The 72,089-nt window shown below is 34.0% G+C and overlaps 5 protein-coding genes, 2 long non-coding RNA genes and 1 pseudogene across 7 annotated transcripts; 5 read left to right on the forward strand and 3 right to left on the reverse strand.

Moving 5' to 3' along the window:
- Positions 1-21,468: 21,468 nt before the first annotated feature.
- On the reverse strand, positions 21,469-22,944 carry LOC108461736 (uncharacterized). Its single transcript, XR_001867837.2, has 3 exons — positions 22,605-22,944; positions 22,163-22,295; positions 21,469-22,042 (listed from the first exon to the last, which is right to left on the reverse strand). It is a non-coding gene; the product is annotated as an uncharacterized LOC108461736 (long non-coding RNA).
- Positions 22,945-23,654: 710 nt separating this feature from the next.
- On the forward strand, positions 23,655-27,310 carry LOC108461935 (probable LRR receptor-like serine/threonine-protein kinase At3g47570). The gene is made up of 4 exons (XM_053020351.1): positions 23,655-24,687; positions 25,038-26,360; positions 26,501-26,932; positions 27,052-27,310. Exons 1-3 carry the CDS (start codon positions 23,655-23,657, stop codon positions 26,914-26,916), a joined length of 2,772 nt encoding a protein of 923 aa, XP_052876311.1. The 3' UTR covers positions 26,917-26,932; positions 27,052-27,310.
- Positions 27,311-31,710: 4,400 nt separating this feature from the next.
- On the forward strand, positions 31,711-42,565 carry LOC108462315 (probable LRR receptor-like serine/threonine-protein kinase At3g47570). Its single transcript, XM_053020352.1, has 10 exons — positions 31,711-31,943; positions 32,043-32,148; positions 32,298-32,424; positions 32,796-32,889; positions 33,722-33,854; positions 36,615-37,493; positions 37,694-38,285; positions 38,399-39,043; positions 39,174-39,304; positions 42,434-42,565. The coding sequence occupies exons 1-10, from the start codon at positions 31,711-31,713 to the stop codon at positions 42,563-42,565; spliced, it is 3,072 nt and encodes a 1,023-aa protein (XP_052876312.1).
- A 172-nt stretch (positions 42,566-42,737) lies between these two features.
- On the forward strand, positions 42,738-46,266 carry LOC108462314 (probable LRR receptor-like serine/threonine-protein kinase At3g47570). The gene is made up of 4 exons (XM_053020353.1): positions 42,738-42,797; positions 43,175-45,803; positions 45,934-46,127; positions 46,222-46,266. The coding sequence occupies exons 1-4, from the start codon at positions 42,738-42,740 to the stop codon at positions 46,264-46,266; spliced, it is 2,928 nt and encodes a 975-aa protein (XP_052876313.1).
- A 3,939-nt stretch (positions 46,267-50,205) lies between these two features.
- On the forward strand, positions 50,206-53,465 carry LOC108462313 (probable LRR receptor-like serine/threonine-protein kinase At3g47570; annotated as a pseudogene).
- Positions 53,466-56,079: 2,614 nt separating this feature from the next.
- Positions 56,080-56,709, reverse strand: LOC108462312 (uncharacterized). Its single transcript, XM_017762278.1, has one exon. It carries the CDS (start codon positions 56,707-56,709, stop codon positions 56,080-56,082), a length of 630 nt encoding a protein of 209 aa, XP_017617767.1.
- A 4,899-nt stretch (positions 56,710-61,608) lies between these two features.
- LOC108462890 (uncharacterized) lies at positions 61,609-62,421 on the reverse strand. The gene is made up of 2 exons (XR_001867959.2): positions 62,290-62,421; positions 61,609-61,854 (listed from the first exon to the last, which is right to left on the reverse strand). It is a non-coding gene; the product is annotated as an uncharacterized LOC108462890 (long non-coding RNA).
- Positions 62,422-69,060: 6,639 nt separating this feature from the next.
- LOC108462310 (receptor kinase-like protein Xa21) lies at positions 69,061-71,551 on the forward strand. The gene is made up of 2 exons (XM_053020354.1): positions 69,061-69,222; positions 70,739-71,551. Exons 1-2 carry the CDS (start codon positions 69,061-69,063, stop codon positions 71,549-71,551), a joined length of 975 nt encoding a protein of 324 aa, XP_052876314.1.
- The last annotated feature ends 538 nt before the right edge of the window (positions 71,552-72,089 follow it).

The raw sequence follows: 72,089 nt of genomic DNA on the forward strand, positions 1-72,089 counted from the left end.
GTCATGTGCTAATAATAAAATAGGAAAAATGATATATTTGGTAATAATAATATAAAATAATAATATGTACATAAAAATACATATATATGTATATATATATAATAAAAGTATGTAATAATAATAATAATAATATCTACAATAAAAGAAAATATTGGGAAACGTACATAAAAAATATATACATAAAAATTTACAACAATAATATAAAATAATGATATGTACAAAAAAAAAATATATATATATATACATATGTATATAAAATATACACTAATATAATAATAGTTATAATAATACTAGCAATAGTAATAATTTGTAATAATAATATATACACAATATGGAATTTAAAATATACATATATATATATGTATATAATAGTATTTAAGAATATATACATAAGAAATATATAACTAATGGCATATATACATAATATATATATATAATACACATAATATATATATATATATACATATTAGAAATGATAAAAATATTAACACACAACATAAGTGAATAAAATATAATAATAATACTAAAATAATTGATTTAAATAGTAAAATAACTAAAAAGGATTAAGTTGAGCTAAAAACAAAATATTTGGGGCAAAATTGAAATAAAAATAAAAGGAAAGGACTCTATTAAACACACGCGAAACATCGGGGACCAAAACAGCAAATATTCCTTCCCATAAAATGCAGCACATCATTGTGGACTAAATTGAAAATCGCGACAAATTCGGGGCCAAATTAAAAAACAAAAATGACTTAATTGTAAAGTAATAAAAGCGGAAGGGCTAAAAGCGCAATTTGCCCTTCCTTTAAAAAACACGCGGATCCTAGGCGGGTCGGGTCGGTCGGTCGAACGGTCCAAGTCAAAACGACGTCGTTTTGGGGTTAATGACAACCCCAAAACGACGTCGTTTTGAAGGGCTATATAAGGCCAAAATAACCCAAAAAATCATTTGGAGGAGGGAAAGAAAAAAAAAAGAGAGGGGAAGAGAGAAGGAGAGAGAAGGGAGGGAAGGAAATTGATTAGGCGACGGTCACCGGAGGCTCGCCGTGGCCAGCGGCGCCGGCCACCGTACACGATTCTTAGGAAAGATAAAAAAAATCTTTTTTTTTATTTTATTTATATTTTATGTTTTAATATATATAGGTTAAAAATTAAAATCGGATTAAAATAAAATATAAAAAAATCACCTTAGATTTTTTGTTTCTTCAATCTCTAATTTGAATTTGTTTTGGGTCGTTCTATTGTTTTTTTGGTTTTTTTTTGCTGGAAATTTTTTCGAAATTTTTTTTGGTGCTGGAATTTTTACTAGATTTTTTTTTTGCTTCCCTCTTTTATCTCTCCTCCTTTCTTGATTAAGGTTTCAACACCCATCATCACCGGCGATTCACCGTCTTAGAGCGGAAGGGGAGTGGCCACGGGGTAGATCCGGTAATACTCTTTTCTTCCTTGATTCTTTTTCGTTTTAAAGTAAGTTAAAGAAAAAAAATAAAACAAAGCAAAGATAAACAGAAAGATTGAGATAACAGAGAAAAAATTGAAGTTCACCTTCTCAGCTTTCCTTTTTTGTGTTCTTGATACAAACTTTTTTATCCCTTTTCCCTTTTTTTGTTGTTTGGGTGGCTTTATATAGCCTAATTTTTACATACTTTATTATTATTCTCTATTCTTGCTTCTGTTTTGCTTGTTTGCAGGGCATGGGCATGGACAATGGGGTGTGTGATGGTCTTGGGCAGACGGCATGGGAGAGTGGGAGTGGTCTTTGGTGGCATAAAGCATGGGAGAATGGGAAGAGGCAAGTGGGAGTCTAGGGTTTTGGAATTGGGCTTGGATGTTGGGCTAGGTTAATTTTAGGTTTTGGGTTTGAGGATGGGTTAAATGGTTTAATGGGCTCGGTATTTTGTAAGCGGGCCAAAATTGGCTCTAACAATTGCCCTCTTTGCTTATTGTCGTAACGGAATAGAGCAAAGATACAAAGAAAGGCCAATTTTGCCCCGTCTTGCCGAATCTTGACCTCCTCAGCGCTCTTCTTGCTCAGGTAGTCTCCTTCTAGTCCATTGCATCCTGTAGCTTTGATTCAATCCACTGCACCTTTTGATATGTGCCTCGTAGCTTTAATCTATTCCAAAGTAACCTCGAGGATATGAAATTTGTGGCTTCGATCTGCTTCACTGCCACTTCAGGAAGATAAGATCTACAACTTCAATCTGCTATTCTATTGCTTCAGTGAAATAAGGTTTGGGTCTTCTCTTCAGGGAGGCCAAATCTGGTGTCTTCCATCAGCTCTAATCTTTATTCTTTATTCAGCATGTGATCTTGAGCTCAACTCATTTCTCGCAATAGGAATTGACTCTTTAAAAGCAAACATTAAAAATAGAAATTGAAAATAACTCAAGACGTGAGCCAAAGCTCAACTCATCTCTCACAACATGAGCTAGTCTTTTGAAACTTAATTTGAAAAAGAGATTTTGAAAATACCTCAACATATGACCTAAGGCTCAACTTATTTCTCGCAATATGAGTTGATTTTGAAAAACAAAAAGTACAACTCACCTCTCGCAATATGAGTTGCTTTTTGAAAGACAGAATTATGAGCTCAACTCACCTCTCGCAATGTGAGTTGATTTTTGAAAAAGGAATTGGAAAGTAGAGACTGAAAATACCTCAGCGTGCCCCGAGGCTCAACTCACCTATGAGTTGATTTTTGAAACATAAATTGAAATTACCTCAACGTGTCTTGAGGCTCAACTCACCTCTCGCCATATGAGTTGATTTTGAAACATAAATTGAAAATTGAAATTACCTCAACGTGTTTTGAGGCTCAACTCACCTCTCGCAATATGAGTTGATTTTGAAACATAAATTGAAATTACCTCAACGTGTCTTGAGGCTTAACTCACCTCTCGCAATATGAGTTGATTTTGAAACATAAATTGAAATTACCTCAACGTGTCTTGAGGCTCAACTCACCTCTCGCCATATGAGTTGATTTTGAAACATAAATTGAAAATTGAAATTACCTCAACGTGTTTTGAGGCTCAACTCACCTTCGCAATATGAGTTGATTTTGAAACATAAATTGAAATTACCTCAACGTGTCTTGAGGCTTAACTCACCTCTCGCAATATGAGTTGATTTTGAAACATAAATTGAAATTACCTCAACGTGTCTTGAGGCTCAACTCACCTCTCGCAATATGAGTTGATTTTGAAACATAAATTGAAATTACCTCAACGTGTCTTGAGGCTCAACTCACCTCTCGCAATGTGAGTTGATTTTACATCACTTGGTAGAACTCGGTGTCTTTTCCTTTGATTCAAAGGTCAGCTATCATCACGTCCTTTTGCTTTCTTGGATTACTGTATATGCCATGCATGATGTCATCATGATATGCACATGTTTGTCTTAAATGCCTTTATGCCTACGTGATTATGCAAAGGCTCCTTAAGCATATCATCGTATGTCCTTTTCACCTCGATTGTTGAGGATCTGCGTTCATTGCTTTGATTCTCGACTTCCTCTTCGAGCCTCGTGCCGTCTTGAGTGATCGATGTTTCTCGATATCACTCTTACGCCCCGATTGAACTTTGTTCTTACTTTGAGACTCTTGCGCTTATTAACTTTTCATCCAGGTAATGCTTAACATTTCTTTTGTTTAGAGCATGTCATTTCACCATTTATCATGTAAATAAACACATAATGAAAATAGTCAGGTAGGGACAAAAAGGATATCTTGTATTCCTTTATTTCAAATGTGGCAAATAAAGAAAGTTAACTGATGATAGTACAAAAAATGTCAAAAAAAAAAGAAAGGGTCGTATTCAACGGATACAAATGCTCTAGATATTCAACACATGAACTCTTCCACGTTCCTCAATCAATAATCTTTTCGAGCATGGCTTCTTGCGTAGAAGATTTCAAGCTTTCAAAGATGCTTCAAATACTGTAGTCTCACTGTTTGTCGTACAGTTTAAAACGCCTTGCCTTGTAAGCCGAATATTTGCTTCATTAGAACGCCCTCTTGGGTTTTCATCCTAATCTTTTATGTTTAACCAAAGCGCCCTTTTCGGGTTTTCGCTCTGATCCTTTTTTTTTAGATGCCCTTTTCGGGTTTTCATCCTAAGCATAATATTTCTTCACTGCATCTGAGTTCACTGGATTCGACAACTCTTTCCCATCCATCTCGGTAAGGATCAAAGCTCCGCCTGAGAATGCCTTTTTTACAACGTATGGTCCTTCCCAATTTGGTGCCCATTTTCCTCGCAGTCTTTTTGTCTTGGGAGAATCTTTCTCAAGACGAGTTCTCCTTCATGGAATTCTCTTGGTCGTACCTTCTTGTCATGGGCTGCGATCATTCTCTTTTGGTACATTTGCCCGTGACAAATTGCCCTTAGGCGTTTTTCTTCAATGAGGTTCAACTGATCATATCGAGCTCGAATCTATTCTACTTCTTCTAACTCTGATTCCATCAATACTCGCAGAGAGGGGATCTCAACCTCGATAGGTAGCACAGCTTCCATTCCATAGACTAGAGAGAAAGGAGTTGCTCCCGTAGATGTTCGCACAGATGTGCGATATGCAAACAAAGCAAATGGAAGTTTCTCATGCCAATCTTTATATGTCTCAGTCATTTTCCCAATGATCCTCTTGATATTCTTGTTAGCTGCCTCAACAGCCCCGTTCATCTTTGGGCGATAGGGCGAGGAATTATGATGCTTTATTTTGAATTGCTCGCACATTTCTTTCATCATCTTATTGTTCAGATTCGTGGCATTATCTGAAATGATTCTTTCAGGCAAACCATACCGCAAATGATTTCTTTTTCAAAACTTACAAGCTGCGGTCTTCGTCACATTGGCAAACAAGCGGCTTTATCAATTTTGTGAAGTAATCGATAACCACAAAATGAATCGATGTCCATTTGATGCTTTTGGAGAAATTGGCCCTATAACATCCATGGCCCACATAGAAAAAGGCCACGGAGAAGTCATGACATGAAGGGGTGAAGGGGCTACATGAATTTTATCGCCGTAGATTTGACATTTGTGGCATTTTCTGGAAAAATTGATGCAGTCACTTTCCATTGTCAGCCAATAATAACCGAGTCTCATGATCTTTCTGGCCATATTGAAACCATTGGCATGCGTTCCGCAAATTCCTTCATGGACCTCTTCAAGTATTTTTCTGGCTTCAACATCATCCACACATCTCAAAAGCGTCTGATCCTTTCCTCTTTTATACAGGATATCCCCATTAAGAACAAATCCCGCTGCCATTCTTCTAATTATTCTTTTATCGTTCTCATTCGCTTGTTCGAGATACCTTTGATTCTTGATATATTCTAAGATATCATGGAACCAAGGCCGTCTGTTTACTTCTTTCTCAATGTTACAACAGTGTGCAGGGACCTCGTATATGCTCATTTTGAGGGGCATTATTTCTGCTTCTCTACTTGCTTTGAACATTGAAGCCAAAGTGACCAGGGCATCAGCCAGTTGGTTCTCTTCTCGTGGGAAGTAATGAAAAGTTATTTCTTTGAATTCCTTGATCAATCCAGCCACTAAATCGCTGTACTTAATCAATTTTGAGTCCCTCACTTCCCACTCTCCACGGATTTGGTAAATCACTAGGGTTGAGTCCCCGTACACCTCCAAGATCTCAATGTTTCGTTCGATAGCTGCACGAAGCCCCATGATACAGGCCTCATATTCTGCGATATTATTAGTACAGAAGAAGTTTAGTCTTGCAGTGAACGGATAATGATTCCCGTCTGGTGATACCAGAATTGCTCCAATTCTATGCCCTAAAGCATTTGACGCACCATCAAAGCACATCTTCCATGACTTCTCTTCTGATGATTCGGACTCTATTTCTGTGATGCACATTAAGTCTTCGTCTGGGAAATCGAATCTTAAAGGCTCATATTCCTTTGTCGTTCGAGTTGCTAAGAAGTCACTATTGCGCTCCTTTTATCGACTTCGACTTACATAGGCAATGTCATATTCGAAGGAGGATCGCCATCGCGCCATTCTTCCCGATAGTGCGGCGATTCCATCATGTATTTTATCGGGTCCACTTTGAAATCAGCCATATCGTATGGTACAACATGTATTGTCTAAGTCTCCGAGCTACCCAACGAGCACAACAATATTTATCAATGGACGAATATTTTGCCTCATATTCGATGAACTTTTTCTTTGAGGTAGTAAATCGCTTTTCTTTCTTTCTGACTCGTCGTGTTGCCCCAGTATGCAACCCATTGAACTTTCGAACACAATCAAATACAATATCAATGGTCTTCCAGGAGTTGGCGGTACTAGTACTGGAGGACTAGACAAATATTGTTTTATCTTATCAAAGGCCACCTGGCATTCCTCATTCCATTCTCCCGGGTTATGTTTTCAAAGAAGCCGAAAGATTGGGTCACATTGGTTGGTAAGTTGAACGATAAATCGGGCGATGTAGTTTAATCTCCCTAAAAATCCTCTAACTTCCTTTTGCGTCTTGCGAGGTGGTAATTCTTGGATGGCTTTTATTTTATCCGGATCGACTTGATACCTCTTTCATCGACAATGAAGCCTAGCAGCTTTCCCGAGGTAGCCCCGAATGTACATTTGGTTGGATTAAGCTTTAGCTGAAACTTTCTCAGCCTCTCGAACAACTTCTTGAGGTTCATTACATGCTCTTCTTCCCCTCGGGATTTAGCAATCATGTCGTCGACGTAGACCTCTATTTCTTTGTGCATCATGTCATGGAATAACGTTACCATAGCCCTCTGATATGTTGCCCCAGCATTCTTTAACCCGAATGGCATCACCTTGTAGCAGAACGTTCCCCACATTGTTATGAAGGTAGTTTTCTCCATATCCTCGGGGCCATTTTGATCGATTATACCCGAGAATCAGTCCATGAAAGAAAACAATGAATGTTTTGTTTGTGTTGTCCACCAACGTGTCAATATGTGGCAAGGAAAATTATCTTTTGGGCTTGCTCGATTCGGTCGCAGTAATCCACGCACATTCGTACTTTTCCATCTTTCTTTGGTACGGGACTATGTTAGCCACCCATTCGGATATTTGAGGCTTGTAGGAAGCCGCGTCAAACCGCTTCTTGACTTCCTCTTTATTTTCAACGACATTTCGGTCTCATTCGTCTAAATTTTTGCTGGATGGGCTTGCATTCTGGCTTTAATGGGAGCTTATGGACCACTAAATCTTCATCTAGCCCTGGCATGTCCTGGTATGACCATGCGAAAACATCTTTGTATTCGCGGAGTAAAGTGATCAAACTATGCCTGGTACTCTCTGAAATAGAAGTCCCAATCTTCACTTCTTGTTTCCTCTCTTTAGTGCCCAAATTTATTGTTTCCACAGATTCTTCATGAGGCGGAATCTGTTTATCCTCTTGTTCCACCATCTTTAACAATTCAGGAGACGAGACATAATCTTCAGCATTTTCTTCGGCTTCAAATTCTCCTAAGCAAATAGCCTTCTCAAAATCAATTTCAAGATTCGTAACGGGCTTATTCATGTCGTCAATATCTGAGCACCTGAAAGTTGAATGGAAAAGGAAGCTATAGGGGGACATCCAAGTATTGGAAACAACAAACAAAATGTTATGTCATGGCAATGAGGCAAATGTAAGGATAGGCTATGAAATGAGAAAATGATTATGAAATTAGTGATAACGCGAAAAATCGTGACAACATGCATCTTCAATGATATTCATTTAAATGATAAAGAGCGAATGCAAGCTCTTACAAAAGAATTCTATTATATCTAAGGACACAATAGAAGGTTAATGTTTAGCATTACTCTGAAGACTTATGAACTACAAGAAGCTCCTCAGCAGTCCAATTGTTCAACATAAAACCAGGAGGGCAAAGGCGTATCCTCGAGACATCTTTACTTGCACCAGCTTCTTTGTCAATGACATTTATACTGACATTCTGAAAACCCCTCTCAATTAACCCCAGCATGTTTCGTGGATCATCTTGTCCAGGGTACAACATTCTCGCAGATGTAAATGTTTTTGACAAATGAGGGTACTCTACCGGTCCTCATTCTGGTTCTCGGCCTAAATTTCTTGCAATTCTTCTCTCTTGTTCCTTCTTCCATTGTCTTCTTCTTTGACGCATGTCAGGCTAGAACCCCAAACCGTATCGGGCCTTGTGGTGCACTGGCTTTAAAGCCCTAACTATTCCTTGTAGATGTCTCCCTAGACCTCTTCTCGCACGAGCTCCCCTTCCTACGGTCAACTTGACACCCATTCTGGTATTTCTCGATAGTTTTGGCATCGGAATTCTGTTTCCTTCAGCGATGAAAGTGGGATTGACGAATTCAAGGGATCGAAAGGAACATTCCACTCCGTTCTTGCTTACTTCCAGGTATGGCGCATCAGCAGAAATAGATGCGACAATGTCTTCTTCGCCTCGATCGTGACCAAACAGCCATCCATGATAAATTTCATCTTTTGATGGAGGGATGATGGGACTGCTCCAGCAGAATGGATCCAAGGTCTTCCCAAAAGGCAGTTATAAGAGGGTGTAATGTCCATGACTTGGAACTCGACCTCATAGATGTAAGGGCCCACTTCCAAAGGGATTTCGATCTTTCCCATGACTTCGCGCCTCGTCCCGTCGAATGCCCTTACCATGGAATGACAGGGCCTTAAGTAGTACAAATCCATCGGTATTTTGGAAAGCGTGGCCAATGGCATAACATTTAATGCTGACCCATTATCGATGAGTACGTTCGGTATTATGTAGCCCTTGCAGCGAGTCGTGATATGCAGCGCTTTCACCGAGCCTCTACCATTTGGCGGTATCTCATCATCACTAAAAGAGATGAAATTGTCCGCATTCGATTGTTTACCCATCTATCAAACTTTTCGACGAGATATGTTGTTGGCCACATAAGCTTGATTTAACACCTTCAATAAAGTATTCGATGTGGTTACGAATTTAACAAGAGAGATAGAATCGAGATTCGTCTTTGTTGCTTGCTCAATTGTTCCACCACACTATACTCACTTGCTTAATAAATTTCAAGAATTCTTGAGCTTCTTCCTCATTCACGTGCTTTTTAGTTTCTTGCGGGTGGAATTTCTTGCTCGACCTCGACTTCGTAAATCCTTGCTTTCCCTTTTTGTTTTGAGTCGCTACTTTTCTTTACCGGCTCAACTTCTTTAGAATAGCATCGTCCACTTCGAGTAAAATGACCTACCTCCCCAACATCTTCAGTTATGGCTTTGGACTTTTCAACTTCCGGTGTAACGATATTAACATCATATCTCCATGGTACTGCTTTGTTGTCCTTATACGGGAAAGGAGACGGTACTTCAATTACCATCTGTGGTTTCAACGGCTCTCTCATCGCGTCGTAATAAATTATCAACGGTCGATCAGCACTATAAGGAGGCCCTGATGATTGGCTATCAGAGACGCATACTTCTCTTTCGTTGGCATCTTCCCTCTTATTAAGGACCTTGATCTCCTTATTATCCATCCGGTCTTGAAGTAACCTTTTAAAGTCCTCACATGACTGAATGTCATGTCCAACAATCCCATGAAAATTGCAAAAACTTTGACCTTCTTCTCCAAAAATTCTATCGAGTGGTGAGCAATCCTTTCTTAACCAATACCTCCCAGATTTTACGTAGGCGTCCTTATTTCAAAACACATCTCCGTCCTTCCATTCATCCTCTTTCCCCACTGTGTTCACATTCCCTTCGGTATGGTTAGGAAACGGGTTCCCCGTGGCATTACTGGCACTATCGAATCGTAGGATACCCGCGTCAATGAGTCATTGAACTCTTCTTTTGAAAGCAAGACAGTTCTCAGTAGAGTGCCCCTGGTTTTCTGCGTGATATGCACAACTAGCGTTTGGATCGTACCATTTCGGGTATGGAGGTTTAAGGGGTGCCATGTAATGGGGTGATATTAATTGCTTCTCCAAAAGCTTTGGGTACAATTCCCCATATGATCTGAGAATAGGGGTGAATTGTTTGTCTCTCGATTGGGCCTTGTTGGTCTTGGTTCATTTCGGGTTGGCTTTGAGTGGGTAGAGTGTTTTGTGGGAATGTGGTGACGGGTCTTTGGTTGTTGGTGGCGTATACGGGGTAGGACAGATGTGGTGCTTGGTAGTAAGGGGTTTGAGGGGATAATAGAAATTTGGGGTGGATAATTTTGAGGTCGGGGTTGGTTAGGATACTGAATGGGAATGTAACGACTCTCGGTTCCCACCATGTGGGCTTCTAGTTCTTTCTTCCTTACGGTTCTTTGCTTTCTTTGAGCCTTGATCCTTCCATTCTACCACTTTTGACGGCATTCTCTATGAGTTCACCGGATATTACGATATCCGAAAAATCCTTCGTAGCACTTCCCACCACTTGTCATAGAATGGTGCTTTCGAGTATTGATGAAAAGGACCGTTATCTCGATCTTAGTCGATGGAGGCTCCACTTGGGCGAGATATCTCTCCATCTTTGCTGCGTCTTGTCTAAAGGATTCTCTGGTTTCTTCTCCATCATCTGCAAGGTCATACTGATGCGGCACCATATCCGATACATGCTTGTCTTTGCTTTCATAAAATCTGGCGCCAAGTCCTTCCAAGATCGAATCTTTTCTCTACTAAGTTGATTGTACCACGGAAGAGTGACCTGTTAGACTATCTTGAAAGCAATGTATGAGTAGTTTATCCTCATTCACATAACCGGTCATTTTTCGGCAAAACATGACCAGATGCGCCTTTGGACATCTTGTCCCATCATACTTCTCAAAATCAGGCACTTTGAACTTCGGGGGCAAAATTAGATCAGGTACCAAACTGAGTTCTTTGGCACCTAGTGCGGAGAAGACTTCAGTGCCTTCTATCGCTTTGAGTCTTTCCTCTAGACCCCTATATTTTGCGTCATGGTTATCCGATTTCAACTTGGCTACCTCTGCTGGGTCATCCAGATCTGGGACTAGTGGATTAGCAGGACTAGCCCCTGGGTTTGACGCGAATATTCCTTGCCCCAAATTAGTGGGTGGAGCAGGTGGCATAGGTCGATGTTCCAATCCAGTGGGTTCCCCTTGAGTATACCCTCTCTGTGTTGTATATGCGAGCGGTGGAGTGAATCTTGGGGGATAGAGTGGATCCTGATCATGGTGAATTCTTGATCGAGACTCCTCGATGTCAGGGCTCCGCATGGGTCCTTTTCCTTTAACTAGAGCTGACATCATCTCCATCATCTTGGCCATTTGATCTCTTTGCTCGAGTGATTCCTCTCGAGATCTCACCATTAGGTCTCTCGTCTCTTGTTGCGATTTGGCCAGTTGCTCTTGCAATTCTCTTTGAGCCTTTTCCATCCTTTCAATTCTCTCATTGAATTCACTTCCATCACTCTAGCTTGTCGGCTGCGTTTTATCTTGATGACGTGGTTCCATCTTGTGGTATTACAACTCCGAATTATATATTTTGTCTTCGACTGACCGAGTATGGGATATGCAATGTATGGATGAATGCATGAATGAATGCACGAATGTCAAAATGTTAATATGTTAATTATGCAAGGAATGCAAAAAATTGGTGTTAATTTCAAGGTAGCCCCATATTTAGGCATTTCATTTATCAACATAGTCTATTACACAAAGTTTCCATTTTTCCAACGGTTACACAAATTTCCTAGCCACATTGCCTTGTTTCCTCACTTGCTCTAAAAACTCGATATGCTCGATCTTCTCTCGGAGGAATTGGCAACCGAGAGCTTCGCTTCATCGATAATTGAACAACTTGTATAGCCGCTTTGAATTTCATTGATCAAGAAGTCGAGTTGCATTTCTTTTCTCGTGAGAGTTCCTTCATACGCGTGAATGTCCCTATCGTCGCTCACTCTTTTCTTCTAGAGTCTTCGAGGAGGTTATCTAATTGTTGTTGACGAGATTGGAGTATATTTTCTAGATCTCGTGTTTTCCTTTTAATTCTTGATGTTTGGGTGACTATTCGCCAATTCTGCAGTCACTATTTCATACTCGGCGTTTTCCTTCTTAACTCTATCACAGTAGCAGCTGCTTTTCTTCCTCTTTCTTTGCTTTTCCTTCTAAAACTCCATTCCTTCTTTGATATTGCTAATTTCTTCCTTCTATTCTCACTGTCGACTTGCCCAACCCGCTATTCTTTATAGTGCTTCTTAATTTCTTGTTTTCCAAATGAAGGTCCCTTAAGTCGTTTCTCACAATCTCGGCTTCTCTTTGTACTTTTTCGCCTGGACCTTTCAACCCGAACTTCAATCTTGATTGATAGTTTTCTTCTTGAAGGGCACTAAGGTCCCGAGACATCTTGGCCTTTTCTCGTTCAATTCTTGTCTTGCCACTTCTAGCTCGAGACGGCGTTTCCTTGAGAAAGGATTCGGATGGGGTGGTTTGTTGACGAGATTTGTTGACTATTTACCCGTTGCTTCCTCCATATGCTGTAATCTTGGGTAAGGGTATCAGCATACAAAGCTAATTCCATGAAATGAATTTCCTTCCAAGACTTTGCAGTGTCTCGGACTCTCTTCATATATCCTTCACCCGAGAAAGCGAACTCGAACTGTGCTAATCCTCCAGTTGCGGGGAGGAATTGTCATGAAGAAAATTGTCTTTGGACCAATAGCGGAGCATATCCAACTCCTCCCCATAACCCAAGTAAAGGTACCCAATCTTGGCTTCCACATTTGTATAGCAGAACTGAAGGACGAATCCAGGGTGCTCTCCATGTTATATCCTCGGCGCGAAGATTCTGAAAGACTGATACCCAATGTTGCTCGGTGACTTCCTTCGGCCATTCTTTCTTGAGGAAAGCTTCTAGCGGGGAGAATGTTTTAGAAAACATATGGAATGGAGTCGCTCTACCTTCCGTAAGTGACTCAAAATCCAAACATTGAGCAACTGCGCGCATCCGATAAATCGTCCCTCCCCTTTTCTTCGACAACTACTCAGGGACCTGAAGGTTTCTGCTAGGATGGTTGGGACAGGGTTGACTCCTTGTTTTAACCTTTCGAAGAAATCAACTACTGCCACTTCGAGATGTCCGAGAACCTTTGGGAAAATAACCAAACCATAAATGGCCAAAGCGAATAGATTTACCCTTTTCAGCATGTCAGGATGGTTCAGAGTCAAATCTCGTAGGGAGGACCATGGAATGCAAATGGTTTCGTTCTTCTTCTTTATCTCTTTTCAGCCCATGCATCGGTCATGTCTGCTCGGTCTCACTAACTTTTTCTTGAAGGTCATCGGCTTAGGCTCCTTCACATATATTTTGCCGAATTGTACATTGTCGATGCGAGTAAAGCGACATACTCTTCTATAGTTGAGTCATGTCTTCTTGATTGAAGGTGAAACACTGATAAGCTGGGTCCCAGAACCGAACCATGGCTTGAATCAACTGTTCATCTACACGGATGGTGATCAGGTGAGCTATATCTCCATACCTCTTAGTGAAAATGTCGTAATGTCCGAATCCCACGATTCCAAATTTGAACCAAATCTTGAGGTTATTTTGGCGAACATTCACGCTTATTTGTTCGGGCAAATTGGCAGCACACCTTTCCACAAGACTATCCCCTTGTCCCTCGAGTTTTAGAGACCAGTCCGAACCACGGCATTCTTCTCGATCATTTGTGTAATTGACTCCTCCATCGAAACCCGTTTTTGGCAACCAACCTTTAATCAACACCTTCCTAATATGATGCCTACGATGCATGATGAAAATAAAAAATAAAAACAAACAAAATCGGTTAGTAAACACAACAATTATAATTTGAAAAACAAATTAAACTACCCAATCCAATTCTCTTGAAAGGTAAAAGGCATTTTCCCGTGTACTTATTTTGGTGACTATAAGCGGACCAGAGGTTCGTCATGGCTCTAATTGGATAGCTCGTATGGTTCATTATATGCGTCTCGGTTCTAGACAATACTCGAATTGCTCGTACTATCATCTACTAAGATTAGCACGAAGCCTCGGTCATAACCCATCACAGGCTCACGAGTTCAATTCGAGGGATTACATTTACTTATGCTTATGCGGAGGGACAAGTTAACTCACGAAAGCATAAGTCATATGTAACCCGAAAGTATTCACTAGCCTGTGCGGAGGGACGAGTTAACTCACGAAGGCATAGCGTTTACTTTCACTTAAACGGACAGAGCCCGGGTAGAGAGCTTTATGTTATGCAAAATGCAAGTGCACGGTGTGTGGGAGAAAACTCATAAACCTTTGTGTTTTACTTAAAAGAACTAAACCAAAACCATAAAAGTTGAAAACCGAAAACAAACAAATAAGCAAGTTAGAAGAGATACAAATGTAGGAATTTTGAAAGCGAGATTTTGGATCACGACCAAATATTTACTTTGAACAAGGAAATTTGAAAATTTTAACAACACATGCTTAACTCGACTCGACTCTCAAAAACGCGTCCCCCAATGAGTCGCCACTATTCTGACGAAAAAAAATTTACACTTGGTCGCTAATTATGGTGATTTATTAAACATTTGAAAACCAACTTCCGATTTTATTAACAAAGGAGTCGCCACCGATCCTTTTATAGGTGTGATCGGACACCTAATAAAATTATTTTAAAACAAAAAGAAGGCCAAATTTAGGTCTACGTGAAAGTTCGGAGAAAATTGGGGTTCGAGTCGATTCTGTGAGAAGGTATTAGCACCCTCACGACGCCCAAAATTGGTATCTCATAAACATGTATTGACTTGATTTTCAAAAATACGAGTTCAATATAATATTTAATCGTGATCCGATTGAAAAATAGGAATTTTTAGTTTTCGATTTTTTTTTAGAAAGGGTGTCCCGTTTCACAAGCCGACGAATTTCACCCAACATAGCGATGAAATCGATAGCTTAATATTAAATCGGTACATTGCCTTATTTTTGAAATTAATTAAAACATGAGAAAAATATTCCTAAAGTGAGAAATTAAAAATAGATAAAGAACGCAAAAAAAAAATGATATCATTAATGAAAAATATTAACATGGAATACTAGAATATTAAAATAACAATAATAATGATATTTACAAAATAGAAACAAGTCATGTACTAATAATAAAATAGGAAAAATGATATATTTGGTAATAATAATATAAAATAATAATATGTACATAAAAATACATATATATGTATATATATATAATAAAAGTATGTAATAATAATAATAATAATATCTACAATAAAAGAAAATATTGGGAAACGTACATAAAAATATATACATAAAAATTTACAACAATAATATAAAATAATGATATGTGCAAAATATATATATATATATATATATATACATATGTATATAAAATATACACTAATATAATAATAGTTATAATAATACTAGCAATAGTAATAATTTGTAATAATAATATATACACAATATGGAATTTAAAATATACATATATATATATATATATATATATGTATATAATAGTATTTAAGAATATATACATAAGAAATATATAACTAATGGCATATATACATAATATATATATATAATACACATAATATATATATATATATATATATATATATACATATTAGAAATGATAAAAATATTAACACACTACATAAGTGAATAAAATATAATAATAATACTAAAATAATTGATTTAAATAGTAAAATAACTAAAAAGGATTAAGTTGAGCTAAAAACAAAATATTTGGGGCAAAATTGAAATAAAAATAAAAGGAAAGGACTATATTAAACACACGCGAAACATCGGGGACCAAAACAGCAAATATTCCTTCCCATAAAATGCAGACATCATTGTGGACTAAATTGAAAATCGCGACAAATTTGGGGCCAAATTAAAAAACAAAAATGACTTAATTGTAAAGTAATAAAAGCGGAAGGGCTAAAAGCGCAATTTGCCCTTCCTTTAAAAAACACGCGGATCCTAGGCGGGTCGAGTCGGGTCGAACCGGTCCAAGTCAAAACGACGTCGTTTTGGGTTAAATGACAACCCCAAAACGACGTCGTTTTGGAAGGCTATATAAGGCCAAAATAACCCAAAAAATCATTTGGAGGAGGGAAAGAAAAAAAGGAAGAGAGAGGGAGAGAAGGAGAGAGAAGGGAGGGGAAGGAAATCCGGTCAGGCGACCAGGTCACCGAGGCTCATGGCCTGTGGCCGTGGCCGGCCACCGTCTGACACTGCTGTTTAAAGGTAAAAAAAAAATCTTTTTTTTTTGTTTTTTATTTTATTTTATTTATATTTTATGTTTTAATATATATAGGTTAAAAACTTAAAATCGGATTAAAATAAAATATAAAAAAAATCACCTTAGATTTTTTTGTTTCTTCAATCTCTAATTTGAATTTGTTTTGGGTCGTTCTATTGTTTTTTTTTTGGTTTTTTTTTGCTGGAAATTTTTTTCTGGAAATTTTTTTTTGGTGCTGGAATTTTTTGCTGGATTTTTTTTTTGCTTCCCTCTTTATCTCTCCTCCTTTCTTGATTAAGGTTTCAACACCCATCATCACCGGCGATTCACCGTGCCGAACGGAAAGGGGAGTGGCCACGGGGTAGATCCGGTAATACTCTTTTCTTCCTTGATTCTTTTTCGTTTTAAAGTAAGTTAAAGAAAAAAAATGAAACAAAGCAAAGATAAATAGAAAGATTGAGATAACGAGAAAAAATTGAAGTTCACCTTCTCGACTTTCCTTTTTTGTGTTCTTGATACAAACTTTTTATCCCTTTTCCCTTTTTTTGTTGTTTGGGTGGCTTTATATAGCCTAATTTTTACATACTTTATTATTATTCTCTATTCTTGCTTCATTTTGCTTGTTTGCGGGGCATGGGCATGGACAATGGGGTGTGTGATGGTGTTTGGCAGACAAAGATGGGAGAGTGGGAGTGGTCTTGGTGGCGAACAGCATGGGAGAGTGGGAATGGCGCTGGTGGCGACGGCATGGGAGAGTGGGAAGAGGCAAGTGGGAGTCTAGGGTTTTGGAATTGGGCTTGGATGTTGGGCTAGGTTAATTTTAGGTTTTGGGTTTGAGGATGGGTTAAATGGTTTAATGGGCCTGGGTATTTTGTAAACGGGCCAAAATTGGCCTACAACAATGATGTTGAAGAAAGGATTCTTATAGGTGAAGAGGGGAAAAAGCGACAAAGAGGAGAAACCGAAACCTATATCACCAGTGCTGATTCTAAAAATCTAATGATAAAGGACAGAAAAGTGGTGAACAACAAATTTTTATTATTGGCGGCTGCTAAAAGGCAAGCTGACCGGGAATAATGAAAATCTTAAACTGGAATGTCTGTGGCTTGGGGAATCCACGGATGGTACGTCGACTTCGGCATTCGCTAAAGTTATATAATCCCTAGATTTTCTTCTTAATGTAGACAAAGATACTTAGAAATCAGATTGAAAGAATACGTAGAAATTGTGGATTTCAGAATGGTATTGATGTTGATTTAGATGGTTCGAAAGGAGGATTATGTCTAGCATGGTATGATGATGTTACTATTATTCTTCGAGGCTTCTCAAAAAGGCATATTGATGTGATTATCAAAGATAATGATAAAGGTAATAAGTGCAGATTTACTGGGTTTTATGGCTCTCCTTATATGCAAGATAGAAATGAATCATGGGATCTAATAAGAAATTTGAGTAATGCTGAGGAGCTTCCATGGTTAGTTTGTAGAGATTTTAATGAAATTATGTATGGCCATGAAAGGAGGGGTGGATTACCTAGAGAGGAGAGGCGCATGGATGCATTTCAATCAGTGCTAATAGATTGTCATCTAGTGGATGTGGGCTATACGGGGAATTAGTTTACTTGGGAAAGAGGCAATTTACCGGAAATGAACATTCAAGAACGGCTGGATAGGGGAGTTGCGAATGAGAATTGGTTGTTTATATTTTATGAGGCAATAATTCAACATCTTCCACATTCTTTTTCGGATCATTGCCCACTTCTTATCACGATGAAAAAAAAAAGTTAATGAGTGACTTAAAAAAAGTTTCAAATTCGAAGCTTGGTGGACGTTAAAGGAATCATTTGTTGATGAGTTACGATACATATGGGACAATTCAACTGGAGACTTGATAAAAACATTGGAAAAAGTAAGAAAAGGTTTAGATAGATGGGCGAATGAAATTTGGTACAGTAGAAAGATAAAAAATGAGATGTTAACTGCTAGATTGGTCGAGTTGATGAAATCTGATAGGGATGATAAAAATTTGGCAGAACTTATTGATACGAAGATTCAACTTAATTTTGAGATTGACAAGGATGAACGATATTGGGAACAGAGGGCCCAAGTTAATTGGCTGCAATTTGGGGATAAGAATACTACCTTTTTTCATAAACAAGTGACTCAACGACAAAGAAAGAACTTCATTCAGAAATTGCAATTTGAAGATGGTAGAGAAACAGAAGAGATTCATGAAATGGAAGGAATTACTAGATCTTACTTTCAGAATCTGTTTTCAGCTGGGAGGAGGGGAAATTATGAACATCTATTGACAAGAATTGATCGTTGTATTTTTTAAGAGGATAATTCTCAATTGATAGTGAGATACATAAATGAGGAAATTCGAGTGGCCTTATTAGAATTGAGGCCAACAAAAGCACCAGGAGAAGATGGATTCCCGGCTTTATTCTATCAGAAGTGCTGGTCAATTGATGGGGAGGATGTCTTCATTTTGTCTACAACATCTAAATGGAGGTATGTATATTAGTTTAATTAATAAAACTAATATAGTGTTGATCCCAAAAATTCAAAATCCTTTAGATATTACTCATTTTCGCCTTATAAGCCTATGTAATGTGATTTATAAGTTGATAGCTATGGTTATTGCAAATTGTTTTCGTGTAGTCGTTGATAAATGTATTGACCTAGCACAAAGCGCTTTTGTACTGGGAAGGTTAATTTCTGATAATGTGTTGCTGGCTTATGAAATTCTACATACTTTAAAACAAAGGAAGACAAGGAAAAAAGGCTACATGGCAGTAAAGTTGGATATTAGTAAAGCTTATGGAAGAGTTGAATGGAATTTTATCGCAGAAATTATGAAGCGTATGGGTTTTGATTTAGGGTGAGTTGAGTCTCTAATGAAATATGTTTCTACAGTTTCATATTCGGTGGCTTTCAATGGTCATATTGGAGAGAATTTTCAACCTACAAGGGGATTAAGACAGAATGACCCTTTGAGTCTGTTCCTATTTTTAATTTATAGGGAAGGTCTTTCCAGTCTTATGAGACTCGCTATGCAAGGGAACATACTTAGAGGGGTTAAGGCAAGTAGAAGTGGCCCATATATTTCCCACTTGTTATTTGCAGATGACTGTATTTTATTTGGGGAAGCTACAGAGAGTGGAACTCATTCACTTAAATATGTTTTGATTGAATACGAGAATTATTCTAGATAGTGTGTCAACTATGACAAATCTATAGTATTCTTTAGTACTAATACACAGGAAGGGAATAAAGCAGTTATATCTAGGGTTCTTAGAGTGCGCAATTCTAATAACCTGAAAAGGTATCTTGGTCTGCCTAATATGGTGGGTAGAAAGAAGAAAATGTCTTTTCAAATCCTAAAGGATAGAATGAAACAATGGATTGATAGCTGGAGTGTAAGACATCTATCTCAATGGGGGAAATAGGTGTTCATGAAAGCTATTCTTCAAGCTATTCCAACCTATACAATGGCATGTTTCCTAATCCCTAAGTCGTTATGTGTTGAATTAGAAGGTTGATAAACCATAATATATAAATATTTTTACCCCATGCTTGGGATATTTATGGACGAGTTTTCTTGAATTTCATTGCATTTGATGCTCCTAATCCTTTAAATTCATGTTTTATACTTAGGTGAGCATAGGAAGGCGAAAAGAGAAAGAAACGGGCCAAAAACCGACCAAATGGGCCTAATTTAGTGTTTCACACGGCCTATACATTTCCACACAGGTAAACCACATGCTCGTGTGATGCACACAAGCAAGCCACATGCCCATGTGGCATGGCCGTGTCGACATTAATCCAAGTCAGAATTGCACATGGCCTGCGGAACTTCACACGAGCGTGGCACACGGTCGTGTCCCTGTCGAGCCCAAGTCTAGTTCTACTCGGAAAAGGCCACTTTTGAGGGTTTTGAAGCAGTCTAAAGTCTACATAAACACCCTAAAAGAGGATTAGAGTGACACGCAGAGTAGAAGGCAGAAAGTACTTAAGAATAGTCATCGAAATCACCTCGGAGGCAGGATATACATCGAGACTAAAAATTCCATCCAATTTCTTAGAAGTTCTTTGGGTATGTTTTGTTATTTTCTAAACTTTGAGATGTTTTCTATTATTATTATGAACTAAACTCCCCTAAATACCTAAGGGAGATGAAACCTAGGACGAATCTTATTACTCTTTGATTTATGTGTTAAATATTTGTTCTTATTCTTAATTGTGAGTTTTAATCCTTACTTTAATATTCCAGGATATTAATTCAAGTTTTTGATATGCTTATTCAGTGGAGGAAAAGTCCCTGTTTAAGAGTAGATCATTCATAATTAAGCGGAGTTGCATGCAATCATAGAGATAGGACGACATAAATCTACCGGATTAAAATCAAATCTAATAAAGGAATCTATAGATCGAATTAATGCGACTATAGGGGTTTTAATTTGAAAGAAATTTCAATTAATCAACCTAGAGTCAGTTGTTTTTAGTCTCGAAAGGGATATTAACATAAATCAGGGATTTCTACGGGATAAGTCAAGTAAATAAATCGTCTAATTCCAAGGTAATAAGTGAAGTCTAGGTGGATTCTTCCTTGGGTATTGTCTTCTTCATCCGTTTTTCAAAAAGTATTTTCCAACTTTAATCTCTGTCGCTACTTTAGTTAATTAGATAATTAGTCTTAGATAAAACACTCCTAAATTTTTAGGCTAGATAATAAAAAGATAGTAATTACTAGTACTTTTAGTCCTCGTGGATACGATATTTCCGATCTCACCATAACTATACTACTATTCGATAGGTGCGTTTGCCTTAAGTCGAATTTTTAGTTAGTTTCATGACCATCAAAGGTATTATGGCAAGATATTGGTGGCAGAAAAATCGAGATAAAAAAGGCATTCACTGGTGCACGTAGAAAAATTTATGCTCTTTCAAAGAGGATGTGGTTTAGGCTTTCGTAATCTCGATAAATTTAATATAGCATTATTTGTATTATTTGTAAAACAAGGTTTGCGTCTTGTCAATTTTCCTAATTCTTTACTAAGCCGTGTTTTAAAAGCAAAATATTATCCAAATTCAAATTTTATCAATGCTCAATTAGGGAATTTACATTCGCTTATCTGGAAGAGTGTCTGGGCAGCTAGAGGGATTTTGGAAAAAGGACTGTGCTGGAGAATAGGAACAGGGTATCGCATCTTTGTTTAGGATGATTTATGGATTTTAGGAGCTAAAAATGAAAGATTGCAGAATGAAACCACCAATAAGAATATTAAGTTAGTATCAGATTTGATTGATGCTATTAATAGAAAGTGGAATACAGATTTAGTTTTAAGTAGCTTCAATGAGGATATAGCCAAGAAAATTCTATAGATCTTCTTGGCAGAGACAATCTACGAGGACTTCCAAGTTTGGAGAGGTGAACCGGCAGGAGAGTATTCAGTCAGAAGTGCCTATAAACTCTTACAAGAGACTAATTCGGGTCCTAGTAATAATTTTATACAGGCCGAGAATAGAAACTTCTACAGAAAATTATGGAATTTACAAATCCCTCAAAAAGTTAAAATTACAATTTGGAGAATCCTTGGAATTATATCCCTACTCTATCCAATCTAAAGAGTAAAAAAGTTGCAGTGGAAGCTCATTGTCCCCGATGTCACACCTCCGATGAAGCTAGCAACCACGTTTTCAGGTACTGTCCTACAACAATAAAAGTATGGTCAAATTTAGATCTTGCATGGGTATACAATAATAACACTCAAAGTTTGTAGGAGTGGCTTATCTGGGTTTTCAGGCAGGGAAATAAAGACTAGCATCACCTTTTTCTGTTGTGGGCTATGGTCAATCTGGAACCATAGAAATAAATTCATCTATGAGAGAAAGATTACAACAGGTAGGGATATTTCTAAACAAGTCATCAGTTTTATAGCAGAGTTAAATGGAGCGGAGGAAAAAAGACTTCTTACCAACATTGACAAAGGTTATAAGCAAATGGAAGCACGAGGGTAACAGTTTATTTTGATGAGGCTTTCAACAAGAGAACCTCTAGATTTGCTTCGGGTTTGGTTGTTTGCGATACGGAGAGGGAGATCATGGCCTCTAAGTCAGTTATTCATTCCGATATTCCATCGCCGTTTGCAGCGGAGGTACATGCAAGATTACAGGCGATTCAGTTAGGGATTACAATGGGATTAAATATTCTGGATATAAAAAGAGACTCAAGAACAGTGATTAAGAAATGTCAAACCACAAATCAAGATAAATCGATTATAACGGCGATAATCAGAGATATCCATAGCAAAAAAAGCTTTTTTTCAAAATATCGGGTTTCATTTCATTCCTAAAACAGAAAATGAGACTGCCCATTTTGTTGCTAAAGAAGCGATGAGAAGAGGAGAAAGACATTACCTACTGGGGCTGCATCCAAGGCATATTCATCAGGAGAGGGAATGCCGACGACCAAGAGAATAAGATAAAGAAGATTCAAGAATGGCCTTTTTTTTTTTTTGATAAAGAAAGCTAAGAAAAGGAGAAGGACAATTGTTGGGACTGCATCTAAGGTATAAGCATCAGAAGAGGAAAAGACAGAGATCAAGGGAGCCAGACGAAGAAGATTCAAGAAGATGTTAGAGGATATTGATAGCAGTCATTAAAAGATTTCATTGGAAAATGCTATCATAAAGGCTGGGCGGTGGATTTGAAAGGACAAAGGCTAGTGATGTCCAGCTATCTTAATTGACTGGACTGAAGATTAGTTTTAATTTTATTTTTATTTTTTTTGAATTTTGAATTCTTTGGGTCAAGATAATTCGGGCTTGGCCTACTCTGTTACTGCTTTTGCTTCTTTTTTCTTTTATTATGGTCTTAAGCTCAATCCGGCTAAAACCTAATTTGTATTTTTGATTTTTTTTCCATTTATAAAAGTCAGTCGATCTTAAAAAAGTACTTTTCAAATTTTTTTATTTATTATTAATTTTTCCGTCATATATTTCAATATTTTCTCCCAAATTTTAAATTATTGTAATTAAAGTTAATTAAATTAGAGATGATATTGTATGTGATTGAGAGAAGAATAATATTCATATGTCTTTAAAATTGATTATGTGATATTATTTTATTAATACCTAAAATTATATATTTTAAGATAATCTAATATAAATGATTTTTTATTATATATGAAATCAATGTTTAATTAAGTAAACATCATATATGAAATAAGTTAAGGGCAGTGGCACATGTAATTTTTAATACGACAATATCATACAAATAGAAAAAATATTGACCATAAAAATCAACTCCAAGTAGACGCATTTAACTACACCAAGGCCATGGAAATCATAGCCACATGCGATAATATCATCATTCTAAATCTATATATTGCTCTCCGGTTCTTGATTATGAGCCACACACTCTCAATTTACAAATCAATCTTATCAGTTAATGATTTGTTTCAAGTTGATGGAGTCATCAAAAAAACATTTTCAACCATCCACCTCTTTTTTCCTTACGGTTCTTCTCTCATTCTTCAACTTTCAGGGTTTTAACTTGCTTAGTTTAGCAAAAGCAAGCCCTGTACTTAGAGGAAATGACACTGATCAACAAGCTTTACTCCAGTTCAAAGCCAAGATTACTGGTGATCAACTCAACATTATGGATTCCTGGAATAGTTCCATTCACTTCTGTCAATGGATCGGTGTTACATGCGGTCGCAAGCATCCAAGAGTCACCAAGCTGAAACTTCGAATCCTCAAACTCTCTGGATCATTGTCACCCTACATTGGAAATCTGAGCTTCCTCAGGGAGTTGGATCTTGTGGGCAACAGCTTCTACAACCAAATTCCTCAAGAAATCAGTGGCTTAAGAAGACTGGAAGCATTACATCTGGCCAATAACTCCATCAGCGGTGAAATTCCTTCCAATTTATCTGCTTGTTCTAAGCTTACTTTAGTCGATATGAGAGGCAATCAGCTAATAGGAGAAATACCTGCTTCGTTGGGTCTCTTGTCAAACCTGAAAGTATTGGGTTTTGTCCAGAACAGTTTGAGAGGGAGTATCCCACCATCGTTGGGGAACTTGTCATCCTTAGAGGATCTTCGGTTAACGTATAATGCATTAAGTGGGATTATACCTGAATCTTTTGGACGACTGAGAAATCTTTCAGTTTTCGCCATATTCGGAAATGCAATTTCTGGTATTGTTCCTGCAGCATTGTTCAATCTCTCCAATATTAGAGCCTTTGATATTGGTACAAACAAGATTCAAGGTACTCTCCATTCTGATTTAGAAATTAATATGCCTCATGTTGAGTTCTTTTCTGTAGGGGAAAACCAAATCTCTGGACAAATTCCAATTTCAATAACCAATGCCTCGAATTTGAATTTTCTTGATTTTGATAATAACATGCTCGATGGAAATGTACCTTCATTACAAAAGTTGGATAATTTGTTTGACCTTGAACTAGGAATAAACCATTTCGGGCATGGGAGAAAAGGTGACTTGAACTTTCTTTGCACATTAGTCAATAAAACCAAACTAGAATACCTATCTATAGTCAAAAATAATTTTGGAGGGGAATTTCCTGAATGCATTAGCAATTTTTCTAGCAACCTTCGGGGTTTAAACATGGGGGGGAACAATATTTTGGGAAAAATCCCGGATGAGATTGGAAATCTCATCAATTTGGAGGTGCTAGGCGTAGGGCATAATCAACTATTAGGACCCATTCCCTTTGATATTGGAAGGCTTTGGAAGCTAAATATATTTTACGCTTAAGTAATTTTCTCTTTGGGACTATTCCCCATTCTATTGGAAATCTAACTGAGTTAACCAAACTTATTTTAGATATTAACAATATTCAAGGCAACATTCCTTCGAATCTAGGTAAGTGCCAAAATTTGCTTTTATTGGGTCTTTCTCATAATAATCTTAGTGGAACAATACCCCCCGAAATACTAGGCCTATCTTCATTGTCCATTGTACTAAGCTTATCGTCAAACTCTTTGACTGGTGAGCTTCCTGTTGAAGTAGAAAAACTGAAAAATTTAGGCCTACTGGATGTTTCTCACAACAGGTTATCTGGTTTGCTTCCAAACAACCTTGGTAGTTGTGTAAGTCTGGTGGAGCTGTATTTGGAGGGCAATTTATTTGAAGGACCCATTCCTCCATCTTTGAGTTCATTGAGGGGTCTTGGGGCATTGGATGTATCAAACAATAATCTTTCAGGTGGGATTCCAGAATTTCTTGTGAGGTTTGGGGCATTGAAGTATTTAAATCTCTCTTTCAACAATTTTGAAGGAGTTATACCAAGTGAAGGAGTGTTCAAGAATACAAGTGCCATATTTGTTGAGGGAAATAATAAGCTTTGTGGAGGCATCCTTGAATTACACTTGTCAAGATGTAACTCCAAAACATCATCAAAAGCTTCTGTTAAATTGAAAATTGCAATTATTGTTGTGATTTTAGGAGTGATTTTGGTTTTCACTTGTCTCCTCATCTTGTGGTTTAGAAAGAAGAAAGAAGAGAAAACAACAACAACTTGTGCAGAACATTCACTTTTACAATTATCATACCAAAGCATCCTAAGGGCAACTAACGGATTCTGCATGGAGAATTTGGTTGGTTCTGGAAGTTTTGGTTCTGTATACAAAGGAATTCTTGAAGAGAGTGGAGTAGCTATTGCAGTGAAGGTGCTTAATCTTCTAAATCAAAGAGCTTCCAAGAGTTTCTTCACTGAATGTGAGGCCTTGAAGAACATTCGACATCGAAATCTTGTCAAGGTATTAACAGCCATTTCAGGTGTCGATTACCAAGGCAATGATTTTAAAGCCTTGGTTTATGAGTTTATGGAAAATGGAAGCTTGGAGGACTGGTTGCATCCATATGTAAGCATGAATGAATCGGAGATGACAAGAAACCTGAACTTCTTCCAAAGAGTTAATATGGCCATAGATGTTGCTCATGCACTACAATATTTGCACCATCATTGTGAAACATCGATCATTCATTGTGACCTGAAGCCAAGCAATATTCTGCTTGATGGGGAAATGGTTGGACATATAGGTGACTTTGGCTTAGCAAAAATCCATTCTGCAGACAGGCTGAACTATTCTTCCAATCACTCAAGTTCCCTCGGATTAAGAGGAACTATTGGCTATGCTCCACCAGGTAATTACATTGTATTCGTTTCTTCCATTATTTAAAAGAAGAACATACATCTTAAAAGCAGGTTTTTTTTTTTTTAAAATATTTAGAGCGTTTCTCTCTGCAATTATATTTATATTTATTTTGTGATGGATTAATTGTAGAGTATGGCATGGGAAGCGAGTTGTCAACGAAAGGTGATGTGTATAGCTATGGCATCCTCTTGTTAGAGATGTTTACAGGGAAAAGGCCTACTGATGAAAGATTCAAAGAAGGTTTAAGTCTTCACAAACATGTTAGGGCAGCTCTACCCAATCGAGTGATTGAGATTATAGATCCTATTCTTCTTCAAGAGAGTGTCAGAGGAGGAACAATCATAGACATAACTCTCAATGAAAACCGCTTGGGAAATGACAGACATCTTCAGTGCTTGAATCTGATATTTGAAATAGGACTTACTTGTTCTGCTCAATCACCGAGTGAACGGATGGACATGAGTGATATTGTTACCAAGCTTTGTTCTATTAGAGATAAGCTTCTTCGTCCAACTCGAGCACATTGTGAGATTCAAACTTCATAAGCAACTCAATTAGTAGGTAATAATATCTTTTACCTTAACAAAATAGTCAAATCCTTTCATCACTCAAAGTCGCATTTTCACTACCTTTCTGTTGATATGTTATGTTAAGATAAATCGTTGTTTCTTAAGTTTCAGGTATCTAAGGTGTCTTATGGATGAATTGATCGGCTCTGGTCCAAGAAACTGCTTGTTGTTCTCTTTTATTCACATTTTGCTTTGAGAAAAGAATATTGTTATGGAATTTGTCCAAATTTCCATGGATAATTTGTATTAATATTTACTTTTCGTCAGTGCATTATAAGCTACTTTATTTTCATCAGATCAGATTTTAAATAACAATGCTGGATTTTGACTCTATATCTTCTTGCATCGTTAATGCTATTGAAATTGATAATCTCGTTCTATAGTATTTGGTATTGAAATTTACTCTATATCCTTAAATTCCACAAAAATGCCAACTAGTCCTTTTATTTTCAGAATTCAGACTAGAACTATCCAGGGGCCAAGTTGAGTGTGGCCCAAAAGCCGCTTAAAAAGTAGGATAGTTTAGGTAAAAATATAAATTAGAAAATAGGTTTGAGCAAAAAATATGGTTTGTTTAAAAAATCGGTTGAGCATCAAGTAAAGTTTTTTGGTCCTTGAGCCCAACTTAATCCGAATTAGCAAAAAGGTAAAAAAATATTTTTTTTTTTGTTGTTTTGATGCTATTTTCTTTCTTGTTTTCTTATTGTGTTGCTACTATTTCATTATTATGTTACTACCATTATATTATTATTATTTGGATATTGTATAATTTTTGTTTTATTGTTAATTTTGTTCCTATTTTAGAGGCATTTACACCTGTCTTAGTGTTTTTTAAGTATAAATATTTTTTAATCTATTTTCAATTTATCGGAAGACATTTATTTTGATATTTTTAGTATTTTTTATGTATTATATTTTTAAAATTGTTTTATATAAAAATAATAAAAATTAATTCGACGAGTTGAATTAGGTCTGGGTTTTAGCATTTTTATCCGGACTAAACTTTAGCAAAAATTTAGATCCATATTTTGAGTTGAGCTTAACAAATAGACCTAAAATTTTAACAAGACCCTGGAAACATGATAAAATCTTATTCCAAGTTTCTTGTATTATTAAAACAAGCAATTTTAACAACCTAACACTTGAACCAAAAGATAATTTCAACAAGAACTTTTTTATTTTGGTTAAGCAAAATGTATATACATCATACCTACATACAAGTTACCATCACTTGGCCAATATGTTGATGGTATGTCAAGCATGTTAAGACTTTAGATGCATAAATTAATAATAATTAATACTATTGTTTACGTTAAAGCTAATTGCATCGCAACTCACTCACTTTGCAACTAAACGATGTGTCAACTGTTGCCTATATAAAAAAGATATGTTAATGTGTTTATGTAGGAATTAGAGAGAGCAGTTATTCTATTCTTCATGGGAATTTGTTTTTGTGTAAAATACTTGTAAACATATTGTTTATTTTTATATTCAATTTGTAACTAAACTTTCAACGAGTAAATCATTAGGCAAAGTACCCAAATGTAGAAAAGATTTTCAAATTGCATAACTAATTCTTGTCTCCATCTTTGCTAATTTGTTCTTTTAGTTGTTTATTTAGTTGCAGCTTAATTTAAAACAAACAAATCAACACTAGCAATTTATTTTTGCTCGAAAATATTAAATTTGATTTGATAAATATAGGTGCATAAAAAGAAAAAAGTTTTATTATTTTTTAAAGGAAAAAAAGTAAAAGAAAAAATTTTACGGAAAATGAAAGAAAAAATAATTAAAGGGGTTTGGTTTGCAGTCAAAGAGAATGAAACATGACAGCGCGTGAATGATCAGAACTAGTCATCAAAAAATTAACGTCGTTGGGTTAGATACTAAACTAGTGGACAGAAAAAAGTTCAAGTATCAATCTAGATAAAAAAATCATAACTACCAATATGAGAGAAGTGAACAAGTTCAATACTAATATTATATTTAACCCTATTTTAAATTAATTATGATTATATTTATAAGAATAAAATATTCGAAAACTTCATAAGCATAATTTTGAAAATAACTATTCAAAACTCAACTCTACAACTTTAATTAAATGTGTTAAAATCATATTCGAATAAGTTAGAGGGTGTTTAAAGATAGATTCAATTTGATATCTTCTATTTTTTTAAAAGAAAATCATATTTCATGATGATGCTTCAACAAATAAAAGGAACTTAGAAATTATAAAATATAATTATGATAATAATTTCTTTTCTCTCATCTTATCTCTTTAGCATCAGCTCATATCACATGTAATCATCCAAAATTCAAAATAAAAAGTTTACATTTTAGGCACTAAAATTTGGATTTAATTTCCAAGTTGACATTCCATAGTTGGCTGAAAACAAATGCCTAACAGGAAATTTTTTAAATTGGGTGAAAATTATAAATTATATTTATTAATTACATGGAAAATTAAAAAAATAATTGGGATGCCAACTTGGATTTTCTTTATTCCTTATACCCATAGTGACCAAATTAAAAACAGATCTTAACTTTGGTGTCTAAAATGCAAACTTTTTATTTGGTGCTTAAAATGAATATTTATGAAAATTGAGTAACTATTTGTGTAGTTTACCTTTTTCTCAAGGAGTAAATCCTAAATACTTCCAATAAAAAATCTATAAAAGCAATTAGGATTTGTTTTTTTCATATTTTTTTTTCTTTCTAACCATTTAAAGTTTTGATAGTAATTAATATTTAATGAGTTTTTTCCCCCTAAACTAAGGTAGTTATAAATTTTTATTCCCAAAATAATTTTATTTCTTAATCTAAGATACTTGTCAACTATGTAATCATCACGTGCTTCACGAAGGAAGCATAAATCGTAATAAGGAACAGATCTCATATGTGCCAAGTAGTCCACGGCAACATTTCTCTCCTTGTAAGCATTCTCGATGCTGAAGTCCCTTTTACGATCTTGTAATATCGAGGATACAATGAAGCCCGATAGCTATTTGTTTTTTGCATTGATAAAAATAGTTCACTAAACACTGAGCAATATATAATAAGAAAATTAATTTTTATAAAAAATACAGTAATTCTTTATAAAACAATCTAATAATAGAAAAGATGGAAGAATGATAGAAAGAACTTTTGAGAATTTTTGGTATATTTTTCAAATGAAATTTCATTCTTATAGGACATCTTTTAATAGGTGACATTTCGAACAACCACATGTCTAAAAGAGACATAATTATTCATCTAATATCTCTTGATTAAACATAACTATTCAAATAATATTGTTTGAATAGTCATAATTTTTATAAAAATCAAGTAATATAATTTTTACCAATAACCAAGAAATATAACTTTTAGATTAATTATACCCTTTCATTTATTATTATTAGAATACTATAAATATTTGAAATTGTTCTAGTAACTAATTTACAGAGCAAGAAAAAACTAATTGAAGGAAGGAAAGAAATTATTTCGATTTTTTATGTTGACGTGGAGTCCACTTGTATAATATTATATTTTAATAAAATTAAAAGTATGGAAATAATATTATAAACTACCTTTATTTAGGAAAAAAACTAAATAGAATTATTATTTGAATAGAACTCTAAACATAAAATAAGAAAAAATAAAATAGAAATTATGATAATTACCCATTTAAAAATAATGAAAATTTAAATTACAATTATTAGATAAAATTATAATAATGTTAAATATTAAATTATAATATTAATTTTTATTAAATTTGTCTTCAAAATATTTTTAAATTAAAATTGAATAGTAAAATAACTTGTAACAAATGTGTAACATGGGCTTTTAAATTGGCCTAATAATAAAATTAGTCCTGCAATGTTTACACATCTATAAATTTGTTCTTAAATCTAAAAAAATTAACAAATATATCATTTTATTTTTATTCTAAAATTCTAAAATATATTTAAAATATATTTATATTTACTTTTTAAAATTTTTATAATTTATATTTACTTTTCTCATCAATCAAACATGTAAAACCCAAAAATAAAGTTATTTGTTATTCAAATTCTTTTAATTTACTCCCTTTTTCTTTTGCTACATTAGTTTGTCTCAAATTCCTAATTAACTCCCCAAAAGAATATCAAAATTAACAAATTTATAAATCTAGAAAATGGTCGGATTGATGACACCAACTCCAACGTTCTTACTCTTTGCTACGGAATACTAAAAATAAAATATTGGAGGCTAAATTTATTATTAGGCCAATAAAACAAAGTTCACGTTAGATTTCTATTAGGAAACTAAGGGAACCGATAGGCAACTAAGGAAAGAGTGACTAAATATTTAATTTTAAAAAATTAAGTGATTAAAATAAAAATAAAATTAATAGTTGGGTGACCAAAATAAAACGACAGAATCAATGGGTGACAAAAAAAAATGAATTCTTTTATGAGTTGCATCGATTTTGTTATGCATGTTTTATGTATTTTCTATTATATTTCAGCCTATATAATGGCTTCATTAGTTAGGAATAATATAGGAGTAACATTTTTTCTCATCTTGTGCTTTACGAGTTGACACTGGTATCAAAGCTTGGTTAAAAGAGCAGCAGCTTAGTAGAGAGAAAGAGTTAAGAGCGAGTTTAAAAAAAAAAAAAAAAAAAAGGGAGTGTGTCTTAGTTAATTTTTGCAGCAGCAAAACTAGTACTCTGTAACAATGGCATCCGAAACTTTTGTTCAACCAGCGATTCCTCGCTTTGATGGTCACTATGACCATTGAAGCATGCTAATGGAAAATTTTCCTCGGTCTAAGGAGTATTGGCAGGTTGTCTCTGAAGGAATCATAGGACCAGTAGTTGGTACAATGACAGATGCACAGAAGACAGAGTTTGAAGGGCTAAAGTTGAAAGATTTCAAAGCAAAGAATTATCTTTTCCAAGCAATTGATCGCACAATCTTGGAAACAATTCTTTGCAAGATACTTCCAAAAAATATAGGATTCCATGAAGAAGAAATAAGAAGGTTCAAACAAGACCAAGAGGCAGCAACTACAAGCACTACGATCCGAATTTGAAACATTGCGAATGAAATTAGGAGAATCTGTTTCTGATTTTTCTCAAGAACAATGTTGATTGTCAACAAGATGCGGATTCATGGTGAGAAGATGGAGGATATGATTGTTGTTGAGAAGATTTTTCGCTCAATGGCACCAAAATTCAACTACATGGTCTGTTCAATTGAAGAATCAAAGGATATAAATCTTCTATCACTTGACTAACTGCAAGCCTTTTTACTGGTTCATAAGCAGAAAATAATTCAACAAGACAAAGAGGAGCAAGCATTGCTAGTATCGTCCAATTTTCATAAAAAAAGAAGGTCGAGGAAGAGGTTCACAACATTAACAATCTCAGGTTGATCACAGTTTCACATTTCGAGGAAGAGGCAGAGGCGGAGGCAAAGGAAGAAGACGTGGAGGCCACTGATCAACAACTGAACATTCAAAGTCAGTTGACAAATCGGATGTGGAGTGCTATCGTTGTCATAAGTATGGGCACTATCAAAACTGATGCAGAACTAACCTACCAAACGATAGTGAAGAAAAATCGAATTTTACAGAAACAGAAGAGGTGATATCTTTGTTGATGATTTGCAATACCAAGGAAGACACGAACAAGCAATTATAGTACCTGGACACCGATTGCAGCAACCATATGTGTGGTGACAAAGAAATTTTTTCAAGTTTGGATGAGTCATATGGAGATAACGTGAAGTTTGGCAGCAACACCAAAATTTCTGTTATGGGAAAAGGCTGAGTAATAATCAGAACAAAAGGGAATAATTTTCAAATAATCTCTAATGTTCTTTTTGTTCCAGATTTAAAGACCAACTTGTTAAGCATTAGCCAATTGCAAGAGAAGGGCTATGAGATTACAGTAAAAAATGGTATTTGCCGCATTCTTGATGACAAGTTAGGCTTGATTGCTCAAACTAAAACGATAGTAAACAGAATGTCCCCTCTCTATTTGGATAATGTTTCCCAGACTTGTTTCTCAACAAGGATCAATAATGATGCTTGGTTGTGACACTTTCGCTATGGTCATCTAAATTTCAATGGATTAAAGACACTACTGCAGAAGAAAATGGTGGTTGGCCATCCAATATTCTCTACTCCAACGAAGATATGTGAAAGATGTTGTTGGGATTTTGGAACAAATTATCCGGAGGAAGTATGAAGCTCATTTAAAAACTTGAGCAACAACGTAATTAATCCGGATAAAGAATCACAAAAACTTTAATATTTAAGTCTGGAGGTTTTTGAGCAAACAAACAAAATCTGGCTTGAACTATGAAAGCAAAAATTAAGAGAGTATTTTTCTTGAATGATTTCTATTGAAATTCATTGATTAAAAAGATGGCATAATGCTAATAAATATACCAGTCATGAGCTGGTCATCTTTAACAAATTTACTATTTTTAGACTTCATTCTAACTTGCACTACTTGCACATTGTAATTTGTAAATCACAACTTGCACAATTAGGTAAGCTGATCTATCAATCTTATCAGCACCGAATGCGTTAAATACATTACCTACTTAGTTCTAATTAAACTAAGTTACAAAATATTACTTAAAGTAGCAAAATGAAATCGAAATTGAACAGTAGCATCAACTTCAGTAGCTGCATGTACTTCATCCGGAAATACTACAGCATCTTGATATTCATACTTCATCCACATAACTTGGACTGCATGGACTGCTCCTTGGCTGTTCATATGCTGCATGCATGCCAACTTCAACAGATGTATTGTCAATAAGCAACATAAAGATCCATTTTCGAAAGGAGAAACACAAAGAGCAAGAGAGCTGTTGGAGATTGTACACTCTGACCTCTGCGGACCAATCAATCCTACTTCCAATGGAGGTAAACGATATGTAATCATTTTTATTGATGATTTGAGTCACAAAACATAGGCTTATTTTTTATAAGAAAAATCTGAAGCCTTAATAGCTTTCAAAGCTTTTAAGGCAATTATTAAGAAAGAAGCAAGATGTCCAATCAGATGCTACGCACAGATCGTGGTGGAGAGTATAACTCACATGAATTTATAGATTTTTGTAACACACATGGAATTAAACGATAGCTAACCATAGCCTATACTCCACAACAAAATGGGGTATATGAAAGAAAGAACCGTACAATCATGAATGTGGTAAGAAGCCTTTTGGAGATGAGCAGGGTGCCAAAGGGTTTTTGGCCTGAAGTTATCAATTGAAGTCTTCACATCTTGAACAGAAGTCTAACAATAGCTGTTCAGAACATGACACCGGAGGATGCATGAAATGGTTGACAACCAGCAGTTAATCACTTCAGAATTTTCGGATGCATAGCTTATGCTCATGTTCCAGATGTACAGAGGAAGAAGCTTGGTGACAAAAGCAAAAAATGTATTTTTCTTAGTATAAGTGATAATTTGAAAACTTACAAGCTGTACAATCCTCACAATCCTCACACTAAGAAGATTGTCATAAGCCATGACGTGATTTTCGATGAAGACAATTCCTGAGAATGGAATGAAAAGGTATTGAACAAATTATACCAACAGATCTTGAAAACACCTTAAAAGTTAAGTGACCAACTAGGTAGTTTATTCAATTTTAAATTAGTATATAGTAAAATTACATTTTCATCCTTCAAAAATAAAAAAGAAATTGATTTAATCCATTAAAATTTTAAAGATATACTATTAAATGGTGAAATTATTTACACAAGTACCCAAAAAAAAAAATCAAAATAATTTCAAAAAGAGTATAGACCAATCAAAACGAAAACTTGTGGCTAAAATAAGTCTACAGTAAAAATATTGTCAACATTCTGAATTTAATTCGCACTTACATAAAAATTGAGTTTCAAAATTATTCCCTATCTTTTGTGTTTCAAAATTATTTTTCTTTTATTCCTTTCTTTTATTGTCTTCACATTTCATGCTTGTGTGGTTGTGCGTGACTATAGTGTCAGGTAAGGTTGTGAAATCTTGTGGGTGATGGAGTTTTGTTTTGAGTTTTAAGTTTTATGTTGAGGAATTAGCCTTTCAAGTGATTTTGGTATATCATATAGTCATTTTATGCGCTGATAGGAGAAGTTCATGAGACGTTCGGCAACCCTCCAACAATCTTGGTGTTGTTTTAGGTTGTTGCTTTGCAAGGATAAGTGATTAGAGTCTTAATGAGGGCTGGTTAAGTTGTTTGGGCTAATTGTTTGGTTTTGCATTCAAATTAGTGACTTGGATTTAGCATATCTCTTATGATTTTTATGTTTCAAATTGTCAGTTTAAGTATTAGAATACTCATTCGTAAATTTACATCACAAAACATCCAGGTGTGTGACTCGATCTCGTAAAAATAGCGAATGGTATAAAGCTGAAAAATTCATTGTCAATGTCACACAAATGTGTGCCAAGTCAATGGGCCAAATAAGAAAATTATATTGCATATTGAATATGTTAAAATGTTTTAATTACTATAATATTTGAATTGATAAGTTAATATATTTTATATTCATCAATTCAAATAAAAAATTTTATTTTAAGCTAATTACTACAAATAAAAATATAATATTAAAAAATATTTAAACATTAAATATGTAAAATTACATGCAAGCATGTGAGATTAGAAGCTAGCTAGTAATGTTAAAAATATGGGTTTAAGTTAAAGATGTGATCTTTAATATTTATCTAAAACTTAAAATTTTAGGTATAAAATGCAACTTTTCTACCATATTATTGGTGCATATTAATATTTACTGTACTTTATTTTTATTAATATTTGTCATTATACTTAAATTTATCACACAAGTTTTCTGTAATTGAATTTTCCCATTAACTTTGAATTTTACTAAATTTTGTTACTAATCTTGATTTTTAATTCATTTTACCAATTAATATTGGTTTTGATGATTTGGAAATAAAATTTAACAAAAAACATTATTTTAAATATTTTATTTTAATAGTTAATAATAAGTTTATTTATAAAATATAAAAATTAATTTAGAATTTTATTTAATATTTATCACATAAAATTCTAAATTATTTTTGTATTTTAATATTTTATAAATTAACTTATTATTAACTATTAAAATAAACTATTTGAAATAATAAAATTTTAAAATATAATATTAAAAGAAAAACTTGAAAAATAAAAATGAAAATGTGAAGTTTACTTTTTATGAATAATTTTTTATTAATTATTGGTAATATATCAATTTATTATTTTAAGTATTAAATTATAATAGTAAATTTATCGTAACTTAAAAAGTACAATGACAAATATCAATCAAATAAAATATAATGTCAGGGAGGTCTTTGATTGATTAGTTGATGGAAAAAGAGGGTTTATGATTGATGAACTGCACTGAACTGGACTGATTTTCTTAATCATATAATCAGTTTATCAGATGATTTGAAACAGTCAATCTTCACATTTAGGGAATCCCAAATTCTTTGCTACTGAAATTCCATAGTTGGAAAACTATCTTATATATTGCACCCTGGTTCTTGATGATGAGCCACACAATCAAATACAAATCAACCTTTTCATTTAACAATTTGTTTCAAGTTGATGGAGCCATCAAAAAAACATTTTCAACCGTCCAGCTCTTTTTTCCTTGTGATTCTTCTCTCATTCTTCAACTTGCAGGGTTTCAACTTGCTTAGTTTAGCAACAGCAAGCCCTGTAGTTAGAGGAAATGACACTGATCAACAAGCTTTACTCCAGTTCAAAGCCAAGATAACTGGGGATCCACTCAAGATTATGGAGTCCTGGAATAGCTCCATTCACTTCTGTCAATGGATCGGCGTTGCATGCGGTCGCAAGCATCGAAGAGTCACCAAGCTGAAACTTCGAATCCTCAAACTCTCTGGATCATTGTCACCCTATATTGGAAATTTGAGCTTCCTCAGGGAGTTGGATCTTGTGGGCAACAGCTTCTACAACCAAATTCCTCAAGAGATCCGTGGTTTAAGAAGACTAGAAGCATTAAACCTGGCCAATAACTCCATCAGTGGTGAAATTCCTTCCAATTTATCTGCTTGTTCTAAACTTACATTAGTTGATATGTCGGACAACCAGCTAACGGGAGAAATACCTGCTTTGCTGGGTCTCTTGTCGAACCTAAAAGTATTGGGTTTTTTCAACAATAGTTTGAGAGGGAATATCCCACCTTCACTGGGGAACTTGTCATCGCTGGAGAGACTTGGTTTAACATACAATGCATTAAGTGGGATTATACCTGAATCTTTTGGACGACTGAGAAACCTTTCATTTTTCACCATATTCGGAAATGCGATTTCTGGTATTGTTCCTGTCCCAATGTTCAATCTCTCCAATATTAGAATTTTTGATATTGGTGCAAACCAGATTGAAGGTACTCTTCATTCTGATTTAGAAATCAATATGCCTCATGTTGAGTTCTTTTCTGTAGGGGACAACCAAATCTCTGGGCAAATTCCACTTTCAATATTCAATGCCCCGAATTTTGATGTTCTTGAATTTTATGATAACATGCTCGATGGAAATGTACCTTCATTAGAAAAGTTGGATAAATTGTTTAGGCTTGAACTAGGAGGAAACCATTTGGGACATGGGAGAGAAGGTGACTTGAACTTTCTTTGCACACTTTAGTCAACAATACAAAACTAGTATCTCTATCTATAACCGAAAATAATATTGGAGGGGAATTTCCAAAATGCATTAGCAATTTTTCTAGCACACTTCAGGCTTTATCGATGAGTTATAACAACATTTTGGGAAAAATCCCGGATGAGATTGGAAATCTCATCAATTTGGAGGTGCTAGATTTAGCGCAAAATCAACTACTGGATCTTTCTCATAATAATCTTAGTGGACCAATACCCCCCGAAATACTAGGACTATCATCCTTGTCCATTGTTCTAAGCCTATCGTCAAACTCTTTGACTGGTGAGCTTCCTGTTGAAGTAGAAAAACTGAAAAATCTAGGCCAACTGGATGTTTCCCACAACAGGTTATCTGGTTTGCTTCCAAACAACCTTGGGAGTTGTGTAAGTCTGGTCGAGCTGTATTTGGAGGGCAATTTGTTTGAAGGGCCAATTCATCCATATTTGAGTTCATTGAGGGGTCTTGAGGCATTGGATGCATCCAACAATAATCTTTCTGGTGGGATTCCAGAATTTCTTGTGAGGTTTGGGACATTAAAGTACTTAAATCTCTCTTTCAACAATTTTGAAGGAGTGATACCAAGTGAAGGAGTGTTCAAGAATACAAGTGCTATATTTGTTGAGGGAAATAATAAGCTTTGCGGAGGCATCCCTGAGTTACACTTGTCAAGATGTAACTCCAAAACATCATATCAAAAACTTCCCTTAAATTGAAGATCACAATAATTGTTGTGATTTCAGGAGTGGCTTTAGTATTCTCTATTCTGCTCATAATTTGGTAAAGAGCGGAAGCCAACGGCAACTCATGTAGAAAATTCCCTTTACGGCTATCGTACCAAAGCATCCTAAGGGCTACTAACGGATTCTCCCCTCAGAATTTGGTTGGTTTGGGAGGTTTCGGATCTGTATACAAAGGAATTCTTGAAGCGAATGGAGCAGTTATTGCAGTAAAGGTGCTTAATCTTCTGAATCATAGAGCTTCCAGGAGTTTCTTGGTTGAATGCGAGGCTTTGAAGAACATTCGACATCGTAATCTTGTCAAGGTATTAACAGCCATTTCAGGTATCGATTATCAAGGCAATGATTTTAAAGCATTGGTTTATGAGTTCATGGAAAATGGAAGCTTGGAGGATTGGTTACATTCATCTGTTGGCATGAATGAACCAGAGACGATGAGAAACCTGAACTTCATTCAAAGAGTTAATGTGGCCGTAGATGTTGCTCATGCACTGGAATATCTGCACCATCGTTGTGAGACGCCGATCATTCATTGTGACCTCAAGCCAAGCAATGTTTTACTCGATGGGGAAATGGTTGGTCATATAAGTGACTTCGGCTTAGCAAAAATCCTTTCTGGAGATAAGCTTGACTATTCTACTAATGAATCAAGCTCACTTGGATTAAGAGGAACCATCGGCTATGCTCCATTTGGTATGTTCTCTTTTTTCATTTCTTTCATTATTTAAAAGAAAAAAATCGATCTAAAAGCAGTATTGTTGTATATTTAGAGGTTTTCCAGTACAATTATTAATATATGTGTTTTGTGACGAATTAATTATAGAATATGGCACGGAAAGCGAGTTGTCAACAAACGGCGATGTATATAGCTATGGCATCCTCTTGTTAGAGATGTTAACAGGGAAAAGGCCAACGAATGAAAGGTTCAAAGAAGGTTTAAGTCTTCATAACTGTGTGGGCCAAATAAGAAAATTATATTGCATATTGAATATGTTAAAATGTTTTAATTACTATAATATTTGAATTGATAAGTTAATATATTTTATATTCATCAATTCAAATAAAATTTTTATTTTAAGCTAATTACTACAAATAAAAATATAATATTTAAAAATATTTAAACATTAAATATGTAAAATTACATGCAAGCATGTGAGATTAGAAGCTAGTAATATTAAAAATATGGGTTTAAGTTAAAAGATATGATCTTTGATATTTATCTAAAACTTAAAATTTTAGGTATAAAATGCAACTTTGCTACCATATTATTGGTGCATATTAAAATTTACACTGTACTTTATTTTTTATTAATATTTGTCATTATACTTAAATTTATCACACAAGTTTTCTGTAATTGAATTTTCCCATTAACTTTGAATTTTACTAAATTTTGTTACTAATCTTGATTTTTAATTCATTTTACCAATTAATATTGGTTTTGATGATTTGGAAATAAAATTTAACAAAAAACATTATTTTAAATATTTTATTTTAATAGTTAGTAATAAGTTGATTTATAAAATTTAAAAATTAATTTAGAATTTTTATTTAATATTTATCACATAAAATACTAAATTATTTTTGTATTTTAATATTTTATAAATTAACTTATTATTAACTATTAGAATAAACTATTTGAAATAATAAAATTTTAAAATATAATATTAAAAGAAAAACTTGAAAAATAAAAATGAAAATGTTAAGTTTACTTTTTATGAATAATTGTTTTATTAATTATTGGTAATATATCAATTTATTATTTTTAAGTATTAAATTATAATAGTAAATTTATCGTAACTTAAAAAGTACAATGACAGATATCAATCAAATAAAATATAATGGCTGGAATCATCTTTGTATATAAAACAAGTATAGTGGCAATTTTCAACTTTACCTTTAAGGTATATTGGCAAATTTGTACATTAATTCAAAAGGTTTAACTCATTAATTACAAATAAAAATAGGACAAAGAACAACAATAGTCACTTAATTATTCAATTCACTCTATTTTGGTCACCGACTATTCTGCAATATTTATATATTCTTTTAATTTGTTCTTAAATCTTAAAAAATCAATAAATTTATTATTTTACTTCTAATTCTAAAATTATAAATATATATTTAAAAATATTTTTATATTTAGTTTTTAAATTTTTAATTTATATTTACTTTTTATAATTTATATTTACTTTTCCTCATCAACCAAACATGTGAAAAACCTAAAAATTAAAGTTATTTTTTATTCAATTTATTTTAATTTAGTCCGCTTTTTCTTTTGCTACATTAGTTCACCTCAAATGCCTAATTAAACCCCAAAAAAAAGCTTGAAATTAACAAAATTATAAACTCAAAAAAAAAGGTTGAGTTGACGACACCAACTTTGATGGCTTTACTCTTTGCTACAGAGATAGTACGTACCAATTTCAAGCTTTAGTGTTATCGAGTTTTTATCATTTCTAGCTCAAGTATCAGAGAAAGATTGTAGGTCAAGCCATGGCATTTGATATTTCAAATTTCGTCAATTGAATTAAGGAAAGAACAAAGTGGTAGATATTATTGAAAGTCTTTTGGGGCGCAAAAATCTTAAAAATATTTTTATACTCTTTTAATTTTTTTGTCAGAGTTGTGTGATCTGAATCCCATCACTTATTAAAAAAATAAAATACAGTGACAAAATAAGGGGGTTTGTGGTGGCAAAAGGTCGAAGCTCACCACAGATCCCCATTAAACATAATACTCGACTAGGGTTGCAACCTGACCGCCTCGATACGGACCATGTCGCACAAGTAGAGTCCGTATAGAACTACACTTATTCTATTTAACATTGATTCGAATAAGGTTTTTCAACTTTTAAATTAAATGTAGTCGAAACTCCTCTTGAATCATTAGTTTTTCCACATTAGTGAATTTCTCCTTCTTTGTCCGTAGTTTTTACCTGAAAGGGTTTCTACATAAAATCTGTATGTTCTTTTTTTTTCTTATTTTGCGATCATTCTATTACTATTATCAACGTTTATAATAACATTTTTAAAGTTTTTAACATTTTAATTTTTTTTATAAATTTATAGAATTAGGAATAAAATGATAAATCTTGGAAACATTGTGGGATAAATTTGTCAAATTTTTTAAATTTAAGCTCAAACTGGTAAAATGTATAAACATGGGAGGGCTAAATTTATTATTAAGTTAATAAAACAGAGCTCAAATTAGACTTTTATTAGGAAACTAAGGGAAGAGTGACTAAAATATTTAATTTTGAAAAGTTGAAAGACTGAAACGAAAAAAATTAATAGTTGGATGACAAAACAGAACAAACTGAATAATTGAGTGACTACTCTTATAATTTGTTTTCTTTGTTAGTGAGTTTGTTGGGGTACAATGAAGCAAGATGCATTAGATATTTTTACTTGCTCACAATGGTGCAGCAAGGGAGCTTCAGCTAATAGCTCATTTTCCTCAATTTTCAACTAGAAAAACAATACGTTAATAGCCAAATACATCACCAAATATTACCTACTACCACTAATCATACTTTGAAACAAGTAATACTTAACTTGCACACAAGCTGATTATGTAAATCAACACCTAAAAAGGTCAAAACAATATCAACTTAGTTCATTTTCAACTAAGTAACTTAACAAAGTAATTAAACAACATTGTTGTTACAGCAAGCATATGCTTGTGGCACTAAGTAACTTAGTTCATTTTCAACTAAGTAACTTAACAAAGTTTGCAGCGTTTATTTGAAAAAACTGACGCTAAAGAACATAATCTTTAGCGGCGTTTGTGGCAAAAGCGCCGCTAAAGAACATGACATGACATTTAGCGGTACTTTTTTCAAATAAATGCCACAAACTTTAACGGCGTTATCTATAGCGGCGTTATGCGACGCTTGTAAAAACACCGCAAATAGTTTTAACGGCGCTTCAATTTTGCTGCAGTGCATATGTGCTGAGTATGTTTACAAACTGCATGCACTTAACCAAAAGTATAACAGCAGCATGATTGGCCATTTTCAACACTTCTCCTTAGCCTCTATGCTGCAAATACCAATCATTCATCAAGTTTTTTTGAACTTGGCAGTTCTTAGATGCTTTGTTTCAAGCTTACTCTGCTCAAGCAATTCATTTTCAACAGAGTTGCCCATTTCCTAGTTTCAATCAAAGTTTCTTCAGACTCCTTTGTGTAGTTTTTGCCAAATGCTTCAACCATTGACCAATTGAATGCTTTGGCTTAAATTTCCAGTCAACTCTTTTTATAGTGCAAGACTTGGGGAGTTGTTCTTCATAATCATTACTAACAACCCACTCAATGTCTTGTGCCATTAACATAGCACTAACCTTAGATATCTTTCGATCCCACTATCTTCTACATCTATTTGCAGGAGATGCATAAATTTCAAAGTCTTCAACAGCTACCCAATCAGTTATCAGAGTCTTTTGTTAAGGTATACGAGTCAGCCTCCATCATCATCTAATGCCAGGGAGGTCTTTGATTGATTAGTTGATGGAAGAAGAGGGTTTATGATTGATGAACTGCACTGAACAGGACTGGTTTTCTTAATCATATAATCAGTTTATCAGATGATTTGAAACAGTCAATCTCCACATTTAGGGAATCCCAAATTCTTTGACACTGAAATTCCATAGTTGGAAAACTACTTATATATTGCACCCTGGTTCTTGATGATGAGCCACACAATCAAATACAAATCAACCTTTTCATTTAACAATTTGTTTCAAGTTGATGGAGCCATCAAAAAAACATTTTCAACCGTCCAGCTCTTTTTTCCTTGTGATTCTTCTCTCATTCTTCAACTTGCAGGGTTTTAACTTGCTTAGTTTAGCAACAGCAAGCCCTGTAGTTAGAGGAAATGACACTGATCAACAAGCTTTACTCCAGTTCAAAGCCAAGATAACTGGTGATCCACTCAAGATTATGGAGTCCTGGAATAGCTCCATTCACTTCTGTCAATGGATCGGCGTTGCATGCGGTCGCAAGCATCGAAGAGTCACCAAGCTGAAACTTCGAATCCTCAAACTCTCTGGATCATTGTCACCAAATATTGGAAATTTGAGCTTCCTCAGGGAGTTGGATCTTGTGGGCAACAGTTTCTACAATCAAATTCCTCAAGAGATCGGTGGTTTAAGAAGACTAGAAGCATTAAACCTGGCCAATAACTCCATCAGTGGTGAAATTCCTTCCAATTTATCTGCTTGTTCTAAACTTCTATTAGTTGATATGTCGGACAACCAGCTAACGGGAGAAATACCTGCTTTGCTGGGTCTCTTGTCAAACCTAAAAGTATTGGGTTTTTTCAACAATAGTTTGAGAGGGAATATCCCACCTTCACTGGGGAACTTGTCATCGCTGGAGAGACTTGGTTTAACGTACAATGCATTAAGTGGGATAATACCTGAATCTTTTGGACGACTGAGAAACCTTTCATTTTTCACCATATTCGGAAATGCGATTTCTGGTATTGTTCCTGTCCCAATGTTCAATCTCTCCAATATTAGAATTTTTGATATTGGTGCAAACAAGATTGAAGGTACTCTTCATTCTGATTTAGAAATCAATATGCCTCATGTTGAGTTCTTTTCTGTAGGGGACAACCAAATCTCTGGGCAAATTCCACTTTCAATATTCAATGCCCCGAATTTGGATGTTCTTGAATTTTATGATAACATGCTCGATGGAAATGTACCTTCATTAGAAAAGTTGGATAAATTGTTTAGGCTTGAACTAGGAGGAAACCATTTGGGACATGGGAGAGAAGGTGACTTGAACTTTCTTTGCACTTTAGTCAACAATACAAAACTAGGATCTCTATCTATAACCGAAAATAATTTTGGAGGGGAATTTCCAAAATGCATTAGCAATTTTTCTAGCACACTTCAGGCTTTATCGATGAGTTATAACAACATTTTGGGAAAAATCCCGGATGAGATTGGAAATCTCATCAATTTGGAGGTGCTAGATTTAGCGCAAAATCAACTATTAGGACCCATTCCCTTTGATATTGGGAGGCTTTGGAAGCTAAATATATTTTACGCTCACAGTAATTTTCTCTTTGGGACCATTCCCCACTCCATTGGAAATTTAATAGAGTTAACCGAACTTGTTTTAAATTTTAACAATCTTCAGGGCAGCATTCCTTTAGGTCTAGGTAATTGCAAAAATTTGATTCTACTGGATCTTTCTCATAATAATCTTAGTGGACCAATACCCCCCGAAATACTAGGACTATCATCCTTGTCCATTGTTCTAAGCCTATCGACAAACTCTTTGACTGGTGAGCTTCCTGTTGAAGTAGAAAAACTGAAAAATCTAGGCCAACTGGATGTTTCCCACAACAGGTTATCTGGTTTGCTTCCAAACAACCTTGGGAGTTGTGTAAGTCTGGTCGAGCTGTATTTGGAGGGCAATTTGTTTGAAGGGCCAATTCCTCCATATTTGAGTTCATTGAGGGGTCTTGAGGCATTGGATGCATCCAACAATAATCTTTCTGGTGGGATTCCAGAATTTCTTGTGAGGTTTGGGACATTAAAGTACTTAAATCTCTCTTTCAACAATTTTGAAGGAGTGATACCAAGTGAAGGAGTGTTCAAGAATACAAGTGCTATATTTGTTGAGGGAAATAATAAGCTTTGCGGAGGCATCCCTGAGTTACACTTGTCAAGATGTAACTCCAAAACATCATCAAAAACTTCCCTTAAATTGAAGATCACAATAATTGTTGTGATTTCAGGAGTGACTTTAGTATTCTCTATTCTGCTCATAATTTGGTTTAGAAAGAAAAAAGAGCGGAAGCCAACGGCAACTCATGTAGAAAATTCCCTTCTACGGCTATCGTACCAAAGCATCCTAAGGGCTACTAACGGATTCTCCCCTCAGAATTTGGTTGGTTTGGGAGGTTTCGGATCTGTATACAAAGGAATTCTTGAAGCGAATGGAGCAGTTATTGCAGTAAAGGTGCTTAATCTTCTGAATCATAGAGCTTCCAGGAGTTTCTTGGTTGAATGTGAGGCTTTGAAGAACATTCGACATCGTAATCTTGTCAAGGTATTAACAGCCATTTCAGGTATCGATTATCAAGGCAATGATTTTAAAGCATTGGTTTATGAGTTCATGGAAAATGGAAGCTTGGAGGATTGGCTACATTCATCTGTTGGCATGAATGAACCAGAGACGATGAGAAACCTGAACTTCATTCAAAGAGTTAATGTGGCCGTAGATGTTGCTCATGCACTGGAATATCTGCACCATCGTTGTGAGACGCCGATCATTCATTGTGACCTCAAGCCAAGCAATGTTTTACTCGATGGGGAAATGGTTGGTCATATAAGTGACTTCGGCTTAGCAAAAATCCTTTCTGGAGATAAGCTTAACTATTCTACTAATGAATCAAGCTCACTTGGATTAAGAGGAACCATCGGCTATGCTCCACCTGGTATGTTCTCTTTTTTCATTTCTTTCATTATTTAAAAGAAAAAAATCGATCAAAAAGCAGTATTGTTGTTTATTTAGAGGTTTTCCACTACAATTATTAATATATGTGTTTTGTGACGAATTAATTATAGAATATGGCACGGAAAGCGAGTTGTCAACAAACGGCGATGTATATAGCTATGGCATCCTCTTGTTAGAGATGTTAACAGGGAAAAGGCCAACGAATGAAAGGTTCAAAGAAGGTTTAAGTCTTCACAACTTTGTCAAAGCAGCTTTTCCCAATCGAGTGGTTGAGATTATAGATCCCATTCTTCTTCAAGAGAGTGTCAGAGGAGGAACAATAGCTGACATCACTCTTAATGAAAACAACCTGGGAAATGACGAATATCTTCAATGCTTGAATTCGATATTCAAAATAGGACTCACTTGTTCTGCTGAATCTCCGAGTGAACGGATGGACATGAGTGATGTTGTTACCAAGCTTTGTTCTATTAGAGACAAGCTTCTCCGTCCAACTCGATTATATCGTGGGATTAGAACTGCATATGATGCTAAACCAACAGGTAATAATGTCTTATTATCTTAGCAAAATACTCAATCATTTCATCACTTAAAGGCACATTTCGGCTACTTTTCGGATGACATGATGTGCTTAAGTAAATCCTTGTTTCTTAAGTTGCAGGCATCTAAGGGGTCGTATGGATGACTTGAGATGGTTAGGTCCGGTAAAGTGCTCGCTATTCTCTTTTCTTTTGTTCACATTCCACTTAAAGAAACGAGAATAAATTTGGAGTTTTTCCAGTACTAGATTATCGTCAAATCAGACTTTAGTAACAATTGTTCTGGATTAATGTTATTGAACATGTCAATCAATGGCTATTCATGGGAACTTTATGCTGTTGGAATTGATAATCTTGTATTATATCCCCAAAATGTCTTGAACAATAAGACTAGTGGTTCTTTTTCTTTTCTTTCAATGAACAACAAATTCAACAGTTGTGTCGATGTATCCACATCAAACGGCAAAAACCCATTATGAAAATCAACCCACTATAAAAATATAGAACCCTCGTTGACAAAGAGAGAAAAGACTTGACATACAAGAGGGGATCACTCCCACTGCATATATGTATTGACAGAAACTTCAAAAGGGTTAGTCCCCACATTTCTACTTCAATTTTGTTTCTTTTTTTTCCCAATAAATAAAAAAATAAAAAAATTTATTATGAACTAAATTCAATGACTATTTCATAGTTAAATGAAAAAGATTAAAAACCATTGATTTTAATCACTAGAAATAGGAATAAATTTGATTCTGTAATCCCTCCATTTTTTTGCTTAGCTTATAATTCTTCCATTGCAAATTTTGAATTGCCCAAAACCTTGAAATCTTTTTTCTAACAATGAGGAGATGATGAAGAAAGAAAAAAATCGGGGAAATCCTCAAAACCCTAAATCCTCTTCTTCTAACAGTGAAGAGAGGGTGAGAGGGAGGAAATAAAAGAAAAAGAAATTGAACAAAATTAAATATGAGGTAGAAATTATTTTAATCCTTTTAATTTAAGATGAAAAAAAGTTGTTGACGTGGCATAAAATAATTGGATAGGACCATATAAAATGCAACTTTTCCACCATACTATTGGTGCATATTATTTGAGTGTACTTTATTTTTATTAATATTTACCATTATAATTTATTAATACGATTAAATTTGTCACACAACTTTTATGTAATTGAATTTTAGCATTAGTTTTGAATTTTACCAAAATTTGCCACTAATCTCGATTTTTAATTCATTTTACAAATTAATACTGATTTTGATGATTTAGAAATAAAATTTAACAAGAAAATATTATTTCAAATATTAAATAAAAATTCTAAATTAATTTATTATATTTTAATATTTTCTAAATTAACTTATTATATTAAATAAAAATATTAAATTAATTTATTATGTTTCAGTATTTTATAAATTAACTTATTATTAACTATTAAAATAAAATATTTGAAATAATATTAACTTATTAAAATATAATATTAAAAGAAACACTTTAAAAATATAAAAGTTAAAAGATTAAGTTTACTATTTATTAATAATTGTTTTTATGAATTATTGATACTATATTAAGTATTAAATTATAATATATATTTTAAAAATTTTCTTCAAAATATTTTGAAATTAAAATAGAATAATAAAATTCAATAAAAATTCAAATACAAGATGCAATCAAGTAAAAATAAAATGGAAAAATTCAAGATAAAGTTAAATTATAGTGGTAAATTTATATTTAGTTTAAAAGTACAATGGCAAATTTTAATTAAATAAAGTATAGTGGCCTATCGGCTGGGTTCAAATAATCTAACAAAAAGTATAATAGCAAATTTCAGTTTTAACACAACATATTCACCAAATTATTTAGTTCGTTCTATTTTAGTCACCCAACTTTGCAAAATTTAATATTATAGTCACTCTTGCCGTCAACTTAGTAATAGACCTTTAACATGGATTTTTTTATTGACCTAATAACAATTTTAGTCCTGCAATGTTAACACATTTTATCAATTTATTTCTAAATCTAAAATAAATCAATAAATTTAGCTTTCAATATTTACAAATTTTATCATTTTAGTTCCATGTCTAAAATTACAAAATATATTTAAAAATATTTGTTACTTTATGGGGGTATTCATCCAAAAATCACGCTAAAGAATTTTTGTTACTTTAAGAAAATTAAAATAGATTAAATGAATATTTTTATATGATTTTAGAGATCCAATTGTTAGGGGTGAATCCAAACAAAAATTCGGAGGGAGAATTGAATTATAAATTTTGAGAGATTAAAATATAATTTTATCATGTATTAATTTATAATTATATTATTTTTAAATAATTTAATAGAATTTTTTTCATTTTGAGTGACAAAGTACAATTTAACCATATATTAATTTGTAATTTGGTCATTTCTTGAAGTTGCATAGCAATTTTTCGATTGGGGGCAAGGCCCTAAAGGCTTCCTTAAATTCGCCCTATCAACAGTTGAAGTTTTATTTCTTCTCTCATTCTTCAACTGGCAGGGTTTTAACTTGCTTAGTTTAGCAACAGCAACCCTGTAGTTAGACGAAATGACACTGATCGACAAGCTATACTCCAGTTCAAAGCCAAGATAACTGGTGATCAACTCAAGATTATGGAGTCCTGGAATAGTTGCATTCACTTCTGTCAGTGGCCTGGTGTTAAATGCGGTCGCAAACATCAGAGAGTCACAAAGTTAGAATTGAAATTTCTCAAACTCTCCGGTTCTTTATCACCCTACGTTGGGAACTTGAGCTTTCTGAGGGAGTTTGATTCTTGTGGGCGACAACATCTACAACCAGATTCCTCAATAAATTGGACATCTAAGAAGACTGCAAACATTAGACCTCATGAAGGGATACAATTTTAATAATTTATTCAATTTATTTTGATGTCTAAATATTTAAATTTTTAATATTAAAATTTTTTGGCAATGGAATAAACAAATACAATTTAACAATTTTTGTATATTATTTTAGTTTCTACCACTTTTTACTTTAATCCTTAATTTTTTTTACCCCCATCAACACTTTAAAGAAATATTTTTTGGTAGCCAAATGAAAGCAACCTAAAGTTGATAATCCAAAGTGCAAGAATTTTATTTTGGGTGACCAATATGAAAGTACCCTAAAAATTGAGTGATCAACTAGGTAGTTTACCTAATTTAATATTAGTATATGGTAAAATTGTACTTCAGTCCACCCAAAATTAAAAAAAAATTGTTTTAATTCCTTAAAATTATAAATATATATACTATTAAAATAGTAAAAATTATATTTTTTACTATTATAAAATTAAACAACCTAATTCCGATCCCTCCAAACAAATTTCCTGGCTTATCCTTAGCTCCAAATTTGGACATTCATTGCAAAAAAAGAAAAATATAGTATTTACTAGGCGTACTGGGTCAGTTTCTGCGAATTTACATATATCAAAATTAAACAAAGATGATTAGAAATATCGTGTTGAACCATTCCTGATTAATTGTCAATGGGGGGCCTCATAGTTGTGACCCTACTGAAACTATCCAGCGTTTACTTTTTGAAGTCTCCCATTATCATTTCTATCCAGCGTTTACTTTGAAGTCTGCCATTATCATTTTACTATATATGAAATCAATGTTTAATTAAGTAAACATCATATCTGCAATGAGTTAAGGAGCGGTGGCCCATGCAAATGGTACCCAAAAGTCTGAACCAATTGACGGTGATAGAATACGATCATATCATATTTCGAAAACTACTTATATATTGCATTCTAGTTCTTGATGATGAACCAACCACTCTCAAATACAAATCAATACCATCAATTAATAGATTGTTTCAGGTTGATGGAGCCATCAAAAAAGCATTTTGAAGCATCTAGCTCTTTTTTCCTTGTTTATGTTCAACTAATTATAATCCTTCTCTCATGCTTTAACTTGCTTGGTTTCGCAACAGCAACCCCTGTAGTTAGAGGAAATGTCGCGGATCAACAAGCTTTAATCCAGTTCAAAGCCAAGATAACCAGTGGCGGGCTCAGGATTATGGAATCTTGGAATAGTTCCATTCACTTCTGTCAATGGCATGGTGTTACATGCGGTCGCAAGCATCGAAGAGTCACCAAGTTGGAACTGCAATTTCTCAAAATCTCGGGATCTTTATCACCATTCATTGGGAATTTGAGCTTTCTCAGAGAGTTGAATCTTTCGGGAAACAACTTCAATAATCAAATTCCTCAAGAAATTGGTCGTTTAAAAAGACTTGAAACATTAGACCTGAACGATAACTCTATTAGTGGTGAAATTCCATCCAATTTGTCTGCTTGTTCTAAGCTTACATTAGTTTATATGGAAGACAACCAACTGACAGCAGAAATACCTGCTTCGTTTGGCCTCTTGTCAAACCTGAAATACTTGTTTTTATACAACAACAGTTTGAGAGGGAGAATCCCACCTTCGTTGGGGAACTTGTCATCCTTGGAGACACTTTATTTAACACGGAATGGATTAACTGGGACTATACCTAAAGCTCTTGGACAGCTGACAAATCTCAAGAATTTCGCCATTGGTGGAAATGCAATCTCTGGTATTATTCCTTTCGAAATGTTCAATCTTTCTAATATTAGAGCCTTTGATATTGGTCAAAACATGATTCAAGGTACTCTTCCTTCCGACCTAGCAATCACTTGGCCGTATGTCGAGTTTTTTTTCTGTATTCGGAAACCAAATCTCTGGACAAATTCCAATTTCAATATCCAATGCCTCGAATTTGAATGTTCTTGATTTTTATGATAACATGCTCGATGGAAATGTACCTTCATTAGAAAAGTTGGATAATTTGTTTGACCTTGAACTAGGAATGAACCATTTCGGGCATGGGAGAAAAGGTGACTTGAACTTTCTTTGCACATTAGTCAATAAAACCAAACTAGAATACCTATCTATAGTCCAAAATAATTTTGGAGGGGAATTTCCTGAATGTATTAGCAATTTTTCTAGCACCCTTCAGGATTTAGAAATTAGCCCGAACAATATATTGGGAAAAATCCCGGATGGGATTGGAAATCTCATCAATTTAGAGATGCTAGACGTAGCACAAAATAAACTATTAGGACCCATCCCCTTTGTTATTGGAAGGCTTTGGAAGCTAAATATATTTTACGCTAAAAGTAATTTTCTCTTTGGGACTATTCCCCATTCTATTGGAAATTTAACAGAGTTAATCGAACTCTATTTAGATTTTAACAATCTTCAAGGCAAAATTCCTTCGAATCTAGGTAAGTGCAAAAAGTTGCTTCTATTGGGTCTTTCTCATAATAATTTTAGTGGATCAATACCCCCTGAAATACTAGGACTATCATCCTTGTCCATTGTGCTAAGCTTTTCGTCAAACTCTTTGACTGGTGAGCTTCCTGTTGAAGTTGAAAAATTGAAAAATCTAGGTCAACTAGATGTTTCTCACAACAGGTTATCTGGTTTGCTTCCAAAAAACCTTGGTAGTTGTGTAAGTCTGATGGCGCTGTATTTGGAGGGTAATTTGTTTGAAGGGCCCATTCCTCCATCTTTGAGTTCATTGAGGGGCATTGAGGCATTGGATGTATCCAACAATAATCTTTCAGGTGGTGTTCCAGAATTTCTTGTAAAGTTTGGGGGCGTTAAAGTATTTAAATCTCTCTTTCAACAATTTTCAAGGAGTGATGCCAAGTGACGGTGTGTTCAAGAATGCAAGTGCTATATTTGTTGAGGGAAATAGTAAGCTTTGTGGAGGCATCCCTGAGTTACACTTGTCAAGATGTAACTCCAAAACATCATCAAAAACTTCCGTTAAATTGAAAATTGCAATTGTCGTTGTGATTTTAGGAGTGACTTTGGTTTTCACTTGTCTTCTTATCATGTGGTTTAGAAAGAAGAAAGAGCAGCAGCCAACGGAAACTTGTGCAAAAAACTCACTTTTACAATTATCGTACCAAAGCATCCTAAGGGCTACTAATGGATTCTCCATACAAAATTTGATCGGTTCGGGAAATTTTGGTTCTGTATACAAAGGAATTCTTGAAGGGACTGAAGTAGCTATTGCAGTAAAAGTGCTTAATCTTCTGAATAATGGAGCTTCCAGGAGTTTCTTGGCTGAATGTGAGGCCTTGAAGAATATTCGGCATCGGAATCTTGTCAAGGTATTAACAGTCATTTCAGGTGTCGATTATCAAGGCAATGATTTTAAGGCATTGGTTTATGAGAATGGAAAATGGAAGCTTGGAGGGTTGGTTGCAACCATCTGTCAGAATGAATGAACCGATGATGATGACAAACCTGATCACTTCTTCCAAAGAGTTAATGTGGCCATAGATGTTGCTCACGGGCTTGAATATCTGCACCATCATTGTGAAACTTCAATCATTCATTGTGATATCAGTCTAAGCAATATTCTACTCGATGGGGAAATGATTGGCCATATAGGTGACTTCGGCTTAGCAAAAATCCTTTCTACAGATAGGCTTATGTTTACTGCTAATCAGTCAAGCACCCTTGGATTAAGAGGAACTATTGGCTATGCTCCACCTGGTACGTTCACTTTATTCATTTCTTTTATTATGTAAAAGAAAACATGTAGTCTAAAAGTAAGTGGTTTTTGTAACTTAGAAGGTTTTCCTCTACAATTATTTCTATACGTATTTTTTGATGAATTAATTGTAGAATATGGCATGGGAAGTGAGTTGTCAACGAAAGGCGATGTGTATAGCTATGGAATTCTCTTGCTACAGATGTTTACAGGGAAAAGGCCAACTAATGAAAGGTTCAAAGAAGGTTTAACTCTTCACAACTTTGTCAAGGCAGCTCTTTCCGATCGAGTGATTGAGATTACAGATCCTATTCTTCTTCAAGAGAGTGTCAGCGGAGGAACAATCATAGACATCACTCTCAATGAAAATCGCTTGGGAAGTGACGGGCATATTTGGTGCTTAAATTTGATATTTGAAATAGGATTGACTTGTTCTGCTCAATCACCGAGTGAACGTATGGATATGAGTGATGTTGTTACCAAGCTTTGTTCTATTAGAGATAAGCGTATTTGTCCAACTCGAGTACATCGTGAGGTTCAAACTTCATAATCTGCTAACTTAGCAGGTAATAATGTCTTCTTATCTTAGCAAAATAGTCAATCCTTTCATCACTCAAATCGTATTTCCACTACTTTTCTGTTCATATGATATTGTTGGGATTTGGACAATGATGAATGAAGGTTAATAGAAGTTTGAGCAACAATGCTGTATGTTTGCTGGTGAAAATAAACAGAATCAGCTTGGAGAGCAAAATGAAAGTAAAGAAAAGAGAGAGTATTTTTTTTATTGAATGAATTTGTTGATTTCATTAACTACAAAAGATGGCATGATGCCAATACATATATCAGTAGTACAGTTGGTCAACATAAACAAATTTCACCTAAACAACTACCTACAACCATTAATTACATTGAAATTAACTTGTTAAACTAAACTTGCACACTTTGACAAAGCTGATTTGACTATTCAAACACTACCTAATTATATTAAATATGTTACCTACTTAGTTCAAATCTGACTAAGTTACAAAAATTATTTAAGGTAACAAAACAAAATGAAATACAATATCAGTAATGTGCTTCAGCAGCTGCATGCATACTTCATGTGCTGTAAGTGCAGCTTGATCTGCTTCTTTATACTTCATGTGTTGTAAGTGCAGTATGGAGGCCAACTTCAACACTCCTCCTTGGCTTGCATGTTGCAAACTCCAATTTTTGCTCTTAAATCTTCCATAAGCATTGTGCTTGGCTCGAAACACCCACTTCACTCCAATGGCCTTCCTGTTTGTTGGTCTCTCTACTAGTTTCCAGGTCTGATTCTTTTCAATCATACTGATTTCATCAGCCATTACCTGTTTCCAGCGTTGTTGAGCTTCAACCTCTTCAAAGCAGCTTGGTTCAACTGCAGCCACTTGAGCTCTTTCATAAATTTTATCCAATGGTCTAGTGCCCCTAACTGGTTCATCATCAATGTCCATTTCAGGACCATTTTGATCAGTAACAATCTGGTTTGTTACAAGATCTTCAGCAACAGCCTCTGGCTCATTCTTGTCCCAATTCTAGGCTGATTTCTCATCAAATACAACATCTCTACTCACAAGAATTTTGTTGGACGAAGGATCTAATATCCTATAGCCCTTCTTGATACTGCTATAGCCCACTAGAATACCAGGTTGAGTTTTCTTGGCCAACTTGTCTCTCTTGACAGTAGGTACATGAGCATAACGGATGCAACCAAAGATCCTTAGGTGAGCTAGTGATGGTTTGAACCCAAACCAAGCCTCAAATGGAGTTTTATTAACTAATGCCTTGGTTGGGATCTTATTTTGGAGGTACACAATAGTGTTAACTACCTCAGCCCACAAGGTTTTGGGTAAATTCATCTCAAACAACAAGCATCTGGCCATATCCATCAGGCTTCTGTTCTTTCTTTCACTGACACCATTCTGTTGAGGTGTGTAAGTGTTGGTGAGTTGGTGTTTGATGCCTGCTTCATCACAAAGGATTGAAACTGAGCTGAGGAGTATTTAGTTCCATTATCAGACCTCAATGTCTTCAGCTTGCAACCTGATTCTGTTTCTGCTGCAGCCTTGAACTTCCAGAACATTGAGGCTACCTCATACTTATGCTGGATGAAGTAAACCCGGCAATGCCTTAAGTAATCATCAATGAATAAGATAAAATATCTACTGTTATTCAAAAACAGTGTCTTCATAGGGCCACACATATCAGTGTGGACTAGCTGCAATCTTTCAGAGGTTCTCCAGGCTTTGTTGGAAGAAAATGGAAGTCTGGCTTGCTTTCCTAGTTGGAAAACTTCACAAATTTCTTCTTTGTCAACTGATTTAGAGAAGTTTTCAACCAAATCTCCTTTGGTCAACTGAGACATTGACTTGTAGTTGACATGACTAAGCCTCTTATGCCATAGCTTAGATTCATCTGAAATAGTTGTGTAGGCACTGTCTGAGCCCTTATTCCAGTCTACTACAAAGCTTCTATCAACCATGACCACTAACATAAGCTTGGATCTACTTGGATCACTGATTAGGCATTCCTTGCCTTTGAACACCACTGAGTAGCCCTTTTTCTAGCAACTGAGCTATACTGAACAGGTTTCCATCAATTTCAGGCACAAACAAGACATTTGAAACAAGTTTGGTACCTATAGGAGTGTCTATCAGCACATCTCATTTGCCTTATGCTTTGATGATGTGTCTATTTCCAACATTCACTTTTGCTTTTATGCTTTTGTAAATTGAATTAAAGATGGCAACATCATGAGTCATGTGGTTTTTGCAACCACTGTCTATTAGCCATCCCTTTGTGGCATTTTTTTTAGTAGTTGAGCAAGAAACTGCAAAGACTTGCTCTTCTTGGTCACTGCCTTCTTCTGTTACTTGAGCTTCAGCTCTTAGCTGTTGGGATTTTTTTTGTTTTTTCTTGCCTTTGTTTCTGCAAACTTTCGCCCATTTTTTTTTACAGAATTTGCACTGCACGTCAGGCCTGAACCAACATACTTCACTCGGATGACTTAGCCTTCTACAGTGTCCGCAGGGTGGATATCTTCTTGCACCATCTGCTCTAGGCTTGTTTGACTAGGTCTTATTTCCTTTGTAGTCAAAGGAGCTCGAGGTTGGTCTGCTTTTGGCTTAAAAGGCACCTTCTTAATGCTCCTCCAGTCTACTGGCTTTCCTTTGCTCTTGAGCATAAAGAGCATTGATCAGCTCTGTTAGTGAGATGCTGGTCAAGTCCCTCAAGTCTTCAAGAGATGAGATCTTTGGCCCATACCTTTTAGGTAAGGTTGAGATCACCTTCTCCACAATTCTTGCTTCACTGAACTGTTCTCCAAGCAGTCTAATGCTGTTTACCAGAGCCATGATTCTGTCTGAATATTGCTTCACTGTTTCTTCCTCCTTCATCTTCAATTTTTCAAAATCCCTTCTCAAATTCAGCAGCTGTTGATGCCTTTTTCTTTTAGTCCCTTGGAACTCCTCCTTCAGCTTATCCCAAGCCTGCTTTGGTAACTCACAAGCCATGATTCTTGCAAAGATCACATCTGACACACTGTTTTGAATGCAAGACATAACTTTATGCTTTTTAGTTCTTTCATATGCATGTTGTCTGATCTGAGCCACTGTTAGATTAGCTCTAAGAGGTGCTGGTTCAACATCTAAATTGACAACCTCCCATAGGTCAAATACCTGTAGGTAGGTTTTCATTTTTAATACCCAAATGTGGTAGCCCTCTCCATTGAAGACTGGTGGTACAGTTGGTGAAAAACCTAAGGAAGACATGGTTTTAAGGAATGAAAAATAACAAGTCCACTAAAAATTTAGCTCTAGAAACCAATTGTTGGGATTTGGACAATGATGAATAAAGGTTAACAGAAGTTTGAGCAACAATGCTATATGTTTGCTAGTGAAAATAAACAGAATCGGCTTGAAGAGCAAAATGAAAGTAAAGAAAAGAGAGAGTTTTTTTTGTTGAATGAATTTGCTGATTTCATTAACTACAAAAGATGGCATGATGCTAACACATATATCAGTAGTACAGCTGGTCAACATAAACAAATTTCACCTAAACAACTACCTATTACCATTAATTACATAGAAACTTGTTAAACTAAACTTGCACACTTTGACAAAGTTGATTTGACTGTTCAAACACTACCTAATTATATTAAATATGTTACGTACTTAGTTCAAATATGACTACATTACAAAAACATTATTTAAAGTAACAAAACAAAAAGAAATACAATATCAGTAATGTGCTTCAGCAGCTGCATGCATACTTCATGTACTGTAAGTGCGGCTTGATCTACTTCTTTATACTTCATGTGCTGTAAGTACGGTATGCAAGCCAGCTTCAATAGAAATGTTAAGATAAATTGATGTTTCTTAAGTTTCAAGTATCTAAGGTGTCGTATGGATGAATTGGTCGGCTCTGGTCTAGCAAAGTGTTTTCTTGTTCTCTTTTATTCACATTTTGCTTTGAGAAAAGAGAATTATTATGGAGTTTGTCCAATTTTCCATCGATAATTTGTATTAATATTTCGCTTTTGTCATTGCATTATAAGCAACTGGATTAATGCCATCAAATCATATTTTAAATAACGAAGTTGGATTTTGACTCTACATCTTATTATATTGGTAATGCTATCAAAATTGATAATCTTCATCTATATTATTGGTATTGGAAGTGTCCGTAAAAATGTTTGACACTCAGCAATCAATAATGTAGAATATTGTACATGACACATGATAAAATAAAGTAATACCATTTTTTTAATGCATAAGCTACAATGCTTTATCCGGTAACAGAAATTTATTAGTTTCATCAAGTTATTAGGCAAACCCCACAAAATTGGAAAGAGTTTCAAACTGCATAATTAATTCTTATGTTAATCTTTATTATTTTGATTTATCAATTGTTTATTTAATTGTAACTTAATTTACAACTCATAAATAAATCAGCACTAGTAATTTCTCTCCTTTTTTTTTACTGGCTTAGGGATTGACACCAATACCCACAAGAAACTACCAAGACCAGTCGTTCAACAAGTGAACAAGAGAAACGACTATTAGAATTTGAAGAAAGCAAAAGCAACATGAGCCTGCAATGATATCCAAACTCCATCTCTCAAAACCCAATAGGGTAAGTACTTCATTTTTTTTTTTACCAAGAAACGACAGCTTCAATGAATATATTAGGTTTAGCATAGTGTTTTAAAGCCAATGAGGGGAGGGAGTATAGGTACCGAGGTTATACAAGAACTTGGGTTAGAATATGTCAACGATGATGAAGATGGGATTGGGTTGTTTGTTGAATAAGGAAACACAAAAGAGACAATTAAAATATGCATCAAAAGTTATTCTATTATTGATGAACACTGAATTGATAAAACCAAAGTGTAAATGCATATATTTATAGGCTTACAAAGAAAATACCTTAAGACAAAAATGGCTAACAACTTATTCAATTAAACTGAAAATCTGGAGCTAACAAAGATTCTATCAAAATACTTGGTTAACTTAATAACCCACTACTTTGAATTAATTCTCAACACTCTCTCTTAATTTAAAGTTGCAGACACTAAGTAGACTTCTAAAATAGCTGAACTTCTCTTTTGATAAAGCCTTTGTTAACACATCTACTAGTTGCTCTTAGGTGCTGCAATACTCTAAAAATATCTCCTCTTTTGCTACCAAATCATGAATGAAATGATAACGAATATCAATGTTCTTTGTTCTACTATGAAATGTTGGATTCTTTGTCATGGAGATAGTTGATTTATTGTCACAAAATATCTCTGTTGCACATTTTTGCTATTGTTGAACATCGGCTAACACTCTCCTTAGCCAAATTGTTTGACAAGCTGCTGTAGTTGCTGCTACATACTCAGCCTCTGAGGTTGACAATGCTATTGTAGCTTGCTTCTTAGAACTTCAAGTGATCACCTTTAAACCTAGAGTGAAAACATTTGCTCTTACACTTCTTCTATCATCTAAAGAACTTGCCCAATCACTGTCTGTGAACCCACATAATATAAAATTTGAAGTTTTTAAGTACCAAATGCCATACTCCAAAGTTCCAGCAATGTACTGCAAGACCCGTTTTGTTGCTCCATAATGAAACTTTGAAGGTTGCTGCATAAACCTAGAAATAGCACCAATAGGAAATGCAATATTGAGACTACTGTGAGTCAAATAAATTAAACCTCCAACCAAACTTTTGAACCTCCTTGCATCTGTCATTTCTTCTCCATCTTCTAGCTGCAATTTCTCATTGGTATTCATGGGTGTAGCTACAAGCTTACAATTAAGCATGCCAAAATTACTGAAAAGATCCTTGGCATATTTTCTTTGTGAGATAAAAATTCCATCTTCAGCTTGGTGAACTTCAAAACCAAGGAAATAATGCAATAAACCCATATCCGACATCTCGAATTCATTCATCATTTGAGACTTAAACTCATCAATAAGAAAGTTATAAGCATGACATCGCCTTGTACTTCTTAGCACAATCATCACTATGCTGCCTGATATGTGCTATGGTGGGATTCACCTTCAACGGTAGTGGCTCAACATCGACATTCACTACCTCCTACAAGTCAAAAGCTTAAAGGTAAGTTTTCATTTTTACTACCCATATAGGATAGTTTTCACCATTGAAAATAGATGGTGGTAGAGGTAAGAAGCTTGTTGAAGACATTTTACTAAAACATAAAGAAGAAAATAGACCTCAAAGATCAATGGCTCTCGATACCAATTGTTGGATTTTTAGCAAATGAAGAGAGAAAAAACAGAGAAAATTAGCAATCAAATTTGACTTGCTATGTTTCATCATCATTTTCAAATACAAATTATACAATATATGAGTTTTTCTCACCAAAAACTCAACTAATCACACTAAAACAGTCTTGAAACTTGAAAAACATTGCTTGTACACAAAATAAATTAACTCAACATGTCATTTAGTACCTAAACACACCAAGTCATTACCAACTTAGTTTGTTTTTAACTAAGTGTCATAACATAAAACTAAACAAAAGATTAAACCAAAACATTAGTTTCCTGCTCTTAGGAAGACAACTTGCACTTAGTTAATCCTCCAGGCTTAAACAATACACTGAGCTTAGTTAATGCACTAGGCTTAGACAATACGTCAGACTTAGTAAATACAATACACCAGGTGTAGTCAATATCCTGGGCTTAGACAGTGCATCGGGCTTAGTCAATTCTCCACTTTGGCTTATACTTTTGGCATGTTAAGTGAGAGAGTTGCTGCATGGATGGCCAATTTCTAACAAGGTACAGAGATTTACTTGTAATAGTTTTCCTATGGATCCAGGAACCTAATAGTAATAAAGGTATCTGTAATCTATATTAAACATGAATTCTTTGCCTTTCTATATCATCAAATTAGAAAAACAATTAGAATCATTTGAAATTAAGACCTCAATTTAGCTTTAGCTATGCTGTAGACCTTCTATGATCTTGTAATTTTTTTGCACACCAAAATATAGATGGGGTTAAATAGAACCTTAAAACCTTTGGTTAATATCTTATAAGTTTATTTTTATACCACATAGATGTTAACTAGCTTTAAAATGATTAAATCTTGTCAATTGAAAAGAGTAAATTCTTGACATTTCCCCATGTATATAATATGGGATATGAGGTTTGTTCTGGCTTAGTCTCCTTGATGTTCTTAAGGGTGAAGAATTTTCTTATATCTATTTGGTGTTATATTATTTTATTTTCGAAATATTAATATTGAAAAAGAAATGTTAATTTTTGCTGTAAATGGCTTCTACTTGTTGTTTAGTATTAGCAGTTCACAATGAAAGAACAAGTCCTTATGATACTTCAACATGATGATTACAATGTTATATTGTATCATAAAAAGCTGGAATAACTTTTAGCATGTGAGTAATCAATCCTTTGTATTTCACAATGTGGAAGACATATTGCAGTTTTATTATTGCTTACAGGACTAATTAGCTATTGTTATAATCAACGTCAATAATGGTGGTAGGAATGAGCGCAAAGTAATAAAAAAGAAAAATAAGAACACATATTGTGAAAAACCCTTATTGAAAAAAAATCACGGACAAAGGAAGAGAAATTCACTATGTTGAAAAACACACCATACAAAAGGATAAACAATTTTGTTATAATAAATATCTAATAGAAGGATATACGAATTAAATAATCCTGTTATAATAAATATCTAGATCGTAAGACTATAACTTAAGTGGAGTTGGTGATTATAAACGTTCTTTTCCACTATAATTGGCTTATTCGATCATGTGATAGATAGGATATATTTGATGCTTTCAACGACACACCAAATATACTGTTGTCTGCAATAATCTAAAAACAAGAAAATTATGGAGCACTAATGAGTTTAGATATTACATTTGAGTTTTTATTTTTTCACTTGAACTAATAAATTATTGATCAAGTTGCGTCAATTATAAGAGAAGGAAAAATGATTTACACATACGGACCTAATCTTAAACCTCATGCTAATAAATTGAGCTAGTGATATAAATAGCAATTGTAATAGGCCCATTTCGTCCGGGCCCATTAGAATAAAAAATAGAAATTAAAAACCAAAAATAAAACAAATAAAAAAAACACAAATAAAGAATCCTAAATCAGAAGTCCAATGTCCGGTTACAAATATTTGGGCCAAAAATAACTTAAACCCAAAATCCCTTAATATAAACTTAACCCAGTTACATAAAATTTGACCCAATTGAACAGACACCCAAATTCCAAAGTCCCGTATCCCAATTCACAAACGACCCAAAAGGCCCAACTGCTTGAAAATACCCAAAACTTAAATGTTTCTAGAACACACCAGTGCTGCAATCGAGCTCACGCACAGCTTTCACGAGCGGCTTTCTCCGTACGAACGTTTCTCCATACCTGCAAAAGAATATACGAGAAGAAGCAGCAATAGAATATACAGCCAAATGATAGAAGGAAAATGTATTTTTTTATTTTTCATTTATTCTGTAAATTTGGCTATAAAAAGCCATTATTTGTACCTTGAAAAAAAAACGCACACTGTTCGCATACTATACATTTATGCAAGCACATAGAATATAGAAAAAAGAAATCAAAGATATCAAAGGTGATCTGAAGTTTTTTTTTCCTTTTCTCTTTCGATCTATTTCTTTGGTTGGTTCGATTTCTTGTTAATAAATAAGTCAACACCGATGAAAGCCTAAACGTCTCGGAAATAAAGAGACTCTGGCGAGGGTCAAATGTTTTCTTTGATTATTTTTTTGTTTTCGAGGAAGGAAAGTATGATTTGAGGTTTTTTAAAACAAAAAGAAAGAAGGAGAAGGGATGGCTTACCGGATCTCCATGGTTGCGACTTGCGTGGGCAAAGATCTGGCCGCTGATCGCGCGTCATCGGCCACTAGTTGAACCACTGGCTTGTCGGCTGTAAGCCAAAGGAAACCCTAGCAATTGAGGGTTAATGGCTGCTGGGTTTTTTAAGTTATGTTTAATAATAGCTGTTTAAAGGCTTGATCAGGAAACGACGCCGTTTAATAGGGTGAGGATCCGCGCGTCAACCCGATTAGTAGGCCGGATCCGTACCCTTTTGCTTAAAACGAGAAATTTACGTGCTGAGTCCTCTTCATTCGTGCGGGTCTTCAATTGCGTCTTTTTCGCTTTAATCTGTTTTTTCAATTTGGCTCGTTGATTTGGGCGCGTTTTCATTTTAGTCCATGATACAATGATGCGTTTTGGGCCTAGGAGGATTTGCAATTTCAGTCCCTGTATTTCTCTAAATATTTTATATATTTATATATAAATCATTCTTATTAAAATTTTAATTTATAATAACTATTATTTTGAATGTTTTAAATTTTTTTTTACATGACATTGTTTTACTACCTTATTATAAGAAGTTGTCAAAATATTTATATATATGTTGATACATAAATTAATTAAAATACTTCTTGATTTATGATTCACTTAAATGTTGTTATGTATATATGACACTGTTTTGGAACTCCATCTTTGTATTTATAAAATTGTTATTCGAAATGTCTCTCCATATTATATTTTCCTAGTATGTTATTTAGCATCTCCTCTAAATGTTTTAAGTATAAGGGCAAGTATATAATTTATAAGATAAGTTAAATTTATATGTACTATTAATTTCATACTATGTTTTTATACAAATGTTTATTCCTTTATCTATTTTTATATGCATGTTTTTTAATGTAAAGACTATTATGTGTGTTATACCTCACCATGTATTATTATTTCTTCATATTTAATATATTATTTAAGTTATCATTAAGCATATATTTTGTATTTATATTTAATTTACACACATTATTAAAACCATGATAGTTTTAAATATATAGTTTTTTTAAGTTTGTACCTAATTATTTTTATTAAATGCATAGTATGTGATAAAATTAAGTTAATTTTACAATTCATATTTTTAATTCATGATATTCTAACATTTAATTATTTCTAAAATATATGTATATAACACATATTAAATTATTTTTACTATGGTACATGTTATTATTTTCATATAACTTTATGTAAATATTTTTCTATGTATATATCTTCTTTTAAAGTTATTTATGTGTATAATATATTTCTTTTGAGAACCATATTTTAAATCATACAACTTATTTATTGTATACACTCTCATATTATCCTTATGTATGTATTATTTATATGTTCCATCAATTCAAATCGATTTGTTACATGTAAAATTAGGTTATATATTATTTGTTTTAAAATTTCCTTTGTAAATATAGTTTTATAAATATACATCGCTAAATTTAGGTATTTTGTGAATATAATTTTTTCCTCTTCGTATATGATTATATTTTCTAGAATTTGTTATATGTATCATATATATATTTACTTAATTTTTTTCATAAATTATTAATTTCATGATTTTTTTACAAATAATTATTTCCAAATTTATTTATATACATGTTTTTATGAAGTTGTTATGTACATTATATCCTACCATGTGTTTTATTTTTTATATATTATTTGAGCTACCATGCATATTTGTCAATTTTCAAAATTTGTGTTTAAAATATTTTGCATATTTGTGTTTAAAATAAATAGTTATTTATTCCTAGCTTTCATACCAACTTGTCAACTTATGTTCATCATTATTTTGAAAATGTCCTATACTATACTAAGTTCTAATTCCATTTCATTTTGTACATATTTTATGGATCATTTTATATTATGTCCTGTTAATTATTGTTGTATATCATTTTTGTATTGATTGTTCGTCATCTATGATTAAGAATTTGGTCATTTTACTTAGAGTAATTGTACATAATTGTGGATTTGGTAATTGTGACTTGTTGTATCCTACTATTTCATGCTCATTAACCCTTTTCCATACAAATGTTTTGATACAATGAAGCATTCCATTTTAAAACGGATAAACGTGTTTTGAGCAAATTTCCAATTTTCTTTATCATTCAAAATTCTGAAATAAGGCAATCTCCAATATTTGGGGAGTTCGAAAAATCGTGATCAATCGTACTGGGTATGATTTTTTCGATAAACTAAATATTTGGATAACCTTTTATAATTTTAGTGTATGAGTTTTTAAAAGTCGAAAATCAATCGCGTTTTAAAGGTATAAGGGATCGTATCCAATCGTGTTGGGTATGATACTGCATATCTTTGAAACAAGAGAATTTTGACCACTAATTTAAACTATTCGAACATTTTAACAAGAATCATACTTCGGAAAATCTTTTCTTTAAAAAACCTTTTGGCATAAGGATAGCATCAAATCAATTTGGTACCAATTTTTGGGCGTAATAAGGGTGCTAACCCTTCCTCATGCGTAACCGACTCCCGAACCCACTTTTTGATTTTATATGAATAAAGCGTTTTAGTAGGTGGCCCAATCACACCTAAATCAAGAGATTGGTGGCGACTCCACATTTTTTTTTCAAAGTCGAACCCCATTGTTTTCAAAATAAAAAAAGGGTTTCGACAACAATTATTTAACAATATTAATGAGTAAAAAAATATAAAAATCAAACATTGACCAACATTCAATTATTTGTAATAGAGAGAAAGTCTAAATACCAAGCAAAGAAGCAACATCAGCCCCTAAAACAGCTTGGAGTATGAGATCCAAAGCGTACTCCATCAATGATCCTTTAAAAGGAGATAGTATATCTTGTAGGGTATGTTTGGACTAAGAAATTTTTAAGAAGAATTTCATTTGTATTAAGGTTTTCAAAATTTTAACATTGAATTTACTTGTTTTGGTAAGTATATCAAAATATTTAGATAATTTGAAGAGGAAATTTTAATAGCTTAAATTTATTTTTCAAAATCTATCTAGATACATTAATGAGTCACTAAACTAACTAAAATCACAACAAAGGCAAGCACACCTATCGAATAGTAGTATAGCTATGGTGAGTCAAGAATATCGTATCCACGAGGACTAAAAGTATTAATAATTACTATCTTTTTATTATCTAGCCGATAAATTGAAGGAATTTTTTTAATCTAAAATTAACTAAACTAACTACTAAGAATGCAACAGAGAGAAAATTGAGAAAATATTTGAAGAAAATGAATGAGATGGACAATACCCAGGAAAGAATCCACCGAGACTTCACTTATTATTCTGAATCTAAATTAAACGATTTATTCACTTGTGTCTTGATCCATAAAAATCCCTAAATTATGTTAATATCTCTTACGGGAGTAAGAACAACTAACTTTAGGTTAATTAATTGAAATCTCTTTCTAATTAAAACCCCTATTGTCGCATTAACTCGATCTATAAATTTCCCTATTAGATTTGGCTCTAATCCAGTAGATTTATGTCGTCCTATTTCTAGGATTACATGTAACTCCACTCAATTATGCTAGATCTACTATTAAATAGGGACTTTTGCTCCACTAAAATAAGCACATCACACTTGAATTAATATCCTGAAAATATTAAAGTAAAAAATAAGCATACATAATTGAGATTTATCATGTAATTAAAAAAAAATCAAATAATAAGATCCATCATAGGTTTCATCTTCCCTAGGTATCTAGGGAATTTAGTTCATAATCTGGGATGGAAACATCTCAAAATTAGAATAACAACAAGACATAAGAAACTCAATAAAACTTCGAAGGAATTTTGAATGGAGATCTTCAATTTTGAATGAGATCTGCTTCTGAGTTGATTCTGACAGCATTTTTCGAGTATGACAGCATTTTTCGAGTAATTTCTTCATTCTTCTTAGCGTCCTCTCTTTAATCCTCTTCTAATATGTATTTATAAACTTTATAATGCTTAAAAAGCCTAAAAATTGAGTTTTTCCGCGTAAAAGAGAAGCAGGGTTCGAAATCAACACTGGCTGGCACATAGGCATGTGGCCAGCCCGTGTGGCTCACACGAATGTGTGCCCAGCTCGAGTGGAAGTGCCCAAGATGTGTGGTTCCTGGAAACAGTTCTTTTTGTCCGATTTTGGCCCCTTTTTCGCTCCTTTCACTTCCCTATGCTCATCTAAGTATAGAAACATAAATTTAAAGGATTAGGAACTTCAAATTCACTAATTCAAATAATAAATCATCCAAAAATATTGCAAGCATGGGATTAAAACATGTTACTTTTATGATTTATCATACATATTGCTCAAAAATTATTTTGAATATGTACACTATGCATATATTAAACGTATTCTATTATATTTAGTAAATATAATTCTATAATTATATTTTCCATATCTCCGTGATTTTTATATCTTTTGCGTTTGCCCTTTCGCAGCTCTTGATTTCACTATTTCTAAAAAATTAAAACATGTTTAAAGGTGTAATGCAAAGTTCAAGACATAAGAAGCTGAAGCTTGGCTCAAAATTCGGCTCGAGCTAAATTGGAATTAATTTGTAAAATTCAAGCTTGATTTAACGTAATGATTGAACCATAATAAACTCGTTTGATTAGACTTATTTTAAAATTTTAAACTACTAAAATATCAAGACAGAAAAAATCAAGTCACTCGATAGCTCAAGTTGCTCAAGTTTAAGATGGACTTAATAATAATTGTGTTTAACCCAAACTCGGATAGTTTACAAGCACAGATATCTCATTTACAATCACAATAAACACACGTACATACAATCCAATATAATATTACTAACTTTTCTACAAAATTAGAGCACCATAGGTTGATGCCCAGTCCCAGAGGAACGGAATTTCATAAGCTTATGCTTTACTCACTGCTCCAGAAATGGCATTTCTTCAAGGGTATTGACCCAACAGCTAGAAAGAAGCAACAAATCTGATTATCCATCAGCTATCAATAATGACTTTGGAAATAGAAAAATATCCATCAGCTATCAATAATGACTTTGGAAATAGAAAATTATATTTTCTATTTTTGTTCCAGAAAGAAATGAAAGGGAACTTAACTTTGTTTAGACGTTGGAAATTTAAACAACAACAATGAATGGTGGCTCCACAATTGGGAAATATCCTTCATTTTTTTCCTACATGAAATTAATGTGAAGTGTAGAAAGTGGTGGCAAATTGCATCAATTAGTTGCTTAATAAACGTTCAGCATTGAATTATCATAATTTCCTAGAGGGAAAGAGGAAAAAGATAAATCCATGTCTAACGTTTCATGTATATCGACTACCTTATTCATTGGGGCAATATAACTTTCTTCATGAGGGATTCATCTAAAAATCACGTTAAAGAATCCTTCTAGCTTATTCATTGCGGCAATATACTTCGGGGGTGATTCATCCAAAAATCACGCCAAAGAATCCTTTCTTACTTACGTCGGTGTAAAAATATTATTTCTTATATTTTTATATAATTTTAAAGATCCAATTGTTAGGGGTAAATCCAAAAAAAGTTAAAATAAGGAAATTGAATTACAAAATTTTAAGAGATCAAAGTACAATTTCACCAAAGATGCATAGCAAGTAGCAACCGTTGAATTATCCGTTGTACTTCTTAGTCTTTGGGGGGCGGGGGCAATATGACTCTGTTTACAACTCTTCCATTACGTTCTCAATCCTGATGTTGATTGATGTCAGTTGGCGGGCATTGAGAAAAAAAAAACATAGTATGGTAGAATGACTCAGTTGTGAAAAAAAATATATTTTGACCATAAAAACCAACCCCAAATAGACGCCTTTAACTAAAGCAGGCCTATGGTAATCATAGCCACATGACTTTTAAAGTCGGAAAATATCAAATACATATTGACAGTAGATAGAATACGATAACATCATAATTCTAAAACTATACGTTGCACTCTGGTTCTTGATGATGAGCCACGCACTCTCATTTACAAATCAATCTTATCAATTAACATTTTGCGAAATGGTCATTCATACAGTGAAGAACTCAACCTAAAAAGTCACGAGCTCACTTGAAGCTGCGAGCTCAATCAAATCTATGAACTCTACATGTACAAGCTCAATTAAAGCTGCGAGCTCAACCACAAATGCGAATTCATCAAAAGATGCAACATCAACCTAAGTTGCTAGCTGAATTAAGAGCGAGCTGTTATGGGACTTTGGTGAGCACCTAGTTGAAGTGCAAGCAGGGTTCACATATTCTGCTATTGATGTTTTCTTTAAATCTGCTTGTTAAGGTTAATGTGTTGAAACAAGCAGAGTTAGCATTGATTTAATGTTTTTAGGTACTGATTTGCCTATTTAGTTTGTGTATAAGGTTTATCTTAGCATTTCCAAAGTTATTTAGTGGGATTTGTTGATTTTTTGTAACCACTACACCTAGATATGTTGTAATACTTCTGGATTGAAAATGATGAGAATTTGATAGCAGTTCAAAAAATCTGGTCAGTATTTTTCCTTGTTCTGTTCTCTAAACTCCAAAAACACCAACGTAACAATTTGTTTAAGTTGATGGAGCCATCGAAAAAACATTTTGAAGCGTCCAGCTCTTTACTCCCTCATTATTTACATTGAAGTTATAATTCTTCTCTCATTCTTCAACTTGCAGGGTTTTAACTTGCTTAGTTTAGCAAAAGCAAGCACTGTAGTTAGACGATAAGACGAATGACACTGATCGACAAGCTTTACTCAAGTTCAAAGCCAACATAACTGATGATCAACTCAAGATTATGGAGTCCTGGAATAGTTCCATTCACTTCTGTCAATTGCCTCGTGTTAAATGCGGTCGCAAGCATCAGAGAGTCACCAAGTTGGAATTGAAATTCCTCAAACTCTCCGGCTCTTTATCACCCTACATTGGGAACTTGAGCTTTATGAGGGAGTTGTGTGTTGTGGGTAGCAACATCTACAAGAAGAAAAAAAATTTACTATTATAAAAATAAACAACTTTATTATGACCTTCGAACGAAAATTTCCGACTTCACTCCTAATATCCTTACCTTCAAATTTGGACCTTCTTTGTAAAAAAGAAGAATATAGTATTACTAAGTGTACTGGTCAGTTTCTGCATATTTACATATATGGAAAGTATACAAAGTTGATTAGAAATATCGTGTCAATGGGGGGCTCCATAGTTGTGATCTTACTGGAACAGTCCAGCGTTTACTTTCAAGTCTCCCCTTATTATTTTATTATATGAAATAAATTATATTAAGATGATTCTAAAATATATAATTTTTAGACATTAATAATAAAACACCACATCATCAATTTTAAAATGTAAAAATCTTAATATACATTCATTTATATTTAATATATTTTCTAACTTAATTTAAATTAAATTAATTACTTAATAAATTAAAATTTTTAATAAATAAACTAACATGTTTTTTGTTTATAATTTAAATTATTTTAATTTTTAAAATTATTTCATTGCTTTCGAATCTTTTTTATTTTTATGCATTAATTTTGTTATTTATTTTAATTTTTGATAGGTAATTTTTTTTAATTTTAATCAATTTCAAAATTTTATAAAACCACTAATGGTGGTTATAATTTTTCAAAATTTGATTTTTACTAGTGTTTATTCTAGATTTTTAATGGTTGATTTTATTCTTTTTCAATTTGTGCTTATGATTTTATCAGTTTTATTATTTTTAATTAGATTTAAGTATTTTCCAATTTTTTATTATTAATTTTTTCATCATGTAATTTCAATATTTTTCTCCCAAAATTTAAATTATTGTAATTAAAGATAATTAAATTAGAGATGATATTATATGTGATTGAGAGAAGAATAATATTTATATGTCTTTAAAATTGATTATGTGATATTATTTTATTAATACCTAAAATTATATATTTTAAGATAATGTAATATAAATGATTCTTTTTTTATATATGAAATAAATGTTTAATTAAGTAAACATCATATATGAAATAAGTTAAGGAGCGGTGGCACATGCAATTTTTAATACGACAATATCATACAAGTAGAAAAAATATTGACCATAAAAACCAACCCCAAGTAGACGCATTTAACTACACCAGTCCCATGGAAATCATAGCCACATGACAGTAGATAGAATGCGATAATATCATCATTCTAAATCTATATATTGCTCTCCGGTTCTTGATTATGAGCCACGCACTCTCAATTACAAATCAATCTTATCAATTAACGATTTGTTTCAAGTTGATGGAGCCATCAAAAAAACATTTTCAACCGTCCAGCTCTTTTTTCCTTATGGTTCTGCTCTCATTCTTCTACTTGCAAGGTCTTAACTTGCTTAGTTTAGCAACAGCAGGCCCTGTACTTAGAGGAAATGACACTGATCAACAAGCTTTACTCCAGTTCAAAGCCAAGAATACTGGTGATCAACTCAACATTATGGATTCCTGGAATAGTTCCATTCACTTCTGCCAATAACTATTCACTTCTGTCAATGGATCGGTGTTACATGCGGTCGCAAGCATCCAAGAGTCACCAAGCTGAAACTTCGAATCCTCAAACTCTCTGGATCATTGTCACCCTACATTGGAAATTTGAGCTTCCTCAGGGAGTTGGATCTTGTGGGCAACAGCTTCTACAACCAAATTCCTCAAGAAATCGGTGTCTTAAGAAGACTGGAAGCATTACACCTGGCCAATAACTCCATCAGTGGTGAAATTCCTTCCAATTTATCTGCTTGTTCTAAGCTTACTTTAGTCGATATGAGAGGCAATCAGCTAATAGGAGAAATACCTGCTTCGTTGGGTCTCTTGTCAAACCTGAAAGTATTGGGTTTTGTCCAGAAAAGTTTGAGAGGGAGCATCCCACCATCGTTGGGGAACTTGTCATCCTTGGAGGAAATTCGTTTAACGTATAATGCATTAAGTGGGATTATACCTGAATATTTTGGACGACTGAGAAATCTTTCAGTTTTCGCCATATTCGGAAATGCAATTTCTGGTATTGTTCCTGTAGCATTGTTCAATCTCTCCAATATTAGAGGCTTTGATATTGGTACAAACAAGATTCAAGGTACTCTCCATTCTGATTTAGAAATCAATATGCCTCATGTTGAGATCTTTTCTGTAGGGGAAAACCAAATGTCTGGACAAATTCCAATTTCAATATCCAATGCCTCGAATTTGAATTTTCTTGATTTTTATAATAACATGCTCGATGGAAATGTACCTTCATTAGAAAAGTTGGATAAATTGTTTGACCTTAACTAGGAATAAACCATTTCGGGCATGGGAGAAAAGGTTACTTGAACTTTCTTTGCACATTAGTCAATAAAACCAAACTAGAATACCTATCTATAGTCAAAAAAAATTTTGGAGGGGAATTTCCTGAATGCATTAGCAATTTTTCTAGCAACCTTCGGGGTTTAAACATGGGGGGAACAATATTTTGGGAAAAATCCCGGATGAGATTGGAAATCTCGTCAATTTGGAGGTGCTAGACGTAGGGCATAATCAACTATTCGGACCCAATCCCTTTGATATTGGAAGGCTGTTAGGTTTTTTCACACAGGAAGAAAAACAGAACTAATTTACCCGGATAAAATATGAAGTTCTTGTTGAAGCTAGAGCAACAAAGCAATAATTCCGGATAAAATATGAAATATGTTTGAGGTTCAAAGAAATAAGAGTTGCAAAGAAAGCAACTAAAAACAACAGAAGCAAAAAGGATGAGAAAACTAAGAGAGCAAGAATTGGCTATTCTCCTTAGATTAATTCATCAAATGTATGATGTACATATATAAAACTA

Source organism: Gossypium arboreum, chromosome 10 (assembly GCF_025698485.1).
Source record: "Gossypium arboreum isolate Shixiya-1 chromosome 10, ASM2569848v2, whole genome shotgun sequence".
Classification (NCBI taxonomy): Eukaryota; Viridiplantae; Streptophyta; class Magnoliopsida; order Malvales; family Malvaceae; genus Gossypium; species Gossypium arboreum.

What these genes read in the sequence shown, in the direction of transcription:
- LOC108461935 (XM_053020351.1), top strand. Translation starts at nt 23,655, where the DNA reads ATGGAGTCATCAAAAAAACATTTTCAACCATCCACCTCTTTTTTCCTT. An exon ending in TTTCGGGCATGGGAGAAAAG is followed by an intron (nt 24,688 to 25,037) that starts GTGACTTGAACT and finishes AACTTATTTTAG; the next exon opens with ATATTAACAATATTCAAGGC. An exon ending in TATTGGCTATGCTCCACCAG is followed by an intron (nt 26,361 to 26,500) that starts GTAATTACATTG and finishes GATTAATTGTAG; the next exon opens with AGTATGGCATGGGAAGCGAG.
- LOC108462315 (XM_053020352.1), top strand. Translation starts at nt 31,711, where the DNA reads ATGGAAAATTTTCCTCGGTCTAAGGAGTATTGGCAGGTTGTCTCTGAA. An exon ending in ATAACATGCTCGATGGAAAT is followed by an intron (nt 37,494 to 37,693) that starts GTACCTTCATTA and finishes AGCACACTTCAG; the next exon opens with GCTTTATCGATGAGTTATAA. An exon ending in CATCGGCTATGCTCCATTTG is followed by an intron (nt 39,044 to 39,173) that starts GTATGTTCTCTT and finishes AATTAATTATAG; the next exon opens with AATATGGCACGGAAAGCGAG.
- LOC108462314 (XM_053020353.1), top strand. Translation starts at nt 42,738, where the DNA reads ATGCATAAATTTCAAAGTCTTCAACAGCTACCCAATCAGTTATCAGAG. An exon ending in TATCAGAGTCTTTTGTTAAG is followed by an intron (nt 42,798 to 43,174) that starts GTATACGAGTCA and finishes TTCAACTTGCAG; the next exon opens with GGTTTTAACTTGCTTAGTTT. An exon ending in CATCGGCTATGCTCCACCTG is followed by an intron (nt 45,804 to 45,933) that starts GTATGTTCTCTT and finishes AATTAATTATAG; the next exon opens with AATATGGCACGGAAAGCGAG.
- LOC108462312 (XM_017762278.1), bottom strand. Translation starts at nt 56,709, where the DNA reads ATGTCTTCCTTAGGTTTTTCACCAACTGTACCACCAGTCTTCAATGGA.
- LOC108462310 (XM_053020354.1), top strand. Translation starts at nt 69,061, where the DNA reads ATGGAGTCCTGGAATAGTTCCATTCACTTCTGTCAATTGCCTCGTGTT. An exon ending in TTATGAGGGAGTTGTGTGTT is followed by an intron (nt 69,223 to 70,738) that starts GTGGGTAGCAAC and finishes TTCCTGGAATAG; the next exon opens with TTCCATTCACTTCTGCCAAT.